The sequence below is a fragment of the Carex rostrata genome, chromosome 12, assembly GCF_964058835.1.
Source record: "Carex rostrata chromosome 12, lpCarRost1.2, whole genome shotgun sequence".
Classification (NCBI taxonomy): Eukaryota; Viridiplantae; Streptophyta; class Magnoliopsida; order Poales; family Cyperaceae; genus Carex; species Carex rostrata.
In genome coordinates, this window is record NC_135929.1 from 13,198,504 (window position 1) to 13,270,592 (window position 72,089).

Here is a 72,089-nt window from a genome sequence, read left to right on the forward strand (position 1 = left end):
TCGCATGGAACAAGTTTAAAAAGTCAACAAATGTCATTTCTTTTGCATGGGCCGTCTCTATCATGCAAAAAATTGGTGCTGGGCATGCAAAAAATTGGTGCTGGGCATGCAAAAAACAATTATTCTAGTAGTGAAATTTCAACCACATAATTAAAAGTGAAGGTCGGTAGATCAAAAGTGGTAGACAGGTGTCACTATGAGAATTTGATACAAAATGATGTTAATTTATATATTGACTAGTGGCATGCAACAATAAAAATAAACACAAAAATATATTTGTTTAATGAATATAACTTTGACTTATAAATTACAAAGTTTCCAATAAATTATTGTTATATAAATTTTAAGACATTTCTAGACTAAAACGAAACCTATCTATTTACTTGTAACCGTACAATTAAATAACTCTAAAATAATTGTTCATATAAATTAATGAAAATTTAAAATAAATCTCAATATAAAAATATTATAGCTACGTTGCAAATATTTCTTCAATTATGAGTTTTACTTCAAGTGAAATAAAATTTTAAAGTATTAAAACACTAGGATGATACAATTTCTTGACATGGAAATCAAAATTGCTATTTAAAAAAATAAAATAAATAATACTTCCTTTCAAACTAAATAATTCTCCAAGTATTACAAAACTAGGGTGTTAAGGAGATAGAGAGAGACGCTAGGTGAAATGAGTAACATGCAGGTATACGGTAATTTATAGAGAATTGTATTAATTAATGCATTTAGCTGTATTAGTGACCAAGTTCAATTGAAGCTTTTACGGAAGTAAATTGAAATCATGGAGAGATTTATGGTATGTATTTATATATTCTGCAAATGAAAATTGAGGAAGTTTGGAAAGCGCCTTCCATATATTAGTATATATGGAATGAATGATCATCATAATGAAATAATATTTCTTTATATATTAATTTATATATTAGCTACGTTCAAATTTTAATCACTCAAATATATATAAGTTGCATATAAATTGCATAGGTTTCATAATTAGTTTTCTGTGAAATTTTTAACATAGAAATAGTGCGTTAGAAACGTTAATACACGGATCATGATATTATCTTTTAATAACTTATTTCGTTGAACACATTTCTTTTTAGAAGATATGTTGTATGAATCAAATATTTAAATAAGACTAGCGTTGCGCATACCATTTTTGAAAACAAGTGACCGAGTTATTATTTATTTATTACGTTCCATATTAATGGTATTTTATGATTTATTTATATAAAAAGTATGAATATTATTCATTCTTATGTTAATCAGAAAAAAAATCAACATGACAGAAAGTTACAAAGTCTTTAATTCTAACAATCACACAAGTTTTTCACCTAAAAATATAATTTTAAAAAATAAACATGACCTAAATACATATACAATTTTCTTCTATTCCACCCCTCAAGCTTGAATGAAACATTGATCTCAATACTTGAATTCATACAAGAAAAAGTAAATAAAAAAAAACACGGAAACTTAGAAGACATGGAGTGGAGGGTGGTCGGCGAGGGCATGTGCCTCATTTTCGCCGATGTATGTCATGTGGTAAAATTGCGTGAGCCCTTGGAACAACAGATGTAGAGGCGTGGAGATGTCTGCTGAGAAATTGCCAATCAGAAAAGAAGAAAGGCTGAGCAATTATGGTGAGGAGAGGAGAGGGCAGAGTGACATAGTGGTGTGGCGCTTGAATACAAAGCTGCCAAGACGGAGCAAAAGTGCAGAAATTCGAGAGCGCATGGCATTGCTTCCCTTGCTTGAAATTGAGAGGTGGAGATGGTGTCCTGACAGAAATGGTGAATAGAGATAATGTGGGGGCACGGTACTAATGTGCGACCACAAGTGCAAGAAAAGAACTTAAAAAACAATGTTAAAATGTAATTTCAGGTGCAACAGGGGGCTGGTGCGGCCAGATGTGCAGGCAGGGGGAGTAAAAAAAAAAAAGCAAAATCTTTAATTTTTTTTTAAGAAGGCAAAAATTTTGTGCGACCAAGGGTGGTAATAATCTCTAAGAGCATCTACATCCCTGAAACTCTTGGAGTTTCTAAATAACTGTTAACTAATTTTTAGTAACTTTATCTCTGAAAGTTTATAAACCCTTACATCCCTGAAACTCAAAATTAGAGTTTCTTAATTGCCACATCAGCAAATAAATTACAAGAGAAAAGAATTTCAGCGAATTATTTGGCCACGTTAGAGTTTATAAACGGTTTCTTATTAAGAAACTTTGGAGCAAAGTTGCTAAATAAGAAACTCATCTGCATCCCTGAAACTGGTTTAGAAACTGTCACATCAGATTAGAAACTCAAAGAGTTTCAGGAATGTAGATGCTCTTAGGTGAATTGTGTACAATAAAAAAGTTTTATCTAACGATCCATAGAGACAGGAGGTGCTGTTACTACCTCCGCAAGAGTAGGTTATCAAAAACACAATAATGCATGACTCACAAATATAAAATAAAATCAAATATTAAACCAAAACAATCATAATAAAGAGAACATCCAAGTAAATAAACTTAACACAAGTTTATGATATAACCTAATCTCTTAGAGATGAAATTAGTCTCTTATGAGTGCAATAATAATAACATCAATGATAGAAAATAAGAAGTCCATACAAGTAAAATTAAGAAAATAACAAGAGAAATAGAGTATATCAATTTTCAAGTTACGTCTCAGTTCTTTCTTGCAAGCTGAATTTTAAAGAAAGAGTCTTATGAATCATGTTTCAAAATAAAATTTAATACTTCATTTGATCGGATTCGGATTCGGCCGGAGGTTTAACTGTTCAAAATTTAATACTTCATTAGTTTTTTATCTTAATAATTTTTCATAAAATTCGTATTTTTGATCAGATTCGGCCCATTTTCTCGATTTTTATTCATTGTCATTTAATAATATTTTAATAAACAATTTAATGATTAAAAAAACTTTTAACTATGCTCCTGAATACGACACGTTCATGGGTCCCTCTTTCCTTAATTAATTCATTCTGTGTCATCTGATTTTCACTCTGGGCCACCTGTTATGGGCTTATGGCAAGTCCATATATGAAATTCAAACTACTGGATAACATACAATACAGAGAAAAATCAGAAAATCACATGCATGTGTAGGTATAGGTACTGACAAGCATCTTATCAAATCTGACATTGTCGGTCGACTGGGCCATTTTTTTGCAGCATATTCATTACTGTTAAATATTAATTAATGCCTTTTTTCTTTCAGCAGAAGCGTAGCTGTTTTAAACAAAAAGCAGTGCACAACTGCACATAGCTAGTTGTCTCGAAAACAATGGAACTCACACTTAGTTTCTTGCTCATCGCACTAACCATTTTCCTTCTCTCCACCCTCTCTAAGCTATTTTCATCATCACACAATTGCAATGCTCTCCTGCCACCAGGCCCCACCCCATTACCAATAATCGGAAACCTATTAGCTTTGGATGACCAACCACACCGTAAATTTGCTCATTTTGCAAAGGTCTATGGCCCTATCTTCTCTCTCAAACTTGGTCTTACCACCACCATTGTTGTCTCCTCACCTAAGGTTGCACGTGAGGTCCTACAAACTAAGGATGAATTTTTCTCTGCCCGATCAGTACCCGACTTAATGCGCGCTTGCAACCAACATAATGAAGTGATGACTTTTCTTCCAAGCACGTCTCCTCAATGGAAACGTGACCGTGCCATTTGCGCCACCAATCTCTTTTCGGTACGTAGCCTTGAAAGAACTAGAGAGATTAGGGCACAAAAGGCACGTGATATTACAAACATTTTTTGTAAAAAAGCAGGCTATCCTTTATGTATTGGTGATTTACTTTTTTCCGGAATGCTTAATATGGTCTCGAATGTACTATTCTCACAAGATGTGATTGATATCAACTGTGACTCAGGCCAAGAGTTCACTGAGTTGATAAAGGAAACCATCAACGAAGTCGGGAAACCAAATGTCTCTGATTTCTTTCCTTTTCTAAGGTTTCTTGATCTTCAACGTATACGGCACAATGGTGCTGGCCACTATAGACGATATTGTAAGTTTTTTGATGTTATTATAGAGGCCCGCTTACAGTACAGAACCAGCAATGGAAAAAACTATGGTGATTTATTAGACTCCTTGCTCGATATGGTTGCGGAATCAAATATAACTCGGAGAGAAATTCCAATACTTCTTATGGTAATTTATCTCATTCTTTCAACACGGTCGACATTAATTTATTTTATAGATAAATAGCAAAAACTTCCATACAATGCATTCATAAAATGTTCATAAATATTTTCATTGTCAGGAACTTATTGGTGCTGGAAGTGATAACATCTCAATTACAGTTGAATGGGTAATGGCCGAGCTTCTCCATGACCCTGTTGCCATGGCAAGAGCTCAAGCTGAAGTGCGGCAGGTTTTTTCATCACAAACATTGGAAGAACAAGATATAGTCAATCTTCCATACCTCCAAGCAGTGATTAAGGAGGCAATGAGATTACATCCGGCAGTGCCAATACTCCCTCACAAGGCCATGAAAGATGGAGTGGATCTCGGTGGGTACATAGTGCCAAAAGGAGCAACAGTGTTTGTAAACACATGGGCTATCGGGCATAACTCGCAAGTTTGGAATGAACCAGATGTGTTTAGGCCAGAGAGATTTTTGGAGAAACAATCTGGCTTTCATGGGAAAGAATGTGATTTCCTCCCGTTCGGCTCCGGGAGGAAAAGTTGTCCTGGGTTGCCATTTGTTGTAAAGGTAATACCTTATTTGCTGGCTTTGATGCTTGCGGAGTTTGATTGGAGGCTTCCAGATGGGATGGAACACAAAGATGTGGATTTGACAGAGAAGTTTACGGTTGGGCTTAAGATGGCGGTTCCCCTTTCTGTAGTGCCCGTTCCAGTAAACATTTGAAGTATCTTTGCATGTTTACTATGTTGCAATTTATGTTCCCAATGCTATATGTAATATGCTATCTAAGGAGGTGCTATGACATGATGAGTAGTTGAATGAAATGTATTTCTTCTAAAATTTCTCTTCTTTTCTACTTTGCTAGTTAGTACGATCGATACATTGTTTCTAATTGTTGAAAATAAAGCTTGAACTCAGAGATAATCTCATCATTGATCAACGGCTCAGATCGAATCAAGTATGACACTAGATTTAGAATTATATCCAACGTCATCGTGATATATTCTTTTGTATTAAACATACCAAAGATGAAAATATAGACAACGGTAAAATTAACGGCTATATTAGCCTCTGTAATATAAATAGCGATACACACTGTACAGAAAGATTAGATTAATGAAATTCAATTAGATTCATCATTCTTCCGCATACTATTCCTCAAAAACTAACATGGTATCAGAGCTGGTACCGATTCTGTACCAGTAAACAAACCACAAAGAGGGAGAAGAACTAAGAGCCAAGTGATCATCACCTCTTTGCACAAACCAGAATAGCTAGTTACAAAATCCCCAAAGCATATACGAACCAGCAAGGGGCAAAAATACAAGAAAATCCCTTCCAATAAGCAGTACCAGAAAATACTGTCACAAAACCGAAATTACCTTGCAATCATGACATACCAACCTGAAATTCTTCAACAGACAAGAAAGTTGATCGATTTTATAAGAAGAAATCAAAACCTTCAAAAGCCTAAAGAGAGAGGCGGAGAAGAAGAGAGATGTGGTAATTGCAAGAAAATCGGACACAGGAAGGAGAGTTGTTGGTTTCTAAACCCCCATCTGCGACCAGCCCGGAGAGGCGATCGAGCAGACAGAGAAGGGGAGAAGAACGGTGGCATCTCAAGCGGTGGAGACAGGATAAAATTTTCTTCGCTGGGAGAAACAAGAAAACCCTCAGGGGGAGTAAATGGTGCCTCAGAGGGAGAAAATGAGAAACGTGAGGCGGGTCATGCCAACCCGCTGAAGAAGGAGCAGGATCTGATGCAATTGTTAATTCAATGTCTTTCCATGCTGCTCACCAAACTAAACAATCAAATAAGGACATGTGGTATTGCTTTGAACTCTACTAAATTTATTTCATCTGACAAATTAATCGTTGATACAGGAGCAACTGACCACATGATTTGTAATAAAAATATTTTTAACACACTAGATTTATCTCAAAATAATCAACATATTTTAGTTGCAAATGGAACAAAAGTATCTATTAATGGGGTTGGAACTATTAATTTATTCTCTAAACAAATTTCAAATGTTTTATATTTAGAAACATTTACAGCAAATTTAATTTCGGTAAGTAAAATTACTCAAGAATTAGATTGTGATGTTATCTTTACAAAAACTAATGTAAAATTTCAAGATAGGAAAAATGGAAAAATAATCGGTGGAGGAGTTTGTGAAAATGGACTTTATATTTTGAATTATTCAAAAATTAATTTGTGTGCTACAAAAGAAATTAATGAAAGTAAATTATGGCATAAAAGACTTTGGCATCCCTCTGATAAAGTCTTAAAGTCGTTACTAAATTTTTCTAATATAAATTGTGATAGTTGTGATATATGTAAATATGCAAAGCAAACTAGACTTCCATTTAAATTATCTAATAGTAAAAGTCAAAAGCCCTTTGAATTAATTCATTCTGATGTGTGGGGTCCAGCTCCTATCATATCATATAATGGATATAGATATTTTGTTCTATTTATAGATGATTTCTCTCGTATCACTAGGTTATATTTACTTAAATCAAAAAATGAAGTTTTTTCATGTTTTCAAGAATATGTTAATTTTGTAGAAAATCAATTTAATGCAAAAATTAAAATTTTTAGATCTGACAATGGCACAGAATTTGTAAACAATAATTTTTCACATTATTTAAAACATAAAGGCATTTTACATCAAACAACTTGTGTAAATACTCCCGAGCAAAATGGAATTTCGGAAAGAAAAAATAGACATCTTTTAGAGAAAACAAAATCACTTTTGTTTCAAAATAATGTTCCAAAGGAATATTGGTCGGATGCAGTACTTACTGCCGTATATTTAATTAATAGACTTCCTAGTGTTATATTAGAAAATAAAAGTCCAAGAGAAATTCTTTTTCAAAGAAAAATTAATATTGATCATTTAAGGGTTTTCGGGTGTGTTGTCTTTGTTCATAAAAAAAGAAACGATAAACTTGATTCCAATTCCATTAAAACTATTTTCTTAGGATATTATTCTCAAAAAAAGGGATATAAATGCTATGATCCTATTAATAAAAAAATGTTCATTTCAAGAGATGTTATTTTCAATGAAAATGAACCATATTTTAAAGAAAAAGAAGAAATGTCAAATTCATTTACCATTGATCAAACCAGTATAGTTCTACCCCAGATACCTACAACAATTTCCTATAACAATGACCAAAACATTATGGTTTTACCTCAAACATCTACATTGGAAAATGACAACCTGGAAACCGAACAACATGAGGTAAATGACCAAACAAGAGAATTAGATAATAATTATATTGAGAATGAAGAGGTGACGGTAAGGAGATCACCAAGAATAACTCAACCGTCTACGAGACTTAAGGACTACATAACATATAAGGTACAATATCCAATACAAAATTTTATTTCTTATGACAATATTTCATCTAATTACAATGCCTTTCTAACTTCCATTGAGAAGGAAGAAGAACCGCATAATTACCATGAGGCCAAACAAAATTCAATTTGGTGCAAAGCCATGAAAGAAGAATTAATAGCTCTTGAAAAAAATAATACTTGGAAAATTGTACAATTGCCAAAAAATAAAAAACCTGTTGGTTGCAAATGGGTTTACAAAACCAAATACAATTGTGATGGAACCGTAGAACGGTACAAAGCAAGGTTAGTTGCCAAAGGATATACCCAAACATATGGTATAGACTACCATGAAACTTTTGCACCGGTAGCAAAAATGAACACCATTAGAATTTTATTTTCAATTGTGGTAAACAATGGTTGGAACCTTTACCAAATGGACGTTAAAAATGCATTCCTTCAAGGAACACTTGAAGAGGAGGTGTATATGACATTACCCCCCGGTCATGAAAAAGAAAATATTTCTAACTTGGTATGTAGATTAAACAAGTCAATCTACGGATTAAAGCAATCTCCACGAGCATGGTATGGAAAACTAAGCTCCTATCTATTATCTTGTAATTTTTTAATTAGTAGTGCTGACCACCCATTATTCACAAAAAAAAGTAAAGACTCCATCACTATAGTTTTAGTGTATGTAGATGATATAATAATCACCGGTAACAATTTAGAAGAAATTAAAAGTGTTAAAACCAAATTAAAAAATAAATTTGAAATCAAAGATCTTGGACACCTAAAATATTTTTTGGGAATAGAGGTAGCATACTCAAAAAAGGGACTTTTTATTTCCCAAAGAAAATATATTTTGGATCTTTTGAAAGAAACTGGTAAATTAGGTTGCAAACCAGCCTCCACTCCAATAGATAACAAATGTAAATTAAATAGTGAAGAAGGTGAGCCTTTAGAAAATATAAACCAATTTCAAAGACTTGTAGGAAAATTAATTTATCTCACAGTGACCCGTTCAGATATTTCTTTTTCCGTAAGCCAAATTAGTAAATTTATGCACTCACCTAGAACACCACACATGGAGGCCGTAAATAGAATTTTGAGATACTTAAAGAAAACCCCCGGTAAGGGAATTTGGATGAAAAACAATGATTCTAATGCTATATGTGGCTATTCCGATGCAGATTGGGCCGGAAGTTTCGATAGAAAATCGACAACCGGTTTTTGCACATTTGTAGGCGGAAATCTAGTCACATGGAAAAGCAAGAAGCAAAATGTTGTGGCTCGATCTAGCGCGGAAGCGGAGTACCGAGCCATGGCATCAACAACAAGCGAATTGATTTGGATAAAACAATTGTTGGCGGACATGCATATCATAAACCATGAACCGATGAAGATGTTTTGTGATAATCAAGCTGCTCGACATATTGCATCCAATCCGGTATTTCATGAACGAACAAAGCATATAGAGGTGGATTGCCACTTCATTAGAGAAAAGATTCAAGCCAATGAAATAGAAACACCATTCGTAAAAAGTGAAGAACAATTAGCGGATGTCTTCACCAAAGGATTGGACCCGAGACCATTCGAAGACATTACTAGCAAGCTAGGATTGATCGACATCTACAATCCTAGCTTGAGGGGGAGTGTTGAAAATAAAGCTTGAACTCAGAGATAATCTCATCATTGATCAACGGCTCAGATCGAATCAAGTATGACACTAGATTTAGAATTATATCCAACGTCATCGTGATATATTCTTTTGTATTAAACATACCAAAGATGAAAATATAGACAACGGTAAAATTAACGGCTATATTAGCCTCTGTAATATAAATAGCGATACACACTGTACAGAAAGACACTAGTGGAAAATAAGCAATCAGGATCGGTTATATAAGTCTATTAGTATCGGAATATAACCGATCTTGATGAAGGCGATACTGATACTATCAGGATCGGTTTCATATTTTATAACCAACCGATCTTAATAAGTATTATCTAGATCGGTTATATCTCAGAACCGATCCAGATAATTTACTATCAAGATCAGTTATACATAAAAACCGATCTTGATAGTTTAGTATCTGGATCGGTTTTCCCTATAACACCGATCTTGATATAATTTTTCAAATTTATATATTCCTATATTTTGACATATCAAGATCGGCTGAACATAAAAAAACCGATCCAGATACTTAACTATCAGGATCGGTTTTTAGATATAACTGATCTTCATAGTAAATTATCTGGATCGGTTTTGTGTTTTTATTTAAAACCGATCCAGATACTTAACTATCAAGATCAGTTTTTATGTAAAACCGATCCTGATAGTTTAGTATCTGGATCGGTTTTAATTTTTTATTTCAAACCGATCTTGATAGTTCAAAATAAAATAATAAAAAAATTTCCAAAATTATATCAAGATCGGTTTCATATATAAAACCGATCCAAATACTACTATCTAGATCGGTTTTGTATATAAAACCGATCCAGATCTATCAAGATCGGTTTTGTAAATAAAACCGATCCAGATAGTTGTATCTGGATCGGTTTTATTTACAAAACCGATCTTGATAGTAGTATTTGGATCGGTTTTATATATAAAACCGATCTTGATATGTTGAAATTTAATTTTTTATTTTTAATTAGTTTTCTAGATTGGTTTCGTAAACAGAACCGATCCTGATGTTTTGTTGAATCTAAAAAATAAAATTTAATTTAATAGGCCAGATTCCATATATATATACTGGCCTAATATGCAAAAGATACAAATCACATAAAAATACTGAAATAAATATGCATACAAACATAATCATCCAAAGTTAAACATCATACACATCCTAAGTTAAACATCATACACATCTTAAATTATTACAAACAATTCATGTTCATGCAAATTAAATTTACACAACACATCCTAAATTATTGTTGTACTTCTTGTCGACTTGACCTCATTTAGAAAATATTGAACCCACATTTTTCGTAAGTTGCTCAAGCGTTGCACAGTATGTTTAGCGGGAATGTTCTGCATTTTTTAAAAGATGAAAGAGCATGCACAATTATATTTGAAGCAACAATGTTTAATTACTTTTTGAAAGTATATAAACGCATACCTTTAAGTTTGGAAAAGAATCCATGTGTTCGTTTATTATGTCTTCCACGAGCAACATGACATAATATCCACATTCCCAGCTGGCAGGTTGTTGTGGGCACTATATAACAAGTTTGAAAATATTGAAATGTATGGTAATGAGCATTCAACTGGCTTTTATGTCTAGATGTTAATTTTTTTTTGCATCTAGGTCCCTATAATCATATATCTCAATAGGAACTATTACCTTGCAGTCGTTATGAATCTTTAAAGAAGTCTCCATTACCCTGACAAAGACACTGTTGAAATATGAACACATTGAACAATCAGTACTTACGAGAGATATTAAAAATGATAAAAAAATCTAATGCATTCTAGACAAGCGTAAAATTTCAGAAGGCACTTACTCCTCGACCGCAGCAGTGATCATTATCATTTTTTTACTCTTCTTGTCGGAATCGTACACGTATAATGCACTTTCTCTTGGCATAAGCACAGCCAGTACCCAATGATTTCTGCATGTTAGGTTTGTAGCATGTCATATTCTATAATTTATATGAATAGAAAGAAATATAATGAAATTAGAATATATATATAACACTAACATCTGATGATAAGGTATAAAAATCAATCTCTTGTCCCGATTTGCTTTGAGTACTTCCCCTATGTATCGAAGAACACCTCCTCGGTCATCATTCAGCATATTGGCATTCGTTCTCTCGGGGTCCATGAAACCAACATGCTCATCGGGAAACTCCTCCTTGATGAATTTGTGCCAATACCTAAAATAGAAAAAAGGGATACAGGTGTTCTCAATTTTGTGAAATTAGAATTAAAAGTACTAAATTATGTAATTATTACGAATATTAACTCACAGCATCCAGATCTGAATTACTGGTACAGTGAGCCACTCCGACGATGCGAGCAAAGCCGCATAATCATCTGGATAAACGGATATGGGGTCTGGTGAACAGAAAAGATCAAGTGGCGGATCAACTGTGAATGGACTGCCATCTAGCTCCGAAAACAGATCACGCAGATGCTTGAATGTTCGTCCCAGCTTGTCAAAGTTGATACCATCAAACGCCTTGCAGTGACTCGTTGCGTTCCGACCTCCTGGAACCTGTACCTCTTTGCGTGGTTCCTTCAAAGTTTAGTAATAAATTGAAATAAAATCCATAATCAATTATAACTATGTCATATATATAGATACAAATTAAGAAGTATAAGAACTTAATAATATACCTCATCTGAACCGACCACTATCATGGACATCGGCCATGCAGTGAAACTGCCGAGGACCGATGCAAGGGTTAACTGCTCACCATTCGGTACAGGTAAGGGAATCTCTAGGAAGTTCGCATCCTGAATAGCATCCATTGTTACTCTTGCATGGTCGGGCGGCATCGGCCTGTTGTGAATTGTTCCACCGGGTACTACTGGAGCATGAATTGTCCCCTTGGCCACTATACGAGTATTCCCATTTACATTCGCTAGAAGTTTGCAGCTAAGTTCTGCCTCCTGTACAAATATATGATTTTACTCGAATAAAATCTGAATATATATGAAACTAAAGCATATAGACCAACTAATTTAAATCTGAAGTTGCATTACCTCAGTGAACTCGGAGAGATTTGCATAATGTTTGACTGACTGGGAGCTGCTCTGAATGACTGTTGGAGTACACGTCTTTTTTGGTTCGCCCATCGCCTCCCGAAGCATAATTGCAAATTCAGCTTTAATTTCTTGCCTCATTTCTTGCCGTAATATGTCCTTCATTCCTCTGACCCTCTCCTCCACTCTTTGATCCACTCTCGCATTAATATCTTCTTCGGTCGTCTTAGTGCGTGTCCTCCTTATGGAGCCCTTCCCGAATGTTTTTGTTATTGGAATCAGACCTCCCACTCCTCTCACCCTCCCAGGATGTTCCTGATTTGGCATAGATTTTCCTAAAACATCATCGTATCGTTCCACGGCCAACTGGCCTTGTTTGAAAGCTGCTTCTTGTTCTTCCTGAAATGACGACATCCAAGTTATAACATTATAATTTAAAGCTGAATTTCAATGAACAATAATATCTAAATACTCACAATTCTGTTGATGATCGGTAAGTATGTTTCTGGATAAAAGCGTTCGTTGGTCTCGTCTGAGAGCTTCTGCCTTGCTAATTTCCATGTGACGTGCCTATGCTCAATCGATAAATCAACCAACTCGTCCGGTGTCAATACAGTACTAGTTGACCCTTGAGAAGACGGGTCACTAGATGCTTTCTCGTCTACAATCGCCTGCATAGCAATTTTAAGTCTATTCTGAAAATCCTCACCATTGTAACCTCTAGATCCCAAGAAATGTGGATACTTGTTCTGTGTCTGATTCTCCGTCCCAATCTGGCTAGCAACCTTCAATTTGAACAAATAAACAATTTGCCTTAATTATAAAAAAAAAATGAATTCTATATTAGAGATAAGGTAGGTGGTACATAGAAATAAACATACATCAAAATCCAGCGTCATTCGATACTCGACAAATTCTTCCCAGTCTTGTTCTTCAATCTGAAGCTTATCAAAATCGGGCGTCTCACCCTCGCGCCACAATTTAGTCAAATCGGTTCTAAACTTCCGGTGACAAGTAGCCATTCTTTGATAATAATATCTCCTCACATTTTCGTCTTCGGCTATGCCCCAGTTCACCTTAGTTACACATATAAATCAAAATTTAGAGCTAAACTAATCAAATATTTTTTAATGAAATTAGTACCATGTTATTTACCTTAAGTATTTCCCAGATTTTTTGCTTGTACTCATCCGGAACATCTTTCCATCGATGGAACCTTATAGGAATATTCCTTCTTACCAGTATTCCAAATTCCGTTGGAAAACTCGTTGTATCTCGAGTAACCACCGGCCTATAAAATTTGTCAAGTTCCAGCGTTTTGCCTTTCTCGTTAAACTTCTCCTTAATTTTGTTAGGCCCTCTTCCTCGTTTCTTATCCGCGGATGGCTCACCGTCACCTCCCATATCTGTTCTTTTTCAAAAAAAGTAATAAGTATTACAAATTGTAACGCTTGTTAGGTCTCTTTGATATGATATTCATCACCATAAATCCAACCCCACATAAAAATCTGACCTAAGTGAAATCAGCATAAAAGTTAAAGCATATTTTTACCATGATCTTAATAGTTAACAATTAAGTGTGACAATATTTTCACCAACTTAAACCATATTTTCACCAACTTAGAGAGACAAATTATTAAGCCAAATTGGAGCTTCACAAACCTCAGACCCATCTTTTAAAAAAAAAAAACAGTTCATCATTAAAAAAAAATTAAAAGAAAGAAACAATTTGAACAAACATTAAACCTATATACCTAAACCAGATTACCTAAAAATTAAAAGAAAGAAACAATTTGAACAAACATTAAACCTATATACCTAAACCAGATTACCTATATATGCATTAAACCAACCAAAACAAATTAAAAGATGAAATTATTATACTAACACAACCAAAATAGTTTATTTGTTTTATTCCAATAAACAAACCGAATATGAAATTATTATACTAACACAATTAGTGAGTTTAGGCAATTTCTATTTGAAGTAATCAACTACAAAAGTATATATACATCATATTCCAATTTCTATTATGATTGCAATTGAATAAATACAAAAAAAGAGAATAATTATGGATTTTATTATCTTTAGAGAAATAAATTTTCAGATTTTAATTAAGTAATACTTATTCATAAATTTATAGAATTTATAACGAAATTGATTCTACCAACAAGATCAAACTTATCATCTCCTAATCTATTTAATTTATAGGAAATTGCTCCTATTGAAAGGAATAATATAAATTTGCAAATTTCATTTTCTTAATGCTTTGAATTAATTAGAGGCTTCTCATTTGAACCGTCCGATGATTTTTTTTGTAACATACAATTTTAGAATTGATTGAAACATCTTAAAAAAATGGCTATCATTAGAAGCAATATAAAGGGAATAAAATCAATTTGAATTCATAGTATCACTAGAAACCGAATTGAAAACCCAACAATTTAGTAATTCACTTGAGTCGGGAAAATCAACAACCCGAGCTCAAGAAATCGAATACTACAATAAACACAATCAAGCACAAATCGATCAAGATGAGTAAGAGAGTTACCCGATAAAAGAGAGATGGTCCGAATAGAGAGAAGAGGGCCCCACGGCGGCTAGGGTTAAGAGGCGACGGAGGGGCAGGAGGGGCAGCGGAGGGGAAGGGAACGGAGGGGCAGCGGCTCGGCCCACGACCTCAATGGCGACGGCAGCGGCTGGGTTCGGCGGCGGCGGCTGGGTTCGGCGCAACGGCCAGGGTTCGGCGGCAAGGAGGAAGGAGAGAAAGAGAGAAAGAGAGAAAGAGAGAGAGTAAGAGAGAAAGAGTTATGTTTTTGAAAACTCAAAAATTTGGCTAAGTAATCAGAAGCGCGAAACTCAAATTAATATATCAAGATCGGTTTCCTTGTCAGAACCGATCCAGATAAGCATCTGGATCGGTTTTCATGTTCAAAACTGATCCAGATAGGTATCTGGATCGGTTTTCACAAGAAAACCGATCCTGATTGGTTATTTTTTTTTTTTATAAATTTTGTAAATGACATTTGTTATGAAAGAATTTATTTTTATTTATGAAATAACATTTCTTATAAATTTTGTAAAGGTAAATTACATAAGAATGATTAAAATGTTAAGGTTGTCAACTACATTTATAAATAAAGTTGAAATAAATTCAAAGATTATATAATTTGACAAAAATTTTCTCACATGTAACCTAGTTGAAGGGTTTTAATTGGAATAGCAGATTAAAATAATATACAACAAAAACAAAACAGAGTTATTTTAATTTTAGACAATACATATTTAAATTTTTTTTAAAAACACACATCAGGATCGGTTTCCTTGTCAGAACCGATCCAGATTCTTATCTGGATCGGTTTTCATGTTCAAAACCGATCCAGATAGGTATCTGGGTCGGTTTTCACAAGAAAACCGATCCTGATTGGTTATTTTTTTTTTTTTATAAATTTTGTAAATGACATTTCTTATGAAAGAATTTATTTTTATTTATGAAATAACATGTCTTATAAATTTTGTAAAGGTAAATTACATAAGAATGATTAAAATGTTAAGGTTATCAATTACATTTATAAATAAAGTTGAAATAAATTCAAAGATTATATAATTTGACAAAAAATTTCTCACATGTAACCTAGTTGAAGGGTTTTAATTGGAATAGCAGATTAAAATAATATACAACAAAAACAAAACAGAGTTATTTTAATTTTAGACAATACATATTTAAATTTTTTTTAAAAACACACATCAGGATCGGTTTCCTTGTCAGAACCGATCCAGATTCTTATCTGGATCGGTTTTCATGTTCAAAACCGATCCAGATAGGTATCTGGATCGGTTTTCACAAGAAAACCGATCCTGATTGGTTATTTTTTTTTTTTTTATAAATTTTGTAAATGACATTTCTTATGAAAGAATTTATTTTTATTTATGAAATAACATGTCTTATAAATTTTGTAAAGGTAAATTACATAAGAATGATTAAAATGTTAAGATTTTTCAAGCAATTTCTTATATATTTTTTTAATAATTTTTTTGGAAATATGTATGTGTATGATATTTGATAAATTATTTTAGTAAATTATATTAGTATATAATCTTACAAGTTGTTTTAGAAAATAACTAATTCTTTTATATAATAACTTAAAAATTAATTATAAATGAAATAAAAGAAAAATTAATTACAAATTTAATTACAAATTACAAATTTACATATAACATGAAAAGAAATAAGTTACATAAATTGAAAATTAACTTATATGCTTCTCATTGTCTACTGTTTCAATGCATCCTGAAAAAAAAGAAGAATTCCTTAAGTCAGCAATATTAAAAATATTAACACGTAAAGCTTTTTATATTTTTATATTTGGACATACCAATAAGCTTCTAGGGATTGTTGCCAGTGGGAACTTCTTCAATCCATTCTCCTTCATTATGATCGTTGCGCGTGTGACTTGTTTCGTTCTCCTCACCGGTTGGTAAAGATGTCATGCCAGTGGAAAACGGTGGTATCTCATCAAAATGATCGTACGCTTCTTCGTCTTCCACATTATCAATCCCGACGATACGTCTTTTACCAGAGAGGACAACATGTCTTGAACGATCGGCCGGATCAGTTACGTAAAACACTTGCGTGGCTTGTCTTGCAAGTATAAATGGATCATTCTTGTATCCAGCCTTACTGAAATCCACCAAAATGAAACCATCTTCGTCGACTTTAACCCCCCTACGGTTATCGACCCATTTACACAAAAATAACGGGATGTTAAATTTTCTGTAATCTAGCTCCCAAATTTCTTCAACAAACCCGTAATATGACATTGATGCATGCGATGGTCCGACACCTTTAGGATCTGACAAATCACTTGAAACGGCTACTAACGTCACTCCACTGTTTTGCACGGTACTCTTTGAATCTTGATTTCTTGTGTAAAATGTGTACCCGTTGATATCATATCCTTGGAAGGTCCTAACGACATGGACTGGACCAAGCGCCAACAATTTGACAGTTTCTTTAATGTTTTCTCCCTCTGGAGATTGCATGACTCTACGTGTAAACCATCCTTCAAACTTTTTGTTGTGTTCGCCGATTAACCACTTGTCGGATTTCTTGGGATTCTGTTGCCGCAAGAGAGTCACATGCTCGTCCCAAAAAGGATGAACGTCAGTGAGGTGTTGCAAGACATGGAAATGTGCTAGTGACATCGTTGTCCTATCGGGCTCGAATAATTTTGCACCGATTGTGCCTACCCCGTGAAGTCTACCCTCGTGCCGAGATTTAGGGATGCCGATAGCTTTGACATCGGTCATATAATTCGTGCAAAACTCAATAACCTCTTCGGCAGCATAAGCTCTTACAATGCTGCCCTCAGGCCGATATCGATTCCTCACATAAGACTTTAACAAGCCCATGTATCTCTCGAACGGATACATGTACCGCAAGAAGACAGGTCCACACATCTTAATTTCTCTAATTAGGTGAACAATTAAATGAACCATGATATCAAAAAAGGACGGCGGAAAATACATTTCAAGATGACAAAGAGTGACAACAACCTCCTTGTGCAGAGCATCTAGAGTATCAAGATCATTTACTTTGCAACATATGGCGTTAAAGAAAAAGCAAAGTTTCGTGATGGTCTGCCTAACACACTTTGGCAATATGCCCCGAATTGCAACAGGAAGAAGCTGTGTCATTAAAACATGACAGTCGTGAGACTTCATTCCTGTCAATTTTAAATCTTCCAGTGAAACTAGGTTTTTAAAATTCGAAGAATATCCAGATGGAACTTTGACACTATGAAGGCATTCCAATAAGCTTTTTTTCTCTGCTTTCGACAGCGTATGCATTGCGGGTTTTAAATATGTACAGGTTTTTCCATTGTCTCTTTCTTTCTCTATTGGTTGTAGATCCGACCGTATGTTCAAGAATTGCATGTCTTTCCGAGCATTGATACCGTCCTTAGTCTTACCCGGAATATTCAATAATGTTCCAACCAGGCTATCACACACATTTTTAACTACATGCATGATATCGATACAGTGTCGAACATCTAAGTGCTGCCAGTATGGTAAATCCCAGAATATGGACCTCTTCTTCCAACTAATTTTCGGAGCCCCTTTCTTTCTCACCACCTTCTTTTTAAATTTACCCAATTGAACTTTTAAATCTTTCACTCGCGAATAAACTTGCTTACCGGTCAACGGATAATTTGCTCTGGTATTCTCCGTCTTTCCGTTGAATTCTTTCTTTCTCTTTCGGTGTGCGTGATTGGCAGGAAGAAATCTACGATGACCCATGTACACGTTCTTAGAGGAGTTAGGTAGCCACACATCGACTGTATCGTCCAGGCAAACAGGGCACGCTTTCTCTCCTTTGACACTGTAACCCGACAAATTTCCATAAGCCGGAAAATCATTAATGGTGCAGAAAAGCATGGCCCGTAAAGTGAATTTCTCCTTGCTGTATGCATCAAATATTTGCACTCCGGGTTGCCATAATTCTTTTAAATCCTCAATCAATGGCGCTAGATACACATCTATGTCGTTCCCGGGCTGTTTGGGTCCTGATATGAGCAAGGTCAACATGATGTATTTGCGCTTCATACATAACCAAGGCGGAAGATTATAAATGCACAATAGAACCGGCCAACTGCTATGCTTGCTACTCATGCTACTATGCGGATTTATTCCATCTGCACTCAGCCCAAGCCTTAGATTTCTAGAGTAACGTCCGAATTCGAGAAACTCTCTGTCAATATTTCTCCACTGAGGAGAATCAGCGGGGTGTCGTAATTTCCCATCTTTCTTCCGGTTTTCGGCATACCAACGCACTAATTTCGCATCTTTAGCATTTGGGAACAAACGTTTGAATCTCGGTTTTACGGGGAGGTACCACAATGCTTTTGCAGGAGGTCCATTATTCGGTTTACAGTCATCACTTTTATCACTGGCAATCTGCTTTGGTTTGTAACGTGATGCACCACATTTTGGACACTCGTGAAGGTCTTCATACTCATTTCGATATAATATACAATCATTTGGACAAGCGTGTATTCTTTGAACTTTCAAATCCACTGGGCACAATATTTTCTTCGCTTCATAAATATTAGGTGGTATCTCGTTTCCATCCGGAAGCATTTCTTTCAAAATTTGTAATAACTCAGTAAAACTTCTATCACTCCAACCGTTAGATGCTTTAAGGTTATATAATTTTAATACACCTTTCAATTTTGAAAATTTCGAACAACCAGGATACAATTCCTTATTAGAATCTTCGTACAAATTCTCAAATAAACAATACTGCTTATCATTATCAAAATCCTCTTCTAAATCACGTAACATTTGATCAAAATTATCACATCTATCTACCACCATATCATCATTTTCTTCGGTATGGTATTCCTGATGCTGGGTACGAGTGCCTATGTCGGTTTCCAATCCACGGAGATTATTCCCGTCGTTATCACCGGTATGGTATTCCTGATGCTCAGTACCAGTACCTATGTCGGTTGACAAACTCTCACCGTGACATAACCAACACTTATATCCTTGCTTGAATCCACGACGGATTAAATGGTTCCTCACTTGGTTCGGGTTGGAAAATTTTTGACCATTGTTACAATCCCGACAAGGACACGACATCAGTTTACTCCCCTTGCTCGCCATATCTTCCATAGCAACTTTGATAAATTCCTCGACACCTGTATTATATTCATCAGATAGACGTGATGCTTCGTACATCCAACTGCGGTCCATCTGCAATTATAATAAAATCCAATTAATTAAGAAAAAGGTTGGGGTACTCAATTCTGTTCACAATATGGCTTACATGGGGCCGGGTTACCATCCTATCCCACTCTGTGAATACTTTGTCTCAGTAGTGACCACATGTTAGTCGTGTTTTGGCATTTAAGAAAATTTCGGCAGCATTTCCCCTTAGTTCCCCGAATACTCGGGGAACTAAGGGGAAATGCTGCCGAAATTTTCTTAAATGCCAAAACACGACTAACATGTGACCACATCCTAAAGGAGACAAAGTATTCACAGAGCAGTCCCAAAATGGGGACTATTCAAAATTAATCCCTAATGGATTAATTTTGAACGGGTATCATGACCTAAAGGCATTAATCATGCAGTTGTGGCTCGTAAGACAATACTCTAGCTACATACCTAAGCTAATATAAATACATCGATCTATGTACGTACTCTAGTTGTACACTCTTACCAAAAAAACACATTAATGCACAAAACTAATTAAACATGAGTTCTAGGTTAAGTTGTAGTACTTACAACTTTTTTTGGGATGCCGGATCGAGTGAGATTAAGATCGCTGCACCAAATCTCTCAATAATACCCAATCTACATAATTAAACCGGAAAATCAGAACCTAATTAAGAGATGCACATATATAACATATATGCTATATATCATGCATATATACAAGTTGAAATAAAAAAAATGCTCAAATAGCATATATATATAGCAAACTCAAAAGCGTGTGCATGCAAATCTTGAAATAAGAAAAGGTACGTATTCAAACTTATAAAGAAAATCTCCACATATAAATAATATGTAGGTCATATATACAATATATTTGCTCATAAATTACACATTTAGCATGAGTAAGGCTTGGGTGCTATGGATAGCATAGAGGGCCACCGTGCTACGGCTCACTATTCGAGTTTTTAAAATCCAAACGGTCGATCCGAACCGTTCATCTTGTTCTTCATATTAATATGTGTTTGGAGACCAAATTTTACATTTTTTTAAATTTTTTTACTATTTTTTTAGATAGGTAGAAAATCAAATATCTTAATGGTGCAGAATTTTTTAGATCAAGTGATTTTCTACCTAGCTAATAAAATAGTAAAAAATTTCCAAAAAATGTAAAATTTGGTCTCCAAACACATATTAATATGGAGAACAAGATGAACGGTTCGGATTGACCGTTTGAATTTTGAAAACTCAAATATTGAGCCGTAGCACGGTGGCCCTCTATGCTATCCATAGCACCCAAGCCTTACTCCATATAGCATATATAGCATATATATGCATGTGCATCGAAATCTCCAAATTTAAAGAAAAACTTGAAATGAGAAGAGGTATTCAAACTTAAAAGCTTGTGGAACGAATAAAAGAGCTAGATCAACACTTATAAGGTATAGATTTTGAACGGCCGGGGATCATAACTCACTTGTATAGGATTTAGGGTTTAGGGTATGAAAACCGAATCATATATAGCCAATAAATGGTGCTCCATTAATATCAAATTAGAGAAGAGAGATGATCAAATCTACCTAAGAAAAGAGAGCTGAGATAGCTGAATTAATGCAGGGCGAAATAGCTGTTGCGCTCTTTAAGAGGGGCGAGACCTAGGAAGAGAGACGACTATCTGACAAAAATTAGTCTGAATTCAGTATTATATGCACTATTAGGATCGGTTGTTAGTAATAAAACCGATCCGGATACTATCAGGATCAGTTATTCTAAACATAAAACCGATCCTGATACTATCTGGATCGGTTTTCATAAAAACTGATCTTGATAGTGTATGAATAGTTTGAAAAATATGTAACTTAAAAATATGGATCGGTTTTATTGATAAAAACCGATCCAGATACTATCTGGATCGGTTTTGTTTGAGAATAACCGATCCTGATAGTATCAGGATCGGTTTTCGTAAAAACTGATCCTGATAGTATCAGGATCGGTTCTAATAAAAAACTGATCTTGATAGTATCAGGATCAGTTTTGAATGACAACCGATCCAAATGATTGAACTATTAGGATCGGTTTTTTATTAGAACCGATCCTGATACTATCAGGATCAGTTTTTACGAAAACCGATCCTAATAGTTCATAAATTAAGATCGGTTATAACAAAAAACCGATCTGAATAGGTTTTTAGGATCGGTTGTTTTGTGATAACTGATCCAGATACTTATTAGGATCGGTTTTCTTATCTAACCGATCCAGATAGGCCGATCCTGATTCCTGTTTTTCCACTAGTGAGATTAGATTAATGAAATTCAATTAGATTCATCATTCTTCCGCATACTATTCCTCAAAAACTAACACTAATTCAACTAACTCATTTCAAAATCCGTCAACTAACTCATTTCAGAATAGGACCCAATATCCTACATCTTGTTTACCAATTTGAGTTGTTTCGAAATATATATTTATTTATGGAGGAAAATTGCCGAGTTTGAATTGGTGTAACGACTCGTATTTAATATACAATATTTTTTATAAACACATATAATATATTATAAGAATTTTTACTAAATTAATATTATATGCTATTAAAATTTAGAGAAAATATCTAGTTTGCACTAGTGGAGAAACACTAATCTGGATCGGCTCATCTGGATCGGGCTTCTTAAAAAACCGATACTGATACCTATTTGGATCGGGCTTCATAAAAAACCAATCCTAATAGACACTATTAGGATCGGTTAACAATAAAAAAATCGATACTAAAGAATCAGGATCGGTTATTTACAATAACCCGATCCTGATTGTTCGTTATTAGGATCGATTTTTTAGAATAGGGGATCTTGAATTTTTTTAGGATTAGTTATTTATATAACCGATCCTAATAATGTCCATTAGGATCGATTAAATAAACAACCGATCTTAATACTATTAGGACCGAGCTTCTAAAATAACCGATCCTGATTGTTTTTAGGATCGATTTTTTTTCTAATTAACCAATCCTAATGGTGCATATATTTTTTTTCATTTTGCGCCTCTGGTTACAAAATTTCAAATTAAGATCGGGTATCTAAAATAACCGATCTTGATACTATTAGGATCATTTTTTTCAAATTAACCGATCCTAATGGTGGATATATTTTTCTTTTTCATTTCGCTCTAGTTACAAAATTTTCAAATTAAGATCGGGTATCTAAAATAACCGATCCTGATACTAATAGGATCGGTTGTTTCAAATTAACCGATCCTAATGGTGCATATATATTTTTTTTCATTTCGCGCCTCTAGTTACAAAATTTCAAACATCCAACGCGAGTCACGTCAGCCTTTTCCGAAAGCATAACAGAATTAGAAATAGAGGCCAATTGAAGGAAGGTCAGCCAGAAAGGATATAACACGAGATTTCTTGCTACAGAGAAGGCATTCTGCATTTTCGGGATCTAAGGAGAGAATTCTAGGGTTTGGACTTGATGGCTAGCTTGGAGACAAAGTCGAGAAGCGAAAAATGCAAGTTTCTTCACGGATCTTCTTCGTTCTTCGGGTTTTATCATGATTTATTCTTTCCTTTTTTATTTGTTTGTTTTAGAACTATGTCTGAGTAGATCTCTTAGTTTCTAGGGTTGTGATGTAATCAAATGTTTTGTTTTGCATGTTAGTTATTAGATTTTTGTGTTGAAATTTGTGTTTGCTTGATTATGTTTGATTTTAATTGCTTAGATTAAATTGTTTGATTTTTATTGGCTTACCACTAGATGAATGATCACATCTAGAGTGCATTTCAACCCTTACTATCTCTCAATCAAACTAAGTACATGAGGTATGATTAGTGATCCGAAAGGTGAAACCAAGTAGTAGCCGAAAGGTGAACATTTCCTCATATTGACAGATACGAGGTTAATTTTAGTATACCAAACAAGCAACTAGGTAATTTAGACCACTATACGAGAGTTGAGGTCTAGAACCCAATGAGGGCATATATTGCAATTCCATACCAAATTAATGAACCAATAAACGACAGTTGAGGTTTAGGAACATTAGGTCTGATCAGTAGAACCCTACACAAAGAAACAATACAAAGAAACAGTAACTGCTGCATTCACTTGAGGGCCACGCGGACTGCGTACGATAGTATATGGCCTGCGTACACTAGATATGGCCTGCATGGGACACTATCGGACCAGGTTCCTTGAGGCAGAACTGAGATGAAGTCACAACCCTAGAAACGCCTTTTTATTATCGATTAAAACCAAATTGATTTACTTTCTTGCATTTAATTAATACTATTTGAATTGTTTAAGAAACTTAAATACCAAAACCAACCTTTTCCAAGTTCTAGTCTTTAATTAAATTAACTAGAGTCCAGTTTAGACTTGAACCGTCCTCAGGATTGATACCTGATTATACTACACGATAGAACTGTGCACTTGCAGTTTGAATCAGAAGTAAAGTCAAGGTTAAAAAGGTACAGTTTATTGTACTGAAACTTTGTACTATACTTCTTTGGTGCAACACCTGTCACAAATGTAACCCTAATTTGCTTGATGTTTACGCAATTAGGGTGACAATGATAGTGTTAGTGTCCTAGAGAAACAGTTTGACTCTATGAATTAGGTTTATATGATGGCTAAAATAATTCAGCTTGTTCCTAGAGTGTGACATCATTTAGTTCACCGGATGGACTAAAGTGCTATTGTTGTACCCTAAATTATTGCTAATTTAAATAAATGGGAAATTAGCAATGTTTAAAATACTTGGAAAATACCAAAATGCATGAAGGCTCTCCAAGATGAATTGATGATGGCATGTTAAAGTTCATGGTAATATTCTACATGTGAAACCATGAATTTTGATATATTATATACATTCTAACTCAAAATGGATGAAGAGTTATGAATTTTCAAAGAAATTGTTGACATTGCAGCCTCTGAATGGTGCCATGTATACTTGAGTACCCCTAGCTTTTATGCCTGCTACTCTGGGTACAAATTAGGTGTTACCAAATCTAATCCTATAGATGGGACCCATTAGTCAGCCTTTCATAATAAATTTCGCTGATAAGCTGAGATGGGTGAGCTTGGCACATGGATACTCAACCCCGTAGACCAAGATGTCAATGTAACGGTCTACAAGGGACCAAGTTTACCTAAACCTTGCATGGGATTCAAACTCAGTGCTATAGCGCAAATAATCCATTCATGATGCATAAAATCGGTGTACCCGACTATATTTACATGAACCAGGATGTTAATGACTCGGTTCATGACAAACCAGGATATCATAACTTTTTCGGCACACACCAGGATGTGAATAAGGGATATTAGCCATGTTGACATATGCGTATCAACCAACGTAAGTAGTGTACATAGAGAATATGTCTTTATGGCTCCTTTTTACAGAGAGCATTGAACACGAACTACTGATGCACATGCCCTAAGCAGATATACCATAGTCTTAGACATAAGACAATAACACCGTGAACCATCAATGACAAAACATGGAATCCATAGTGATGTTCACATGTAGTCAAATTCGATGACATATAAACACTTATATGCATCGATCTGTGACATTGGACCGGCCGGCAGCTAGTCCAAGTTGAACTGTGTTAGCTGGATCAAATCATTCAATCGTCATACTAGCCTCACATGCAATCAGTGTTCCTTGCTGATTACCTTGGTCAAGGATTCTTTAAAGTTCGTCACTTTTATTATTTGGTTGCTACACAATCTAAGCACTTAGATAAACCATAAGCAATGCGACTTTAGGCAACAAATTGACTATCGTCAATCAATCATATGAACAAGAAATACAAACAATGGTTTGTTCTAAGATACCTTACTCTATCAATCATAATGTCAAGAATACAATTAAGTTTTTTCATAAATTTTTGTTTCGTCTCTGGCATCTTCTTTTGAAACTCTAACACTTGAGATATGGAGAGAGAGAGAGAGAGAGAGAGAGAGAGATATGGAGTTGTTGATGGCGGTTTGGACTGGGCTCGTGTTTGTCATGGGCTCGGCAGAGGTTAAGGGAAAGAGAGCCGTTGATCTAAAAATGGGCACCATTAAGCACGAAAATGTCAAAGACAAGTACACTCAGTACTGGTCCTTCTTTCGCCGGCCCAAAGAGACTGCCGCAAACGCCTCCTCTGTTGAGAAGGTCCCTGCCTTCGTTGACACCTTCTACAACCTTGTCACTGACATCTACGAGTAGGGGTGGGGCCAATCCTTCCACTTCTCCCCATCCATCCCTGGCCATTCCCACCACGAGGAAACTCGCATCCATGAGACACTCGTATGAGACAGCCCGCCACCTGGCGAATGGTGGAGAAACTGGGATTTTCACGCCAATGCACATGATCCTTTGCCGTAAGCCTGTCACGGCCTCCGAAGGAGAGAATTAGTCAGATCCATTTCTTGTTCCTGGTTTAAGTTTTTAGTTTGAATAATTGGAAATGGAAGAAGACAGGCGGTGATGGGTGGCGATTAGATCTGTGATTAGTGCTGGTTTTGAATTAGAAGAGAAGTTGGCTTCAGAGTGAAGTTCCTTAATTTTTTCTTCTTCTTTTTTTACTTTACATGTTTGTTATTTGAATGTTTGTATTTTCTGACAATTGTACAATCAATTAAGAATGAATCTTGTTATAATGTTACTGAACCTACTCTTATAAGGCCACTGAACCTACCCAACCTGCTCATACATATTTATAATGAAGATTTTTTTCCTACATTTTTCAAAACCATCAAATATCAAACTGATAGTAAGTACCAAAATCCGGTATCAGTATTTTGAATACACTCCTACATCAGTTTCATAATAAAAAATCTCCAAGAACAAATTATCACCAAAGAGGCCTAGTGCTTACATGAATATAGCACAACAGAGAATATAGGTACAACATAGGTTTGCACCTGTACCACAAAGTTTTGCAATATGTATAAATTCAATACTATGAGCCTTATATATATATACTAGTATCGTGCCCATGCGTTGCAACGGGTACATATTATAAAGACATTTATTTGTCACGGAATATTATACAATTATTTTTATTAATAAAATTATTAAAAATTAAATTTTTATAAAACTTTATAAAAATTGTTAAAAAATTAATATGTTTTTAAAGTTTTTATGTTTCTTATGTAAGTTGTAATTTTTCATATATTATTTAAAAATAAATTGTATTAAAAAAATCTATATAGCTTCTCTATTTCAAATGACTCCTGAGTAGGTTTCGCCTTACAATCCAACCCGAAATTTTTATAAATACCCAATACAAAAATAAAATTATGGAATCTACCCACTGTTTGAATGAAATTCGAAAAATACCCAATCCGGTTATCCAATAACCAAATTTGTGACAAATTTCCGGTTAATGGATTTCCAGACTCAAAACAATATATCCGGTTAATGGTTAACCGGAAAGTTGTATTTTTGCTTTAAAGAACAACATATCCGGTTAATGGTTAACCAGAAAGTTGTATTTTTTTTTTTTAAAAAAACAACATATCCGTTGGAAATTTGTCCTTTTTTTATTTTTTTTAAACATAATTTTTTATTTTTTTATTTTTTCTATTGAAATATTAGAAATGTTGAATATATTTCTTTAAAGATAGATTGAATACAATATAATTTGATTTATTAGAAAGACTACAACAAATAACCCGGATCAATATTTTTCAGGCCGGATTTTTCGCGGATGTAAGAAAATTTAATATATTTCTTTATGTGATATTGGAAAAAAATAAAAATGCTTAAATTCTGAGTTATTGATCCCGGTTCAAAAGTCACTTCTATGTAATCTAGAAAATATTGTGATCTAAGCAAAGATGTAGTATTACAAGTCAATTCTAGTATTACAGGCTAGCCTAGCCATTTTCAAAACACAGCTAGCAAAGCAAAGATAAACATGCATGCGCTCATTCCATCATACCCATCTTTGAACCAACAATTAATATATATACATACACAAGTACTCCAACATATAATATATATCAATCCATGTCACAAGCAATATCTAAAAATAATTTACAAGAATTATTAAAGATACAGAAAACTAAATGTTCATTGTATCGTACCAAAAAACTAAAAGGAGTTTACAAAAATTATTAAACATACAACCAATAAATACAGCAATAGTTCATTGTACTAGAAAACTAAATGTTCTTACCACAATTATTAAAACCAACAGCAAACTAATTAAGTGTTTGAATACAAGAACCTGACAACAATAACTGTTTCAAACCACAGACAACAACTTGTCAAATCCTCCCACCGCCAAGTACCTGCACAACAATTAAAACTGATGATAATTCCAAGAAGAACTTACACCATTGGATACAGATGTCATGTAATTCGTGTTCTTTGTACGGCATTTTGGATAGACGACACTACATGAATAAATGAAAACATATGAATAACATGTATAATTAAGAACTTAATTCTGAAAGGATGATAGAAACAGGTGATTGACAAACCTTTGGAAAAGAATGTGCATAATTTCTAATGTGCGTCTCCATGTTCTTCATTGCATAATACCCGGACTCCCATAAATTGCTTTGTGTGGGGCTCTGATCAAATGTGTATTGTTTAAAACAAGATCTAATTAGTAGTGCAATTGCAACTTCAAATAAGTTGCAAGGAAATACTCGATTAAAATATTTCTTACCTGAAACATTCTGACCTCCAGTGCTCTTCTCCCCGGCATGTGCCGACCTTCCCGGGAGATGTATGACTTAAAAGCTCTATAATTATTAAATGTCAATATACGATACGTACCTACAAGTAGGCAATGGGAAGTACTTTGCATTTTAAATTATATGTATTTTGCTTACTGCTGTAACACAGGAACAATGTAAAACTCTTGGTCATTGTTATTTGGCATCGGGTCCAGCAAGTAGGCAGCATTTTGTCTTGGGATAATAGCAAGAAGCCTCCAACGTTCCCTACAATTTATGTAATAAAATAAGATTCTTATCCTGTTAAGAATAGACAATAAACATGAGTATAATTAGCAGCTTACCCATCTTTGTGGCACGGCAAGAATACAACATTCTTATCCTACAACTTTAGCAAGGAACCGGTCAAGTACGAAAGGGAATGTTCACCAGCATATTTAATAGCTTTGTCGCTAAGCTGACTGGGGTCCAAGAAACCAATAGTTTCATTATTTTGGGTATCATTAGGAATTAGTTTCGTGCAATACCTGAAAACAATCAGTGTCAGAATGAAATAAAGGAGTTGATTGTAAAAACCAATAGTAGATCTGTTTATAATAATAGAGACGTCAATGTCATTGAAAGTCATAAAATCACGGAGATCTTTAAAATCCACTGTTATCTAAAAGCTCTCATCCCGTAAAGCTCCCGACCCAATAGAGAGGCGGAAGGCTCTTCTTTCAAATGGTGGCATCGCAAGATATCTATCATGCAGCAGTTGGAATTCTAGGCCCAATTCGTCCAATGCCTCCTGATTTACAAGCGGGACCCGACCCCGTATTTCTTGTACAGGTACAGGCTGCCTCGGTAGCACCAATTCAGTAATACTTTTACTAGCAGTCTCATTAATCCCATCAGTAGGCCTCTGTCATGTATGATAGAATAGAGACAGAGAGAGATGAAATATAATGAATCAATTGTATTTCATCATTATTTAGTCTAAATCGATTACACTTGAGTTGTTTATATAGCCATCAACTTTACATCATAACAGCATATAAATAACTCTATGGTTACAGCTATAACTAACTACCCTAATAGCTATTGCTAATAGCCATATATGTCTTGTAACAGAAACAACTATAGACTAGTCTTGACAATGTAGATATGATTGTGTCGCTTTCGTGTACATCTAGCAATTATTTAAAAAAAACAAATTTATTCAATCAGGTGCCTTACCTTAGTACAGTTCGGGGAATCAGCTTCTTGGCTGGCATTTGGCTTTACTCTAGCCAATATCTAATCCCTTGTTCTTCTTGCATTCCTCCTAACAGGTCTTGAATGGATGCAAATCTTCAAAAAAATAAAATCTTTTCTTAAGTGGCAAATAATCTTGGACCGACATTGCTGAAATTACATTACAGATCAAAGAGTAAGGAACCTTCAAAACTACAAATTATTGTTTAAAGAAACTAAAGATCTAAAACTAAACCCTATAACCATATTATCCTAAAACCCCCCAAAACTAGAAAACTCTAGAAATTAAGATATAGACAGTGTCAGTTGTAGGAACCTTACGACAAAAAGCACTCGATCGGTGTTGTTGAGGTGGCGGGCAATGAGTACTATTGTCAAGACGGAGTAACGACGGAGAAAGCGAGCTACCTAGATACGACCAATAATAATTTAGAGAGTGCGCTAGAACACTTCTCTGTTGTTGGATATATATATTTTTGAAACCCGAGCTCCTTTTTTAACTGTAATGGCATCGGCTAGTAGTGATGGTCAACCATCGATGGTGGTATCCGGATAAATATGGTGGATAAATGTAAAAAGTATGCACGTATTATTTGTATTTATAAATATATATAGCAGTGTCAGATTCAACTCCTCTCCGATACCGGAGAGGATGGGCCTCATTTACGGTTTGAAATTAAATCTCATCGCTTTGGGATTCGGACTAGCAGTATGATTGGGCTTTGTGATTCGTGCCAAGTTAAAACGAACAGTCTAGATCCATTAATTGTAAAAGATTCCCTGTGCAATATTGAAGGGGATGTAAATTCGAGTTAATCCACATCAATTCAAGCAACATTTACTAATTAATTTATGTAACTGTGCAATTAATCCACATAAAAGTTAACGAGTTATGCATGTAATTAATATAGGTAAACAATATATGAGGAGGGATCCACTTACAATTAACATTTGTTGATGTTTGTTGATGCATGTTTCTTATAAATTGATTTTTCTTAGGCAATAGGTAAACAATTGTAAACAAATGTTAATCGTAAGTGGATCCCTCCTTATGTGAACATGTTTCGTTGTATTTCTTTTAATTGTACAATTAATTCACATAAAAGTTACCATGTGCATACATGCAACACAAATAAACATATCCATATATAGAATTAATCTCCTTATTTACAATTACAACACAACAATTACAACACATCATATATATATGCAACAATTTCTTTTGATTTGACTAATTAATTCACTATATTTTATTAGACACTAAATTTATAAGATCATTATCAATTATCTTGGTTAGGTTACAAAGAAATGGGTCAAACTAACTATCAACTAATAAAACGTGTTCTGAATAATAAATCGTGTATTTATCTCAAGTCTCGGTAGCGTCGCAATGGACATGTGATAATTAATTAATCCATATAAAAGTTACCATGTGCATGCAACATAACACACTCAAATAAACATTCATAAAATTCATCATAATATTTATAATTAATTACAACACAACAGTTACAACAGATCATATAATGCATTATAGATGAATACTTGCGCGTATCGGTTGTAAAATCTTTCAAATATTAGATGGTCCACAAATAGTCAGTGATCCCTCTAGGTAGTTGGTAGTTATTCAAGTAGTTAATGAGTGGGAAATAAATGGAGGATTGTTACGGGAGATAGCTAGGTGCTCCCTAAAATAAATCGATGTTTATTTAATAACATAATCAATATTGATTTAAATAGTACAACATTCATTAACAGCAAATTTAAATAATCAATATTTAACTTCCTCCTTTGTTCTGAGTCACGATTTCCCCAAATCATTTCTCCTATCGTTGCTAAAAAACCAAAATTGATGGGATTGAATACCGAAACAATGTAATTTTGCTTTCGAAAGAAGAGAACAGAGTAAAAATACGGTTAATTGTTTCAATTTAGCCTCAATTTTATCAATTTTCTGTATAAAGTATATATAGCTTAGGTTAACTCGGGAAAAATCGGATCGTCTCCGGTCGATTCCGGTCTAACTCGGCCGAGTCAACTCGGAATCGGCCGATTTTCCAAACCATGTTAAAGATCATAGCATATCAATTTGAACTTCCATAACAAAATATTAACGCAAACACAATAAAAATTCGGTATGGACTTAAAATATGGAAGATCTTTTTTTATGAAATTTTTACTTGTCAGAAAAAACTGCATAAACATTATAATATTTCAGCAGTCCATACCTTTGATGTAGATTATTACAACACAAGTAATAAATCCTAATTTACGCTCAATTCGGTTGCAAGTGTACAACCTTGTCGAGTAGTGCTTAGGGATCGTCTCCACAGGGACAAGTCGGAATATCTAAGTCTAACCTAACAATTTAATTTAGTAAAAGAAAGTAAAAGAAAGTAAAGAGGTTTTTGTTTGTTCAATTGGTTGGTTTGATTGCGATTTAGTTGAATTAAACTAAGTCTTTAAAGCAAAATTAGGTTTTTAACAAGTATGAGAAATTAGGGTTTCTTAAGGTTCCTATCCACTAGTGTTATGACTAATTGGTTTATTAAATTTGTTCTTTTAGTTATGAAGGCACAATTGGGTGTTGTAGGTACAAAGGGATATCTCTATATTAATACCATCTTTAAATTAGAATAAACGTCACCTCTCGGTACTTGGCTACCCTAATCTAAAGTCATTAAGTTTTTACTGTCCCAATAAATCTAGAAAACTATCTTTCACCTCTCGGTACTTGGCACAATTTTCTAAACTATTAGGTGAAGCCCGTATAAGACAAGCGTCACCTCTCGGTACTTAGCCTATCAAATACTCTATTCCTTATGGTCTAGACCTAATATTCAATTTCTCAATTGCAAATACCAAATCCTAGGGTTTCATGTGATTTCGATTAAGTCCTCACAATCAATTAAAATAAAGAATAGATCATAACAAAGAACAATAATATATAAAATAAAACCAACTAAATCATAACAAAAGTTTCAAGTACATCCCTAATCAACCCTAGAAAAGCCCTTAGCCAATCATGGCTAAGATACAAATCAAATCAAAAGAATAAAAGAGTTCCAAAGGAAAGAAAATAATAAAACCGATTGATCAATGATCTCTTCTTCCTTCTTCTCTCTTCTTGCTTTCCCTTTGCTTTTCCTTGTTTAATCCTAGAAATTCTCCTAAAAAACGTCCTCAATCTGTTCTACAGGTCCCTATTTATACCCAACTCAAAAACCTAGAAATAACCAACCAAAAATAGCAAATTCGGGCTCTGAACCGACCTAATTGCGGCCCGCAATACATTCATTGCGGGCCGCAGTGCATGGAGGAAGTTAACAGACTGCGCAGAAAAAAAATTGAAGAGTCATTGCGGGCCGCAATAAAAGTCCTTGCGGGCCGCAACAAAGGTCCTTGCGGGCCGCAACAAAGGTCCTTGCGGGCCGCAATAAAGGTCCTGCGGGCCGCAATAAAGGTCCTGCGGGCCGCAATGACTGTAGAAATGAAAGCTCTGACTTGTTTGGTTGCGGGCCGCAATAAAGGTGCAAAAATGCTCTGACTTGCTTGGGTTCTGGCTTCTTGGTTGCGGTCCGCAATGGGTCTCTTCCGGGCCGCAATGGCTGTGGCAGAAGCTCCATTCTTCGTGCTAACTCGTCCGTTTTGCTTCGTTAAGCTCCAAAAACTTGATTACCTGTAGAACAAACATAACTAGGGCAGTAACTTGAACTTTTGGACATTTCTAACCTAATTAAACCTAATCTAATCAAAACTTGGCTTAATTTACATAACAAACCCTAGGTTTCAATAGATACAATTTCAGCTTATCAAATTCCCCCAAGCTTGAACATTGCTTGCCCCAAGCAATATCTAAACTTGGACTATGATCTTGCCAAAATTTAAAAATCTCAACGTAAATTTTGTACAAATTTAAAGTGCAACCCTTGGCTAATCATGCTTCACCCCACAATTCAATTACTCTAACTTTTATTTTCCTAAAGGTTTAGAATTTGTAAACTTCGGATATCTAAATTTGTTACAAAAAATGCAGTCTTATTTGCGAAAATTCTTTTAAAAATCCCCCAAGCTTGAATCAAACTTAGGTTAGAAAGTCGCGAACTTCGTGTGTTGATATATGCCAAATTTTATTTTTCTTTTGTTGGTTTTATTTTATGACACTATAAATCTTTATCCTTAGAACAAAACCGGCTAGTTATAGGTAGCTAATCCATACCCAACCGTTTTAATTCAAAAGTGCATTCGCATGCTCTTGGTTCAACCCTTCCATGACACGAACTCACAGGGTTAGTGCAAACCCGGTCACTTTATCGGGCAAACTAGCGGAGCAAAGTGTCTATGACTCATTGCTATAAGTACGTCATGTCGCCGTAACATAAGCAAACAAAGTCTTTCTTTTCTAAAAATTTTCAACTTGACTATTTTTCAATATTTTTGCAAAAATATCATGAATACACACATCCTTAGGCATTAATTCATACCTATGGATATCCCGATCTTTCTAAATTAATTTTTTTTTTTTCACAAACAAGTTGCATTTTCAAAAAAATAAATTTAAATCCCTAAATTTCCAATTTCATAAACCTTTATTTCCACAAAGTTTTTCGCCAAATTATGTGGTTATTTCAAATTATTCCAAAGGTATTCCTAAAAACTCGTTAAAATTTCAAGGGTTTATTTTTGCAAATTTTTGACACACAAAAAAAAAATTAAACATGATTTTATACTTTATGCATTTTCAAACAATTAAGTCCAATTATGCAAGACTCTATTTTTCATAACCCCGTAAAACGTCTTGAAAAATTTGCAATTTCAAGCAATTAAGTTTAAAATAATAAATCCTATTCATGGTAAGTAAAAAAAAGGGTTATAAATCCTAAAAATTTTGAAAAACATGCATGCAAAGATACAATTTTTTCCCATCCCCCAAGCTTAAATTAAACATTGTCCCCAATGCGTAAAAATAAACAAAAGTAAATAGGGAGAAACATGGACTACTCTATTGGCGGAAGGTGGTGGTGGTGCGCGTAGCCTCAATGCTTGGGTGGAGGATCGGGAGGGCGGCCTCCCCATTGCTCCGTTTTGTGTCGATTTTCTCGAGATTTGTCGGTTTCAGATGTTTCAACCGACTCCTTTTGCATAAATTCTCTATTAACCTGTGAAATTTCTATCATGCAAACTGAATTTTTGTTAGGAGGTATCAATGGCTTATGAAAATAAAATGTTTCTTTCTTCTTCCCAACGGAGAAAGAAAGCTCCCCCTCTTTGACTTTGATGTTTGCACCTGCTGTTGCTAAGAAAGCTCGACCTAAGAGAACGGCCGAATGATCATCTGTTTCAATGACAACAAAATCGACAGGAATTTTAATCTTACCAATTTTGACAACCACATTTTTCAAGATACCAAGTAGAGATTGTGTCGTCCCGTCAGCAAGAGTTAGTGACATATTAGTTGGTTCTAAATTACCCGACTCAAGTTTGTCATAAACCGATTTAGGAATGAGACTGACACTTGCGATTAAATCACACATTGCATTTTCAATTCTAGTTGTGTCTATAGAGCACGGTATCGAGAAACTATCCGGATCTTTCATTTTAAGAGGTAAATCGGTAGAAAAGATTGCGCTACATTTTTCATCTAATATCACATGTTTATTTTCCTCTATTGTGCACTTTTTCTTATCTACGAATTCTATAAACTGTTGGTCAAGTTTATTATTCACTAACCTTTGAGGAAAGGGTACAAACCTGAGTGGAGGAATAATATACTTAGGAGTTTCAATAGATTTTACCTTGGCCGGGTTGGAGTTACCCGGTTCTTGAGATAGATCCGATGCCGGTGTGTTTGCATTGAGGCGGGCCGAAGGCGGTTGTGTCTCTAGCATCTTTCGTCCTTGATATTCTGTGCCGCTCCTCAGGGTTATTGCATTCGTGTACTCCCTAGGGTTGATGTCCGGCTTGCTCGGTAGTATGCCTTGTTGTCGGAAGGATGAAGATGCTTGTTGTGCAACTTGGTTTTCAAGCATTTTACTTTGGGTTGCCAACATATCTACCTTTTTGGTCAATTCATCAAACTTTTGGTTTTGACTTGTCATGAAAGCTTCCATCATCAATTCAAGATTGGATTTTGGTTGTGCATTAGAACCATACCCTTGGTTTTGTCTATTAAAGTTTGAATTACCTTGGGTCAGTTGGTCATTTTGTCTCCACGAAAAGTTTGGGTGATTTCTCCAACCAGGGTTGTAAGTGTTTGAGTACGGATTGTTATTTGGTTTGAAATTGCCTTGGTTAATTGCATTAACTTCCTCATAACTAACATCATTACTTACACCACAATTAATTGCTAGATGGTCGGTACCACCACAAATTGAACAAGAAAGAGGAGAAGAATTGTTTACCGAATTTACGCTCAGTTGATCAATTTTGCGATTCAAAGCGGCAATTTCTGCAGCCAAGGTTTGGTTCGAATTCACCTCCTTCATTCCCCGTTGCATGATGATCGGTGTCTCCCTAGGGTTGTGCCATTGGCTTTGGTTGAGAGCCATGTCATCCACCAACTTGTATCCGTCCACAGCCCCTTTATTCATGAGACTACCTCCAGCAGCTGCATCCAACATACCTTTGTCGTGTGGCATGAGGCTGTTGTAGAAGATTTGCAATAAATTCCACCCTTCGATACCATGATGGGGACAGCACCTCTGCAGTTCTTGAAATCTCTCCCACGCCTCGCTCATGGTTTCATCTCCTTTTTGTCGGAAGTTGTGGATTTGATGGCGCAAGGAGTTTGTTTTGGATGGTGGAAAGAACTTGTTGAGGAAAGCATTTGCCACCTTAGGCCAAGTATTCATGTTCTCGGGCCGTTGTCCCCTTATCCAACCTTTAGCCTTATCTGCAAGAGAAAAAGTGAAAGCCATAACCTTAATATCTTCAGGAGAAACAGTTTGTACCTTAATTGTAGTGCAGATTTCTTCAAAATTGGCTAAGTGTTGTGTTGCATCCTCGTGAGGCAGATCGTGGAACAAGTTACGCTGCACCATGCTAACCCATGCAGGCGGAATTTGGTATTCTTCAGCATTGATAGTAGGTGCCGTATAGCCAAGGTGGATTTTCTCAGCCCTAGGTGCTGTGAAGTCTCTCAAGGGCCGGTTGGCATCAGCGACTTCATTGTTTTGTCTATCAACGGCGGCTGCGCGTAAGAGTTGAAGTTCATGGGCCATCTGATCCCGTTCTCTTTGGAGGTTCTCCAAACGAGCATTTTCATTCCCGGTCGACATGTCTAATTGGCGTGGATTTAAGTGCAAGAAAGGTCCCCTTGGTGGGTGTTTGTTTCGTCTCTGGTAGAAGAGATGTGTTGATCCTCGCCTAGAAAACCACTCAACCAAATCTGTGACGTTCGGGGTTGAAGGTTCCTCTGCCAGATTTCAACCTAAAAAGATGAGAGAAAAAGAAAGCAAAAGGGAATTAAATGATTACTAACTAAATTACTTAGGTCTGAAATAATATTCATCGTTGTCCCCGGCAACGGCGCCAAAAACTTGATGTAGATTATTACAACACAAGTAATAAATCCTAATTTACGCTCAATTCGGTTGCAAGTGTACAACCTTGTCGAGTAGTGCTTAGGGATCGTCTCCACAGGGACAAGTCGGAATATCTAAGTCTAACCTAACAATTTAATTTAGTAAAAGAAAGTAAAAGAAAGTAAAGAGGTTTTTGTTTGTTCAATTGGTTGGTTTGTTTGCGATTTAGTTGAATTAAACTAAGTCTTTAAAGCAAAATTAGGTTTTTAACAAGTATGAGAAATTAGGGTTTCTTAGGGTTCCTATCCACTAGTGTTATGACTAATTGGTTTATTAAATTTGTTCTTTTAGTTATGAAGGCATAGTTGGGTGTTGTAGGTACAAAGGGATATCTCTATATTAATACCATCTTTAAATTAGAATAAACGTCACCTCTCGGTACTTGGCTACCCTAATCTAAAGTCATTAAGTTCTTACTGTCCCAATAAATCTAGAAAACTATCTTTCACCTCTCGGTACTTGGCACAATTTTCTAAACTATTAGGTGAAGCCCGTATAAGACAAGCGTCACCTCTCGGTACTTAGCCTATCAAATACTCTATTCCTTATGGTCTAGACCTAATATTCAATTTCTCAATTGCAAATACCAAATTCTAGGGTTTCATGTGATTTCGATTAAGTCCTCACAATCAATTAAAATAAAGAATAGATCATAACAAAGAACAATAATATATAAAATAAAACCAACTAAATCATAACAAAAGTTTCAAGTACAGCCCTAATCAACCCTAGAAAAGCCCTTAGCCAATCATGGCTAAGATACAAATCAAATCAAAAGAATAAAAGAGTTCCAAAGGAAAGAAAATAATAAAACCGATTGATCAATGATTTTTTCTTCCTTCTTCTCTCTTCTTGCTTTCCCTTTGCTTTTCCTTGTTTAATCCTAGAAATTCTCCTAAAAAACGTCATCAATCTGTTCTACAGGTCCCTATTTATACCCAACTCAAAAACCTACAAATAACCAACCAAAAATAGCAAATTCGAGCTCTGAACCGACCTAATTGCGGGCCGCAATACATTCATTGCGGGCCGCAGTGCATGGAGGAAGTTAACAGACTGCGCAGAAAAAAAACTGAAGAGTCATTGCGGGCCGCAATAAAGGTCCTGCGTGCCGCAATGACTGTAGAAATGAAAGCTCTGACTTGTTTGGTTGCGGGCCGCAATAAAGGTCCTTGCGGACAACAATAAAGGTGCAGAAATGCTCTGACTTGCTTGGGTTCTGGCTTCTTGGTTGCGGTCCGCAATGGGTCTCTTCCGGGCCGCAATGGCTATGGCAGAAGCTCCATTCTTCGTGCTAACTCGTCCGTTTTGCTTCGTTAAGCTCCAAAAACTTGATTACCTGTAGAACAAACATAACTAGGGCAGTAACTTGAACTTTTGGATATTTCTAACCTAATTAAACCTAATCTAATCAAAACTTGACTTAATTTACATAACAAACCCTAGGTTTCAATAGATACAATTTCAGCTTATCAACCTTCATTCAAAATCACCAACACACTTAGACCCGAATAATTATGTACTTACAGGTACTTTATCCCTTGAAGCTAACAACAATTGGTACGTACATGCCATTCCGTTTGTAAGTTGTAACATCACAAAATGCAAAAAAGAATTAAGCAAGCATAACACAAGATATATAGACAAATATGTTTAGAATGATTTCATATAATTAAGAAACAAAGAGATTAACACACATATATATATACTCTATATATAATAGCTGTTTCACTTGCATCTGACGCATCATTGACCCTAAAGTTTCATAGTTGTATTTAGTGAAATTATTTCAAATAATACCATGTAAATTGTTGTTACGAATTAAAAACAAGTCAACAGCTAGCCAGTAGCCAGCATCAGGGCTTCTAAATCAGGAAAATACCAACCAATAGTTTCAATCCATAGAAAACACCAAAGCTTGCACTAGAGAGTACAGAGTACTGATAACCTTCAAAAAAAAAAAAGTACAGAGTACTGACACCACAGACAAATCATAAAAAATAAAAATAACATATCCCAGATACATACTATGGTTCCCCAAGAACTAAACATCTAGAATAATTAAATTAAAACATGAACTCAACTAACAACACAAAATTCTGAGCAACACTGCTTAGTGAGCCCAACTTAATCACTTAAAAATGAAGTCTGAAACACTAAACTTTCTCAGCATAAGCTGACTCAGCTATGGCCGCCTCAGCCTCAGCAACCTCCTTGTCAGTCTTGCGCCCCTTCTTCGACTTGTAGTACACGCTCATGAATGTACCAATAGCACCATACTTCTTGCGGCAGTACTCGTAGTGCTCGGCATCAAACATGCGCCAGAAATCCTTCTCACTCAGCTCGGATACAGAATACTGAGGCTGGAAGCAGTGGTTTTCGATCATCCACCGCTCAAGGTTGCGTGCAGCCTCTGAGCCATTGAACTCCTCGCCACGTAGCACAGGGCCCGGTGCATAGTAGACGCCAAGATCAGTGTACATCTGCGCATATGGGGTGTCGCCTTGGCGGTGGTATTGCTCGAACCCGGCTTCTGGGTAGATCATAGTCTTGATTGGAGTCTTGTAGAGACGGTGCGGGCAGAGCCAGAGTGGGTAGATCTGTTATAATAAAATGGTATTAATTATTAGAGAAAACTTCCTAGAGAGAGAGAGAGCGAGAGAGAGAGTACCTCCATCTCCTTGTGGATAAACTCCATGGCCTCACCAACCTTGTAGAGGGGCATGAGGATGTCCTGGATGACATGCCTGTCATGGTAGTAGTTCCTGATGGATTCACCTTGGGTGGCCTTCATGAGGGACACTTTCGGTGGCATCATCCAGCCCAGCGTCCACCTGAACCACCACTGGTCGCCGAACGGCAGGATTAGCTTTCCTTCCCAGTACAGGCTCCGTGTGTGCCTGTGGTAGTAACCCCTGGTCGGTATGTACTCCACAAATTCACCTGATATAGGTTTAGGAATTAGGATATATTTTTTGATCTGAATCTGATTAATTATTAAATATGGCAAGAGAACTTCATAACCATCAGGTCAGTAAGCAATGCATTACCTTTCTTTAGAGCAGACTGAGCATGCTGGTAGAACCAAGGCTTGAACCACAACCCGTAATTGTTGATCTTATTCCCCTTCTTCTTTGCCTCCTCCTTAGAAGCATAGACACCGGTCATCATAACACCTTCAGTCGGGCTATAGACCATGCCCTCAACAAAATCAGGGATCTTTGACGGATCACCATCTCTAGGCGCAAATGAGTCGGCATAAGCCTGGCCCAGCTCTTTCAAGTTTCCCCTACACGGTTTGTATGTCAACTTCATGTACTCCTTGATTTTGATCAACTTAATCTCGGCCGCAACAAGGAAACCCAATGTTCCTTGAGACCATGGGATGGCATAAAAGAGGTCAGAGTACTGGTTATCCTTTGTAGCTCTGACAAGCCGGCCATCAGCCAAGACGACCTCCATGGCAACAACTGTGTCAGCGAAGAGCCCGTACAAGTGCGAACTGCCTTCAATCCCATAACCATTAATCAACCCACCAACAGTCAGATCATCAAGCTCAGAAACAACTGCCAAGGATAGGTTCACGGGACAGGTGTAGCGGGTAATCTGACCCATGTTGACCAACGGCTCAACCCTGGCAATCATTCTCTCTTTGTCAACCTCAAGAATGTTCCGGAAGGCAGAAAGGTCGACCTCATAGTGGCGGGCCCGTTTGTAGTCAACATTCCTCATGCCAACGGAAAACCAAGGCTTGCGAGCAGTGCAAACGAGGCCATCCTTCTTGGGATCACGATCTTTGAGGCGCTTGACAACCTTCTTGACATTTTCATCATGCTCCTTTTGGCGGCGCTTGGCAGACTTCATGGCCGACCACGTGTCGCCTAGGAAGAGCTTCAAGTACAAGAGGGAGGAGATAGGAAGCACCACGAAAACAATAATGATCCATCGGAATTGGACCAGGTAGTCAACCCACACCTTCTTCCTCTTTGGACGTAGAGGGGTCTGGAGTTCCGACATGGTTGCAATTTAATGCCAACTACAATGACAATAATTAAATTGGTATCAGAATAAGGAAGCACTTTTTACTAATTAGTCACAAAATTTAAAGGAATTCATCAACAAATCTACCAAAATATATATTCATTCTTATCAGTAATTAAAGACATGCAAATTTAAAATCAATCACAAATTAATCCACCATTTAATTAACATAGTGAACCATAAAACTCACCATATTAAAGACAGAAAGCATCTAAGAATTCTTCAGAAACAGTAAGCTTTGGAATCAACCCCCCATAAAAAATAATTTTTATATAAAGTAACCACACAATATTAAGCTCTAATAAATGCACAATTTGGGCCGTCATTTAATTAATTATCTAATAAAACTATAGTAAATGACATTTGTAAAAGCTCCTCAAAGGTTCGATCATCAAATCTTTAAATAAATCAGATATAGTAATACATGCATTAACAAAAAGGCTCTAAATCTAATATCATCTTATGAGATATTAACTAAAGACGTCTAAAAGGAGAATCAGTTTTTGGTCTAGTGACAAAGGCACTACTCTTTGTATGGGAAGTCACCAGTTCAAACCCGTATAAATGAATGAATCTCTTGTAGATATTAAATAGTTGGTTAGCTTGTGACCTCCAACCTTAACTAAAAATAATAATAATAATAATAAAGCCCAAAAAAGTGCTATTATTATTGTATCTTTATTTGAAGTAAGCAAACTAGTTGAATTTCTAAAAGTCATGTATGTATACAGTATTCAAACTAGAAATTAATGAATTTTCATAAATAATTTTTAAAAAAAACAGCATTTTCACCCTGTCAAGCATCTTTCGGACACATGCAATTATGGATTTGAATCTTAAAAAAATAAAAAAACATGCAAGGCCTAATACACTTCGAACAATGCAAACTGAAAAAGATACAGACTTACCTCGACGTCAAAGAACCAGGCCTCTCAAATCAAACCTGAGAAAAATATATATATAAATTTCAGCTAAAAGCTGATCGCTTATATACAAATTTAAAAAGATCAAGAGAGCTGAGGGAAGAGAAACAGGAGATAGAAATGTCACCTTCTCTCCAAGAGGAGCTTCAGAGAGGACCCAGATAGTTCGTGCTCAAGTGAATCGTACACTGACACTGAGGATTTTAAATAAATTGAGATATTGATATATATATATATATATATATATAGGAATATGCTAGCATGCTACGCGTAGCATAGAGGGCTTCCGTGCAACGGCTCAATATTTGACTTTTCAAAATTCTAACGGTCGATCCGAACCGTTCATCTTGTTCAAAAAAATTATGTTATTCATCATTATAATTATAATTAGATAAGTATTATAAATTTTGTATATTTTTTTTAAAATTTTTAATAAACATTTGATTTGTATTCATATTCGTTTTAATCTGATCTGTTTTCACCCCTGCGCCTACTCTATGTTTCTCTTAACGTTATATATATAGGAATATGCTAGCATGCTACGCTTAGCATAGAGGGCCTCCGTGCAACGACTCAATATTCGACTTTTCAAAATCGTAATAATCGATCCGAACCGTTTATCTTGTTCTCAATATTAATGTGTATGGAGACCAAATTTTACATTTTTTGGAATTTTTTTATTATTTTTTTAGATTTATTGAAAATCGCTATTTTTTTATGATTCAGATTTGCTAAAAATAGCGATTTTCAATAAATCTAAAAAATAGTAAAAAAATTTCAAAAATGTAAAATTTGGTCTCCATACACATATTAATATTGAGAACAAGATGAACGGTTCGGATCGACCATTACGATTTTGAAAAATCGAATATTGAATCGTTGCACGGAGACCCTCTATGCTAAGTGTAGCATGCTAGCATATTCCTATATATATAACGTTAAGAGAAACATAGAGTAGGCGCAGGGTGAAAACGGATCGGATTAAAACGGATATGAATACAAATCAGATGTTTATTAAAAATATAAAAAAATATACAAAATTTATAATATTTATCTAATTATAATTATAATAATGAATAACATAATTTTTTTCATAATAAATAAGGAGGAATTCAATTACAATATTTTATGGTGACTATATGATATATATATCAACTATCTGGATACGAATAATTAAAACATTAAACTACATCCGTAGTTATATCCGCATGGATATTATGATATCAAATATTCGTATATAATTTTTCGAATATGATTTGGATTTTGTCCTCTTTTTCATTCCTAAGTAGGCACCAAATGTTTATTCTCCTATAACTACCGTGACAACCGCACATTGCCCCCAGGGAGCACCCACATAGTTTCAGGGGAACAGCCACCCCTCATGGGATTTAGTTTTATTGGTGATTTATCAGTTCTGATCGACTTTATCCTTTTTTGAAATTTTTTTGCCCCCTCTCTAAATATTTGATTTGTAATTTGAGTTAAATTTAGGATTAAAAACAAAGTATTTTTTTTAAATTAGAATTGGTAATTAAAATTATAAATTAAAGCATCACAAATTACAAGCCAGAAAATTAGAAAGTATAAGTCAAAATATTATTTTTTTTATATTCAATTAATTAATGAGTTTAAATTTAATAACTATTTAAATTTGATTCGATATTCGAAAATTCTGAATCCACAATTGTCATTGCCACAAATCCACACCTATCATAATTCATAAAATCAAAGGTAACTCAAATTTTGAGTTTAGATCAACACCGTTCAATCTAATTTGACATGAAGATAAAGGGTCCGTACATTTTATTTCGGATCAGATTGATCGGATTCTCATCTGGCCTCGGAACTCAAAATTCGAGGTGCCGATCGACTGTCATGCTGCTGTGGGACATGGACATCATGGTGGTCTGGTATTAATCCAGTCGCACGTTGCAGATCGTCAAATCTGACCGTTTATTAATGGTCACGTCGTGTCGTTTGTGCTGTTTATGCTGTTACAGATCTGTCAGAAAAGTAACGTGATATTGTCAGAAAAGTATCTTTCGGAATAGTGTTAAAAATTTTATGCATTATATCTGCAGTATAGTGTTAAAATTTCTTCGGTTAAAAGTTAAAACGAAACACGGATCCGACAGATCAATCTACACGTGTTCCACGTGTATCAAATCTCTGTCCATCTGTAGGCAGGATTTCCTGCCATCCCTTGAAAACAAATCAATCTACACGTGTTCCACGAGTTTTGAACTCTCAATAAAAAAATTTCACAATAAATAATTCCTAATCCTTCGTTAATATATATTTAGAGCGGCCATTTTTATTAATATAATAATATTCTAAAAAAATAACTTAATTTTAAAAATAACTCTGCATTAGATTTTTTTTTTTTTTAAAATGATTCAACCGCCAGGCTCACCGGGCGGCCCAAAAATACCAACAGACCGCCCCCCTCACGGGCGGGTCACAGCACTAGCGGACCGCCCTTGGGACAGGCAGTCCTCTTTTTTTTTTTAGAGATCTTAGTATTTTAATTTAAATAATTTTGTAAAAAAAAAAGTTTTCATGTTTAGAATGTATGCAAAAAAATAAGACATTTGATATATTTACAAGTGAGATGTCGTAACTTTTTATAACTTCGATTTTTTTTTGTCAGTTGGATATCACAAGTCTAAATATAACACTAATTAAGGACTTGGCCTTTATTCAAAAATAGTGTTACGTTACGAAATTTTTATAATTAATTTCAAATGAATTAAAAACAATAATTGAAAATCGTGCTAACAAAATATGAGTTTAAAACCTTAATTAAGGTTCATCTAAATAAGTAAGTTAAGTGTGAATCGAAACCGCGTTGAAATTTCGAGATTTTAAAACTTTATAGGCTGAGTGCGGATGGGTTGACACGCACTGCGGGTGGGTGCACCCGCACTCATGCAATTCTGTGTTGGTCTGAGATTTCCTAAGTGCTGAGTGCGGATGGGTTGACCCGCACTGCGGGTGGGTGCATCCGCACTCATGAATTTCTGTGTTAACCTGAACTTTTCTGAAATTCTTCTAAGTCCTCAGTGCGGATGGATTGACCCGCACTGCGGGTGGAATGCATCCGCATTAGGCTCGGACTTTTCCTGAAATTCTGTTCAAAATTTACCAAGTTCCGACTGTGGGTGAAGTGACCCGCACTGCGGATGATTTCTGTGTTAAAGTTCATTTTCTGAAAACCGACTAAGTGCCGAGTGCGGGTGAAGCCACCCGCACTGCGGATGGGTGCGTCCGCACTCAGAGTGATTTAACCCTAAAACTCAAATCCGATTTCTCTCTCTCTCCCACATCATTTCTTTCCCCATTTTTAAGTGAATTTCACCCAAGAGAGAGAAAAGGAGCGAGAGAGTTTTCCGTTCCTCTCAGACCCCCGATTGTTGCGAGAAATCGAAACTGGAACCGAGTAAGTGCCCGTGAATCTCTCCCAACTCCCTGATTTGGTATTCTTTTCTCTCCTTTTCTCTTTCTAAATCTCGAATTTTCTCGATTTCTCAGATTCTCATTTTAAACTCGAGATTTGTGTTCGAATTGCTCGAGGATTAGTTCCTCTACACTCCTTGCTTGTTTATTTGTCAATCTTTTTCCCGATTTCTTCCGATTTGTTGATTTTGGATTTCTAGGGTTTCGTGCCAAAATTGAAACTGGGCATAATCGTGAATTGATTTGCTTAACCCAACCAATTAGACTTGTAATCGGTAGGGTTGCCTCCTGATCTTGAATTTCTAGAACATTTAACGACTGATTTCAGATTTGACCAAATTAGGGTTTAACCAAACGGTAAATCGAACTGTTGCGAGAACCAAAATAGAGAACTGGTACCTAAATTGTTACCAAATGGAGAGTTTGTATGGTCCAGAGGACCTATATGAGATTAGGTGCAGTTTTAGAGGATTTTGGTAAGAAATAATGAACCGAACGAATTGATACCAAAAACATAGGAATTGATTAAAGAAGGTATAAGCCCTAGAAGGAACTCGAGTAAACCTCTCGATCGTGAACCAATGTTAAACCTAGCATACGTGTAATATAGGTGTAGGCTCGGTCGAGCAAGACGTTGCGAGGCAATACGAGAGGTCTGATCCTTAATTAAGCGGTACGCTCGTCGTATTCAGGTACGGGATTCTTGGACTTGTTTGATACTTTATTTTCAGGAATTAAACTGTTTATTCGTTTGTCATGTTGAATATCATTGATTGCATCATTGAATTGTGTAAAGCATTTGCATAGCTCAATCAAATTAAACTCGAATTGATGTGACTTCAGTGATTTGCATGCTGGTATGGTTGTAGGTTGTGTCGATCTATTATGATCTGATTTGATTGAAAGTCACCACGATTTGATATGTATGTGAATGGATTTACGAAGTTAAGCACTTGGATCCAATGAATTTGCAAAGTCGGGCTGTATGCTGGCTTTGATTCCCAGGATCCTAATGGCCTTAGGTGAACGGCCCCCAATGTTTCCCAGTACCGGTTGGGACGAGGGAGGGTGATTATGTTATGATGTGTGAATTGGAATCGTGGGTGACTAGTGTGTAACGTCTGTGGCTCGGTGGCATTCTCCTACGTGTTAATGCATTTGGACGGTCAATTGACTATTACGAACATTGGAATGATTCCAAAGAGGATTTTCTTTATATGATTTGAACCAGACCTTAATAAACGGTTAAGCCAAGCGATTACAGATGGGTGTCAGATAAAGGGTCCAGCTCGGTTGGCCATCTGTAGGTGTCAGTAACCCTACAGATGTGGGTTTGATAAAGGGTCCAGCTCGAAAGAACATCTGTAATTGCTACAAGCCCTAATGAATTGAGTTAAGCCAAAATATCTGTTGTGTTTGAAATTCATCTTGGAAATTCCGTTAACTGTGATTCATCTTATTAATTGTTGTCGAGCATATGCATTCCTTTTTATTATGAATATGAATTGATTTGAATTGCTATTGTTGTATGGTTTCATTTTTGAATATAGAGTTTGATTGCAAGTCCAATAATCTAAACTGTGGCAAATTTCGCACTGGGAATTTATTCTCACCCCCACCCTTTGGGTTACTTTACAGGTACTGGTGCGACTGATTCCGGAGAGGCACGAGAGTAGTAGGCCTTAGTAGCTTACCACTTGATAACCCTAGATATATTTTGTTATATGGATTTAGGGTAGGCCTCATGGTTGGTATCCGGATGTGATACTTTTGTTGTATTATTTACTGTCCAGACTGTGTACTCTGATTTTATATTAGAAACTTGTTTCTATTGCTTGTTGTTGTGTTCGAACTGTGTAATTGCCTTGTAAGCATACACGGCGTTGTATGCTTACGGCGGGGGACTGTTACAACCCGTGGCCGCGGGGTGTGACAGCTCTCTTCGGTGGTATCAGAGCTCAAGGTTTAAACCCTAACCAGACTGATAGGATACGTGAGTGGGGTACGTTATGCTTGGGGTCGTCACGGCTAACGACTTGTTCATTCGATGAAAGAAGTGCATGCAACTTAATGAATTAGTTTGTTTTTCTTAGCTAAGTTATGGAAGGACGCCGAGGTAGGGAACGACCGCGAATCAGGAATCGTGAGCCACTGAACGAACAAATCTCTCAAACGAGCGAGGCCGGATCTACAGGGCCTGAGGTCCAGCAAGTTGATCTTGGACCTAGAGGTGGGCAGGACCGGGATTGAGACCTAGATGATATGTTGATTGCGGCGTACGAGTGAGGCCGCCAGGCAGAGAGACGTGAGGTGGTACCGGAGGTCTATAGAGGTGCTCCTGAGGAGTTCAGAAGGCTGTATGACTCCTTCATGCGCCTTAATCCGCCTCGTTTTGACGGCACTGGTGAGTATGCCGCTGCTGAAGAATGGCACGCGAGTATGAATGCGAAGCTGGTTCTGTGTTGAGCGCCAGAACAAGACATGGTCGAGCTGGCAGAGTAGCAGTTGGAGAGTGGTGCAAGGTTTTGGTGGGATGGAGCCCGACGTAGTTATGTTGGGGAGGAAGTAAAGATTCTGTGGGAGTGGTTTGAGCAACAATTCACTCGACGGTTTCTGAGTAACATCCAGCGAGAGGCGCTGCGGAGGAAATTTCTGGAATTGAAGCAGGATGGGCGAGCGGTGACAGAGTATAACAATGAATTTCTCGCCCTATCCAGGTATGCGACTGATGTGCAGACTGACTTGGCAAGATACCATAGGCAGTACCTGGATGGACTTGATGGGGGGATCTCTATGATTGTGGATACCCCGATGGCTACTGAGCTGCAAGCCATGATGGATCATGCTGAGCAAGTAAAGTTGCACGGCAAGAGGAGGAGGTTGCAGATGACCGAGAGGAGTGTGAAACAGAGGGAGGATCAAAACCGACAGTTTAGGTCAAGGGGAGGACCGTCGACAGCTAGACCACCCCTGAGACAGTTTGTGGCACCTAGACCCCCTCCGAGGCAGATAGCAGCATCGGTACTCCGGCCGGGCTTTGTTTCAGTGTGGTGTCGTTCATGCAACCAGGCACACTCTAAGATAGATTGCAGACGCCGCAACCAAGCATGTTACACATGCGGCAGTATGGAGCATTGGGCCAGAGAGTGTCCGAATGCGGCACTCAGGTTTCCGAGGGACAGCGGTGGTAGAGGACCCGCGGGACGTGGACAGGGTAGACCACCATTCCGTGGTCGAGGTGCTCCTCAAACCAGTGGAGGCAGGATTGGAGGTCGAGTGGCTGCCCACACACTCGATATAGCAGAGGTTGCATATGACGTGACAAGGACTCTAGAGGAAGGTGAAGGCTCGAACCCACCCGACTCTCGAGCTGATGTGATGACAGGTATACTTCCTATCTCGGATCAGAGTGCATATTGTTTGATAGATACCGGGTGTAGTCATTCCATTGTATCGAAGGCTTGGGTAGAAAAGTATAAATTGCCAACCGAAACAAGTAACCAAGTCCTGAGTGTCCAAACCCCTTTCGGTTCGACTGACCGTAAAATAACCATATGCCGAAACCGAAAAGTCAGAGTTGACGGGAGGGATCTCAAAATCGATCTATTGGTTATGGAGATCTCTGGGTACGACGTGCTATTAGGGATGGATTGGTTAACAAGACATGCCGCGACAATCGACTGTCCGCACCGCAGGATTTGTTTTGTGACCGCAAAAGGTAGTATGTCGTGCATGCTGAACTGTAGGAAAGTTGGAGGGTTAATACCATGGATTTTGGCTGTGGAAGTTAGGCACCTGATCGATTCAGGGTGCAATGCGTATCTGGCGGTAGTAGTGTACACCACTACGGAAGTTAGAGAGATAAATACGATTCCGGTGGTGTCAGAATTCGTGGATGTGTTCCCAGAAGAGATAGTCGGACTACCACCCGAACGAGAAGTGGAATTTGGTATAGAGTTGATGCCGGGCACGACTCCAATTTCAAAGAGTCCGTATCGAATGTCTCCTGCGAAGTTGAAAGAACTCAAGGCACAATTAGAGGAGATGCTGGAAAGCGGGTTCATTAGGCCGAGCATCTCTCCATGGGGTGCTCCCATGTTATTTGTAAAGAAGAAAGATGGTACCCTACGATTGTGCATCGACTACCGTGAACTGAACAAGGTAACTGTGAAGAATAGATACCCATTACCCCGAATTGACGACTTGTTTGATCAGTTGCAAGGATCTTCGATTTATTCTAAGATAGACTTGAGGACGGGGTACCACCAGCTGAGGATACGCCCAAGTGATGTAGAGAAGACAGCCTTCCGTACACGCTACGGGCACTATGAGTATCGGGTTATGCCGTTTGGGCTAACGAACGCCCCAGCTGCATTTATGGACCTGATGCATCGCGTGTTTCATGATCTGCTGGACTCGACAGTGGTGGTGTTCATAGATGACATCCTGGTATATTCGAAATCACGAGAGGAGCATGAGGTACATCTGCGGATAGTGTTGCAGAGGTTGAGAGAGCATCAGTTGTTCGCGAAATTCTCGAAGTGTGAGTTCTGGCTCGAGAAAGTGGCATTTCTCGGTCATGTGATATCAGGAGAAGGGTTGGCAGTAGATTCAGAAAAGATTCGGGCGGTGACTGATTGGAAGAGACCAGAGACAGTTACGGAGATTCGCAGCTTTCTGGGGCTAGCAGGTTATTATAGAAGGTTCGTACTTGGATTCTCACAGTTAGCTGCTCCCCTTACGAAACTGTTGCATAAAGGTGTGAAGTTCGAGTGGGGTGCCACTCAAGATCAAAGCTTTGAGGAGTTGAAGAATCGGTTAGTATCTACACCAGTTCTTGCCATGCCTATTACTGACGAGGAGTATACGGTCTACACTGATGCATCCGGATCTGGTTTGGGATGTGTGTTGATGCAGAAGGACCATGTTATAGCGTATGCCTCTCGGCAGTTGCGATCGCACGAACAGAATTACCCGACCCATGATTTGGACCTGGCTGCAGTAATCTTCGCCTTAAAGATTTGGCGACATTACCTGTATGAAGTGAGGTGTCGTATCTTCACGGATCACCAAAGCTTGAAGTATATCTTCACTCAACGGGAGTTGAATTTGAGGCAGAGGAGATGGTTGGAGCTGATGAATGACTATGATCTGGATATTCAGTATCATGCAGGAAAGGCAAATGCAGTAGCTGATGCGTTGAGCAGGAAGAGTCAGATCAATCTGGCATCGATTATCACCAGCGAGACACATCTTCTCGAGGAAATGAGAAGAATGAATCTGCACGTAGGCGCATCCCGTGAGTTTGCATTGGAAACCTCATCTCGATTGATTGGAGATAGCAATAGCGCAGGTACATCTACAGTTGCCTCGATTATCTTGGCTGCGGTCGAGGTTCGACTAGAGTTACACGAGCAGATTCGAGCAGCACAACAAGAGGACCCAAAGTGCCAGCATTTTCGACAACATTTCGAGTCAAATGAAGACTCGCCATTCCAACTCCACGAAGATGGTATTCTGCGGTTCCATGACCGCATATGCGTTCCGAATGACTCAGGTCTGAAGAATCTAATTCTGTCAGAAGTACATGACTCGGGGTATACCATTCACCCTGGTGAAGTCAAGATGTACCAAGATCTAAAGCAACACTTCTGGTGGCCAAAGATGACAAGAAATGTGCAAAATTATGTCGAGAAGTGTCAGATCTGTCAACAAGTCAAAGAAGACAGACGAAAGAGGGCGGGATTGCTAAGACCTCTAGAGATACCCACACGGAAATTCGAGTCGATCACTATGGATTTTGTGACTGGATTTCCGAGAACCGTCGGACGATACGATGCCATATGGGTGATAGTGGATAGGCTGACGAAGATTGCACACTTCATTCCACTTCGAATCGAGACATCCGAAAGAGAGTTGGCTGATCTGTTCTTGCAATACCAGTTTAAATACCACGGATGTTCGCGAAACATTGTCTCTGATCGAGACACTCGATTCACCTCTCACTTTTGGGAAAGCTTTCAAGAAGCCATGGGCACGAAATTGAGATTCAGTACAGCCCATCATCCGCAAACCGATGGTCAATCCGAGCGAACGATATAGACATTAGAAGATATGCTTCGATCCTGTGCTTTAAGTTTCCGAGAATCTTGGATCAATCATTTGTACTTGGTAGAGTTTGCGTACAACAATAGCTACCACTCGAGTATCGGAATGTCACCACAAGAAGCACTTACAGTACAGCAGTGTCGCACACCGCTGTGGTGGGGACCCGCAGGTACGTATTCACCTACCGGGCCTCAAATGTTAGAAGAGATTGCCGAAAAGACGAAAGTCGTTTTGAGTCGGCTTAAGTCGGCCCAAGAGGGACAAAAGAAATATGCAGATGTGCATCGAAGACCGTTGGAGTTTCAAGAAGGGGATCACGTGTGGCTTCGAGTTTCACTTGTCCGGGGTGTACATCGATTTGGCGTATCGGGCAAGTTGAGTCCTCGATATATTGGACCGTTTCAGATCATGCGGCGAATGGGACCAGTGGCATATGAGCTTGCATTGCCACCAGCATTGGACCGGGTTCATCCGGTGTTTCATGTGTCACAATTATGCCGGTACGTACGAGATCCATCTCATTGCATTGATCACTCCGACCTACATGTCCAAGATGACTTGTCCTATCAAGAAGAGCCAATGTAGATATTGGACCGAAAGGAACAACAACTTTGGAGCAAGATGATCAAATTTGTTCTGGTCAAATGGGGACACCATTCGACCAAAGAAGCGGCGTGGGAACATGAGGAAAGCATACGTGAGAAGTATCCGGAACTATTCAACGACTCAGGTACGCAATTTAGTTCAGAGGACTGAACTTTATTCTAAGGGGGGAGAAATGTTACGTTACAAAATTTTTATAATTAATTTCAAATGAATTAAAGGCAATAATTGAACATCGTGCTAACAAAATAGGAGTTTAAAACCTTAATTAAGGCTCATCTAAGTAAGTAAGTTAAGTGTGAATCGAAACCGCGTTGAAATTTCGAGATTTTGAAACTTTATAGGTTGAGTGCGGATGGGTTGACCTGCACTGCGGGTGGGTGCACCCGCACTCATGCAATTCTGTGTTGGTCTGAGATTTCCTAAGTGCTGAGTGCGGATGGGTTGACCAGCACTGCGGGTGGGTGCATTCGCACTCATGAATTTCTGTGTTGACCTGAACTTTTATGAAATTCTTCTAAGTCCTCTGTGCGGATGGATTGACCCGCACTGCGGGTAGAATGCATCCGCATTAGGCTCAGACTTTTCCTGAAATTCTGTCGAAAATTTACCAAGTTCCGACATGCGGTTGAAGGGACCCGCACTGCGGGTGAAGCCACCCGCACTGCGGATGATTTCTGTGTTAAAGTTCATTTTCTGAAAACTGACTAAGTGCCTAGTGCGGGTGAAGCCACCCGCACTGCGGATGGGTGCGTCCGCACTCAAAGTGATTTAACCCTAAAAGTCAAATCTGATTTCTCTCTCTCTCCCACTTCATTTCTTTCCCCATTTTTAAGTGATTTTCACCCGAGAGAGAGAAAAAGAGCGAGAGAGTTTCCCGTTACTCTCAGACCCCCGATTGTTGCGAGAAATCGAAACTGGAACCGAGTAAGCGCCCGTGAATCTCTCCCAACTCCCTGATTTGGTATTCTTTTCTCTCATTTTCTCTTTCTAAACCTCGAATTTTCTCGATTTCTCATATTCTCATTTTAAACTCGAGATTTGTGTTCGAATTGCTCGAGGATTAGTTCCTCTACACTCCTTACTTGTTTATTTGTCAATCTTTTTCCCGATTTCTTCCGATTTGTTGATTTTGGATTTCTAGGGTTTCGTGCCAAAATTGAAACTGGGCATAATCGTGAATTGATTTGCTTAACCCAACCAATTAGACTTGTAATCGGTAGGGTTGCCTCCTGATCTTGAATTTCTAGAACATTTAACGACTGATTTGAGATTTGACCAAATTAGGGTTTAACCAAACGGTAAATCGAACTGTTACGAGAACCAAAATAGAGAGCTGGTACCTAAATTGTTACCAAATGGAGAGTTTGTATGGTCCAGAGGACCTAGATGAGATTAGGTGTGGTTTTAGAGGATTTTGGTAAGAAATAATGAACCGAACGAATTGATACCAAAAAGATAGGAATTGATTAAAGAAGGTATAAGCCCTAGAAGGAACTCGAGTAAACCTCTCGATCGTGAACCAATGTTAAACCTAGCATACGTGTAATATAGGTGTAGGCTCGGTCGAGCAAGACGTTGCGAGGCAATACGAGACGTCTGATCCTTAATTAAGCGGTACGCTCGTCGTATTCAGGTACGGGATTCTTGGACTTGTTTGATACTTTATTTTCAGGAATTAAACTGTTTATTCGTTTGTCATGTTGAATATCATTGATTGCATCATTGAATTGTGTAAAGCATTTGCATAGCCCAATCAAATTAAACTCGAATTGATGTGACTTCAGTGATTTGCATGCTGGTATGGTTGTAGGTTGTGTCGATCTATTATGATCTAATTTGATTGAAAGTCACCACGATTTGATATGTATGTGAATGGATTTACGAAGTTAAGCACTTGGATCCAATGAATTTGCAAAGTCGGGCTGTATGCTGGCTTTGATTCCCAGGATCCTAATGGCCTTAGGTGAACGGCCCCCAATGTTTTCCAGTACCGGTTGGGACGAGGGAGGGTGATTATGTTATGATGTGTGAATTGGAATCGTGGGTGACTAGTGTGTAACGTCTGTGGCTCGGTGACATTCTCCTACGTGTTAATGCATTTGGACGGTCAATTGACTATTACGAACATTGGAATGATTCCAAAGAGGATTTTCTTTATATGATTTGAACCAGACCTTAATAAACGGTTAAGCCAAGCGATTACAGATGGGTGTCAGATAAAGGGTCCAGCTCGGTTGGCCATCTGTAGGTGTCAGTAACCCTACAGATGTGGGTTTGATAAAGGGTCCAGCTCGAAAGAACATCTGTAATTGCTACAAGCCATAATGAATTGAGTTAAGCCAAAATATCTGTTGTGTTTGAAATTCATCTTGGAAATTCCGTTAACTGTGATTCATCTTATTAATTGTTGTCGAGCATATGCATTCCTTTTTATTATGAATATGAATTGATTTGAATTGCTATTGTTGTATGGTTTCATTTTTGAATATAGAGTTTGATTGCAAGTCCAATAATCTAAACTGTGGCAAATTTCGCACTGGGAATTTATTCTCACCCCCACCCTTTGGGTTACTTTACAGGTACTGGTGCGACTGATTCCGGAGAGGCACGAGAGTAGTAGGCCTTAGTAGCTTACCACTTGATAACCCTAGATATATTTTGTTATATGGATTTAGGGTAGGCCTCATGGTTGGTATCCGGATGTGATATTTTTGTTGTATTATTTACTGTCCAGACTTTGTACAGTGATTTTATATTAGAAACTTGTTTCTATTGCTTGTTATTGTGTTTGAACTGTGTAATTGCCTTGTAAGCATACACGGCGTTGTTTGCTTACAGCGGGGGGCTGTTACGACCCGTGGTCGCGGGGGGTGTGTGTCTATGTGTGTGTGTGTGTGTGTGTGTGTGTGTCTGTGTGTGTGTCTGTGTGTCTGTTTGTCTGTGTGTGTGTGTGTCTGTGTGTGTGTGTGTGTGTGTGTGTGTGTGTGTGTGTATGTGTGTCTGTGTGTCTGTGTCTGTATGTGTGTCTGTATGTGTGTATGTGTGTCTGTATGTCTGTATGTATGTGTGTGTGTGTGTGTGTGTGTGTGTGTGTGTGTGTGTGCATGTTTGTGTGCATGTGTGTGTGTGTGTCTGTGTGTGTGTCTGTGTGTGTGTCTGTATGTATGTATATCTGTATGTATGTCTGTATGTGTCTGTGTGTCTGTATGTGTCTGTGTGTCTGTATGTGTCTGTGTGTGTGTCTGTGTGTGTGTCTGTGTGTGTGTCTGTATGTATGTATATCTGTATGTATGTCTGTATGTGTCTGTGTGTCTGTATGTGTCTGTGTGTGTGTCTGTGTGTGTGTCTGTGTGTGTCCGTGTGTATATGTGTGTCACACCCCGCGGCCACGGGATGCGATAGTCTCCTGCCGTAAGCATACAACGCCGTGTATGCTTACAAGGCTATTCAATTTATACTTAAGAATTCAAAACTAAATAATATAAACCAAGTTTATATATACACAAATCAGAGTACACAGTCTGGTTAGAATATAACACAACAAAAAGTATCTCATCCGGATACCAACCACGAGGCCTACCCTAAGACTATACAACAAAATGTACTAAGGTCATGAGATGGTAAGCTACTATGGCCTACTACTCGCGTGCCTCTCCAGAACCAGTCGCACCCGTACCTGTAAAAATAACCAGGAGGGTGGGGGTGAGAATAAATTCTCAGTGCAAATTTGCCACAGTTTGAATTATTGGACTTGCAATCAAACTCCATATTCAAAAATGAAACCCAAACAATAACAGTTCAAACAGATATATATAATCATAAATAACAGAATGCCAATGCTCAACAACAATTAATCAACCTGAAACACAGTTCACGGAATTTCCAAGATGAATTTCAAACATAACATATATTTGGCTTAACTTAATTCATTAGGGCTTGTAGCAACTACAGATGTTCTTTCAAGCTGGACCGTTATCAAACCCACATCTGTAGGGTTACAGGCGCCTACAGATGGCCAACCAAGCTGGTCCCTTTATCTGACACCCATCTGTAGCTGTTTGGCTTAACCATATCCTAAAATCTGGTTACAAGTCACCTATACAGGTCAACTTGACACAAATGCAAACACACGGAATCAAAGTCATCCATACCGCTCAACCTTGCAATTTCATTCAAATAGAATCACAAACAACTATCAGCCTTGCACAATTCATTAAACAGGTCAACGGATAGGTTACCGTCACCTTATCCAGCCACCTAAACAGGTCGGTCTGGCAAATTCATAACAAGTCAACACATAAATCAGCAGCGTCACCTTATCCAGCCACCTAAACAGGTCGGTCTGGCAAATTCGAACAAGTCAACGCATAAGTCAGCAGCGTCACCTTATCCAGCCACCTAAACAGGTCGCCCTGGCAAATTCATAAACACAGGTCAACGGATAGGTCACCGTTACCTTATCCAGCCACCTAAACAGGTCGGCATGGCAGATTCATTCACATCAAGAACAATTAATAGAACTAATCAAATAATAACCATATCAACATGCCAAATAATCTTAACCAAACAATTCAAATCATTCTCAGTTATGCAAGAATCAATCTACAGCATGAATTCCAAAATATGCAACAATTAATCATTCAACATGACAAACGAATAAACAGTGTAATTCCTGAAAATAAAGTATCAAACAAGTCCAAGAATCCCGCACCTGTTTAAGACGAGCGTACCGCTTAGTTATGGATCGGGCGTCTCGAATTGCCTTGCGATATCTTGCTCGACCGAGCCTACACCTATATTATACGTTTACTTGGTTTAATTCGGGTTCAGTGGTCTATACGTTTACTTAGGGTTTGTATAGTCCTAAATCAATTCTTTTCGGTTCCTTCTTTCTTATTAAAAATCTCATATAACGGTGCACAATTGCATCTAGGCCCTCTAGCCATATACCATTTCACTTTGGTAACAATCAATCACCGTTTCACTACTTTGGTTCTCGGATCAATTCAATTTACCGATTGGTTAAACCCTAATTTGGTCAAAACCTCAAATTAACCGTTAAACGTTCTAAAAATTCACGATCAGGAAGCAACCCTACCGATTACAAGTCTAATTGGTTGGGTTAAACAAATCAAATCACGATTATGCCAACTTTCAGTTTTGGCACGAAACCCTAGAAATCAGAATTCACAAATCGGAAGAAAATCGGGAAAAGATTGGCAAGTAAACAAGCAAGGAATGTAGAGGAACTAGTCCTCGAGCAATTCGAACACAAATCTCGAGTTTAAAACGAAAATCTGAGAAATCGAGAAAAATCAAGGTTTAGAAAGAGAAAAGGAGAGAAAAGAATACCGAATCAGGGAGTTGGGAGAGATTCACGGGCGCTTACTCGGTTCCAGTTTCGATTTCTCGTAACAATTAGGGGTTTGAGATAGACGGGAAACTCTCTCGCTCTTTTTCTTCTCTCTAGGCAAAATCTTACTCAAATATGTGAAATGAATGAAGTGGGAGAGAGAGAGAGCAAAGGAATTATGCAAATAAGCCCTCAGATTCATCCAGTGCGGATCACTCACCCGCACTAGACCTTAGTGCGGACGCACTCAGCAGTTTGTAGGTCCTTCCAGCACTTTTCAGTGCAAAAATCGGTGTCGGTGCGAGTCCTCCACCCGCAGTGCGGGTCACTTCACCCGCACTCAGCACTTAGCCAGTTTTCATAAATGAATTTTAACACAGAAATCACCCGCAGTGCGGGTGGCTTCACCCGCAGTCAGCACTTAGTCAGTTTTCAGAATGAATTTTAACACAGAAATCACCCGCAGTGCGGGTGGCTTCACCCGCAGTGCGGGTCACTTCACCCGCACTCAGAACTTAGTAGATTTTTGACAGAATTTCAGAAAAAGTCCGAGCGTAATGCGGACGCACTGACCCGCAGTGTGGGTGGCCTCACCCGCACTCAGTACTTAGCCAATTTCAGTTCAACACAGAAACTTCATGAGTGCGGCCGCACCCACCCGCAGTGCGGGTGGCCTCACCCGCACTCACAGAAATTTCAAAGGTAATTTAAGGAAAATAGAAGTCAGTGCGGGTCAGTCACCACCAGTGCGGACGCAGTGAGCCTGTAAAGTCTCAAATTCTCGAAATTTCAACGCGGTTTCGATTCACACTTAACTTACTTAATTAGAGGAACCTAAATTAAGGTTTTAACTTCCATTTTGTTAGCACAATTAACTTGATTCTTGCTTTTAATTCATTTGAATTTAATTGTAAAAATTTCGTAATGTAACAGTGTGTCTGTGTATGTATGTGTGTCTGTGTATGTATGTGTGTCTGTATGTATGTATATGTATGTGTGTCTGTATGTATGTATGTATGTATGTATGTATGTATGTATGTATGTATGTATGTATGTATGTATGTATGTATGTATGTATGTATGTATGTATTTCAAATGACCGATCCAAACCGTTCATCTTGTTCTCCATATTAATATGTGCTTGGAGACCAAATTTTACATTTTTCTGAATTTTGTTACTATTTATTAAGTATTTTACAAAATTGTTGATCCAACGGTGGCTTAACAAAACAGTAAAATCAGCAGCCACCGTTGGATCAACAATTTTATAAAATACTTAATAAATAGTAAACAAATTCAGAAAAATGTAAAATTTGGTCTCCAAGTACATATTAAATATGGAGAACAAGATGAACGGTTTGGATCGGTCATTTGGATTTTGAATTTTAGATTTATGGTCCAATGCACAAACCCCTCCATGCATTGCAATGCACCATAGCCCATCTCTATATGTATATATGTATACATTATACATATATTATAAAAACCGGAAAAAGAGAAGAAGATCAATAAGCTGTCAGAACTTGAAATTTTATGAATAAAGGCCAAGTCCATAATTAGTGTTATATTTAGACTTGTAATATCCAACTGACAAATAAAATCAAAGTTCACCAAAAAAAAAAATTAAAGTTATAAAGAGTTACGACATCACTTCATAAATATATCAAATGTTTTATTTTTTGGCATACACTATAAACAAGAAAATTTTTTCTTCACAAAATTATTTCAATTAAAATACTAAGATCTCTCAAAAAATAAATAAAGAGGACCGCCCGTCCCACGGGCGGTCCGCTAGTGCTATGACCCGCCCGTGAGTGGAGCGGTATGGTGGTATTTTTGGACCGCCCATGAGCCTGGCGGTTGGATCATTTTTAAAAAAAAATCCAATGCAAGATTATTTTTAAAATTAAGTTTTTTTTAGGGTATTAATAAAAATGGCCGGGAGATTAATAATGCGAATTAGTTCAAAAATTTTAGATATTGTGAGATTAACAATGTATTAGATATTGAACATCTCATCCCAAAAATTTTATTGTCCAAAGCTATGTCCAAAGCTGGAAAGCATTGTTCCCAAAAATTTATGTGGATCCCTCCTTATGTGAACATGTTTCGTTGATATTTTGTAGTGATTTGCCAATTATAATATTGGAGTTCACTAATTCAATACGAGGAGCTTGACAACACCAATCGAATTGTACATATAAGCAACATTCACTAATTTATCTAAATGTGCAATTAATCCGCATAAAAGTTATTGTCACACCCCGAGACAACCCGCCACGTATTTCTACGTAAGGCGTGTGCACATCACATACATTATCAATAAAAATATAAATAAAGCCACATTTTTTTTAATCAAATGAGTTTTACAAACGATATCATGGCAGACATGGCTAGTAACCCAAGCACTGCAATGCCCGCTCAATGTATCAATTATGGAATCATGAAAATAAAACTAAACAACACGTGGCAATCTATCAAAAATTTGTCTTCCCGTTTAGTCTCACTCTTGTCATTGCTCGAATCCTTCCTCTTCATTACCTGGAACCCACATAAAAGTGGAACGGGTGAGAGATCGAACCTTCTCTCAGTGCGGGATTTAGTTCCAGCCCAGAGCTTATAAAACCTTTACTTATATTCACAAATATGATACGAAATAAAATGCATATGTGTTTCCTAATGCAATGCATCTATTGCTATTACGTTTACTTTCATAATCTTTTCACTTTCCGCAATTAACCATTTACTTGCCAGACCAATGGGAAGTCCAACCAACATTGGAAAGGCCGCCAACCCGCTGGGAAGTCCAACCAACAGCGGGAGGTTGTCTCACTAACCGCGGAACTCCCGCCAGACGCTAGATCTTGACCCGTGACAGGACCGCTTTCGCCTACAGTCACGTTAACGAGGGGTCCAGTCGAACACTAGACCCAATGTATACATCCCAATATGCAAGCATATTGGCCCCTGTTCAATTACCATATTCGTTCTTTCTCAAAGACACATTTATTCAATCACACAGTTCATGTCATGCTCAATACATCCTATTCATGCAAGTCCATTGGTCAATAAATGAATCCTATCATTTCATGCAAATCATTTATGTCTACTCAAGTCATACGAATGGTTCGAAAACAACATGCATAAATCCAACTAATGCAATAATAATAAACAGTTGAATGACAATATGAAAGTAAAATAGTTTTATAAAGTCTAGGAAACCCGCACCTGTCACCGTAGGAGATTCCTAATCTACCTTCTTGTCTTTTAGTACTTTGGAACTCGAACCTAAGTCATGTAAATACTACTACTAATTAATATCATTTGATGACAGTACTTGTCCGTATTTTCTAAAATTCTTTAATACTATTTATAATTATAGTCACATATTATTAGATCTAACTTCTAAACTTTACCTAGTTTAATCCTTTGATATTATAGAACTATTAATTAAGTGTAGACAAATAATCCAATAAGAACCAGAAAACTTTAATTGAGGGAATATATAATAAATTTATTTCGAAACTTTGATCATCCAGCAAGAGGAAATTAATAACAATAATAATAGTAATTGTATCAATCTGATACTAATGAAAATAAATAAATAAATAAATAAACAAAATATCGGTCTTTGATCTATTAGAATTAAAATCAAGAAACATTAATTAAAGGAACGGAATCCGAAACTTTTGCAAGGCACAACAAGCATTTCTATAATAAAGAAAATATTTATATATATATATATATCTTTTATACCCATTATAATTTATGAAAATAATTCTTCTAGCCTATATTTGTTTCTCTGGCGAAACATGATACTAAGATTTAAAGATATGAAGATATGAACTTTGTCATGGTATTGTATAATAAGTATATAAAAACAAGTTAAGCATCTTATTAATAGAATTTTTATTGTTTACTAGTAAAACTTATTATTAATATAAATAAGACAATAAAATCTAATAGACATAACTTTAATTTCACATCTATTATTTAAAAGAACTATAAGGAAATGGAATATATATATGTCCAAACTCCATTTCATCAGAGAACACCATAAATTTACATTAAACAAAATAGCTTAAATAAATTAAGATTGAATATAAAATCTACGTTAGTACTAGATTTGAAAATAATAAAACAATAGAAGAATAGAACAGAAAAGAAAGAAAAGAATTAATTGTACACATATAAACTACAATTTATTCATGATTATCTAATTACTATTTATCTAAATCATTATTTTAGTGAGAATTAAATCAATATACTAAAACATTTAAATCTAATTAACTAGTGATCTTAGGTTACCTCGGGAGCTCAAAACACACAAGAAAGAAAGTCGCGGCTGCGGGTTGTGTCCGGAAGGTAGCACATGACGGTCGAAACACATAATTACATTGGTTGCCGGAGCTACTACCTTGGTTTTAGGGTGGCCGCCGCAATCTTTATATATATATTTAAATAGAGACAAAGGCGCTAGCTCAACTCGAAAGTCTGGATGTGGAGGATATCAAGAATGCATTGGTGCGATACGACTAGACAGAACTAATTTATCACACCACAGTACCAAAACCTTATAATGGGCAGCAGAGGCGCAGCCACATTCTTCATTTCCTTATTAGCTAAACTAATACAAGTAGTATATAGTATATTAACTCGATTGTAATTACGGCCCGATCTTTTGCATTTGTTTTTGCCGCATTCTTTATTTATAAGAAATTTTAATTGATGTATTTGGCTGTGTAATTGGTCTAAGTTCAATTCAAGAAATTATGGAAGTTGATAGAAATCAAGGAGTGATTTGTGTCATGACTTTATTCTCCATTAATAATGAAAATCTTAATATTTTGGAAAGATCCTTTGTATATCTGTACATATATCAAATGAGCATTATGTAGATGGAAATATTATCTTTGTATATTAATTGATAATGTTAATTTATAATACAAATAATATACGCCGATATATATACACATATATAAAAGAAAATTTATTATGCGACAACAATATATATTAGAAATTATGTCTATTGTATGGATCAACAATTCAATTACAACTAGCATTGCACATATAATTTCTGAAAATATGAAATCAAGTTATAATTTATTTATACGTTCAATATTATTAATTTGTATTTTATGATTATTTATATATAAAATGTTTATCGAAATAAAATCAATGTGACAGAATATTACAGTTATCGAGTTATGTATGAAGTGGAGAAACAACATATATATATATATAGAGAGAGAGGTTGGCTAAGATCAAAATGGTAGTTCCTGAGCTTTGGTGCTACCAATTCGTTTTTTAATTTTCAAAGTTCAAAATGTCGATCTGAACCATTCAAGTTGATCTCTATATTAAAATGTGCTTGGAGACCAAATTTTACATTTTTCTGAATTTTTTTACTATTTATTAACCCACTTTGAAAATCGCTGATCTAACGGTGGGTTAACAAAACAGTAAAATCAGAAGCCACCGTTGGATCAGCGATTTTCAAAATGGCTTAATAAATAGTAAAAAAATTCAGAAAAATATAAAATTTTATCTCCACGCACATTTTAATATAAAGATCAACTTGAACGGTTCGGATCGACGTTTTGAACTTTGAAAATTGAAAAATGAATTGGTAGCACCAAAGCTCATGAATCGGATCGACGTTTCGAACGGTTTGGATCGACGTTTCCAACCTCTCTCTCTCTGTCTCTACACACACACACACACACACACACGTATGAATCATAAATATTGTATGAAGATTATATATTATGTGAACATGTTTAGTTGAAATTCCGTAGTGATTTACCAATGCTATTAGAGTTTATCGTTTCAAATTCAATACGTGGAGCTTGAAAACACCGATCGAATTGTACATGCAAACAACATTCACTAATTTATCTAATTGTGTAATTAATCTACATAAAAGTTACCATGTGCATATATGCCACATAAACACTCAAATAAACATTCATATGCAGAATTCATCTCCTTATTTACAATTACAAAATAACAATTACAACACATCATATATATGCAATAATTTCTTTTGATTTGACTAATTAGTTCACTATGTTTTATTAGACACTAAATTTACAAGATAATTATCAATTATCTTGGTTAGGTTACAAAGAAATGGGTCAAAATAACTTTAAACTAATAAAACATGTTTTGAATAATAAATAATGTTTTCATCTCAAGTTTTCGGAAGTATCGTAATGGACATGTTACAATTAATTAATCCATTTAAAAGTTACCATTTGCATACAACATAAACACTCAAATAAACATCCATAAAATTCATCTCCTTATTTACAATTAATTACAACTCAATAATTACAACACATCATATACAAACTTAATATGTAGGATCGATTTAATATATATATATAATTACAACACATCACACACAGTAGTTGATTAATGGTAGGATCGATTTGATACAGAGCCAAACTTAATATATTTTTATCATTGGAAGATATAATACTATGGTAGAACAATGAAATGAGATGAGTGTCACAAGCTGTCCAAAATCCGTGCAAAACATGTTATTAAAATTAAATCGTGTTTTCAATCCAAGTTTTTCGCAGTGTAAAAATGGACACATAAAAGTGGATTTATGTTGTTGTTTGAACTCTTTTGCAAACCACCAATTAATTTGAAGGGAGTTTGTGTAAGAGATCAAACAATAATGCACTATCATGTGCCATTTGTATATTGCAAAAAACTTGGGTTCAAAACATGATTGAATTTTAAGAATATGTTTTGCATGAATTTTGGACAGCTACTGTGACATGTATCTCATTTAATTGTGCTGTCATAGTGTTCTATCTTCCAATGCAAAAATTATATTAAGTTTGGCTCTATATTAAATCGATCCTATCATTAATCAACTACTTGACATGAAGCAACAACACAATAATTAAAAAATATATCACAAACATCATTTTATGCATGGATTCATGTTGGCCGGACATACTTTGTGTCTTGATGTTTGTGATATGTTTTTTAATTATTGTGTTGTTGCTTCATGTCAAGTAGTTGATTAATGATAGGATCGATTTAGTACACTGTAGAAAACTCGGGATCAAAATGTGATTTAATTTTAAGAACATATTTTGCATAGATTTTAGACAGCTCATGACACCCATGTCATTTAACCAAATACTTTACATGAAGCAACAAAATAATAAAAAAATAGATCACAATTAGCATCAACACACAAATCACAAGTAATACTACTAGTTGTTTCTTGAGAATTGAAGATACTTCTGTCTCATTTCGGTATATTGCAACTTGTTTGTAAGGTTGCATATGATGATTTAAATTTACGTTACATAAATTGGAAGTGTTGTCGCACCAGCCCATCTATTGATTGCATCTTGAACATGTATAAAATTTCCTCTTCGGATTCTTTTTGGTCTTCGAAAACATTACAACAGTCGGCTTAAGACATCTATTGCAATTATAAGGTTTTGATAAGTAACGACTACTTTGGTTACTCATTTCGCTTATAGAAAAAAAAATAACATTAATTAACTAAACCCTAGTTTAAATTAGTTGTTCCCTAATTTAAGAAACCATTCAAAGTAACGATTAAAATAAACATAAAATAAAGGAGAGAAGAGTGATCTAGCATACAAATTAATGACTCCGGGAGAGAAAATACTAATCTTTGTTCGTCGATTTGAAATTAAAATTCGCAGCGAGCAATATAGCAAAATACTTAATTTGGGGATATACTGGAAGGCTCTGAAGAGATGAATTGATCGACCTAGATTTATTGGAATATATAAAATATAATAGCATCACCATCGGTTTAACATATTTAGCAAATAGTGTATACTAAACCCGGGGTTCTAATTATTTACAAAGCGTTGTCTCTGGGAATATGTCATCAATTCAATATGGTAACGCCAACGGATCATGTACATAACGGATGGTAAAACTAATGCCCTTAGTGCCATGGGCGTTTAGACAAACCGATGTTGAAGAGTCGCTCAATACTAACTGTTTGTTAAATTTAACCGATGGCAAAGGAGGGGGGTCTATCAACGCCATCAATTTTTTTTTCCAGAACAAACGGTAAAAACTTCAAAGTAATTATAACACATCCACTCGTGACGTACACCATCTGTGCGGAAGCACATTTGATAATAAAGGGATGATGGCAAAAATGTTTTTTGTAATAGTGTTTATCATCAACACCGATAGCAAAATAGAATTTTCTCTATTATCGATTGCAGAATATAATTTCCTCTATCGATATAATTTCTCACTTCTGTAGTAGTGCTAGGTACGTAACATACACTAAAGTTAAAAAAAAAAAAAAAAAAAAAAAAAAAGGAAAGAAATCACATGTAATTGACAAACGAATTACATTATATGTGATTTACTTTAGAACAGGACAATTCAGGCCAATAATTATTATATCAGCAGATAAGTAGTCAGTGCAACAAACAAAAATAAAAGAAACAATTTTGTAAACAAAAATATCGCTTTGCATCTTGTGTCTACATGGGTGAAAATTTATATGCAGGAAAAAATATTGTTTACCAATGTGATGCGCACTTAACGGTTGATATTAACCATTCAACATGATACCCTATGAAATATAATTTTAAATTAATTTTGCAATTTTTAGAAAAAAAAATACTATAATTTTAGATAGGATGAAAATCACTTCATCTATAGATTCTATATCATTTCAAAAGTAGTGATTTTTCATCTCTCTAAAAAAAGGTTGTCAATTTTTTTTTTAAATGTAGAAGTTAGTTTGCAAAACATATTTTTGCATAGAGATCTTGTTTAACTGTAACTCAACTTCTTTTAAAAAATATAGAAAAGTCAAAATTTTCAAGGTAGCATTTCCCACGGCAACATAACAAAACCAAATTCATCTCTGCAGCATGACCGACCCCACAAGCCCATAATTCACTGATCGAGTAGTAAATGTATATCTGACAACTTGGTCACGTGACAAAAAAATCCCACGGCAGCAGGACATAATGGCAGATCATCTTAGATCTCGTGACAGAACCAAATTAATCATCTTTGCGTGAGACCCGCATGACCGACCCCATAAGCCCATAATACACGTCTCATCGAGTAGTAAATGTATATCTGACTTCTCCTATAAAAAATGTATATCTGACAACTTACACTAGTACAGAAAATGCAACCCTGGACAAAATGGGTATGAATATATTGGTATGTTGTATACGGTTTTCGAGCCGTGTCTATATAGTACTAACATACATGATTAATAGAAATGAATCATGTCAGATCTCTAAAAGAAATGCATTAAAATGGTGATTTCTATACAATCCAAGTAACTGTGTATATGATGACTCTAAATGCGTACTACTAACTTTTAGTATATATAAATGAGGAGGGTTCAAATACTCCATTTTTTGTGCCTCCATCATGCCTCCATTTTTAAAAGCTTAAATAACTCAAAGTTTAAAACTTAAAGGCCAAAATAAAACCGTTAGATGTGATATATTTATAATTTTCTCTCTATGCTCATAAATAATTATCACATTTTGATTTCATTTTTATATAAATTAATAAGTTGAAAAATCAACGTCTAAAAATTATCCACATTAGTATACATTTTTACAAGCTCAAGATAACAACCAAAATAAAGTTGAAAATGCCATAATTTTTTACACGTGCATAGATAAAAATGGAGTTATTAAAATTTTGAGTTATTAAAAGGCACAAAAAATGGAGGCATTTGAACCCTCCTCTATATAAATATATACTTACTTACACTAATTCTACTCTGTCGGATTACAAGTGCATAATCCTACCATGTATTAGTGTCGGGTGTTGATCCACATGGATAGATCTTCAGTTATTTAACAACAATAGCACTAGTCTAGGTTCTCCGAATTTGTTTGGTAGCATGTATACTTATAAAATAAAATAATAATAAAGGTACAGGGTGATTTTATAGTTTTATCTGGCAAAGTGTAGGTGGAGATGCTAATTGCTGTAAGCCAAGTCTAGGGGCCTCTAGGGTTTTAGATGAAATCCTTCTAATTATCTCAATACATATTTATAGCACTCATGTCTATCCGCATACAGTCTTCTGTCACTGCCGCATATGAACTCATATACGGTACTATTACACTAGTGGAAAATATAGAATCAGGATCGGTTATATACGCATATTAGTATCAGAATATAACCGATCCTGATGAAGGCGATACTGATACTATCAGGATCGATTTTTTATTTTTTAACCAACTGATCTTAATAAGCACTTATCTGGATCGGTTATATCTAAGAACAGATCCTAATAGTTTTTCCCCCGTTTTTTAATACCCATTAAAAAAAACAATTAGTATCGTTTTTAATTAAATCCGATCCAGATTCTACTTTATTAGTATCGGTTTTAATTAAAAAACAAAATTCGATCCAGATGTTACACTATCAAGATCGGTTATACATAACAACCGATCCAGATAGTAACTATTAGGATCGGTTGTTTAATATAACCGATCCTAATTAAAAAAAAAACTTTTAGGATCGGTTATTAAAAAATAACTGAACCTAAATTTTTTTTTTAGAATTAGGATCGGTTATTTTAAACAACCGATCCTAATAGTAATAATCTAGATCGGTTGTTTAAAATAACCGATCCTGATGTTTAATTGAAGCTAAAAAAATATTTTTATTTATTTGACCAGCTTCCATATATATTTTGCTAGCCAGCATCCTAAATTTTTTTTTTTGCACAGTAAGAAGCAATAATCAAATATGATATACACATCCTAAATTAAATATCATACACATCTTAAATTATTACAAAAAATTCATGTTCAGGCAATGTTTACCTAAACTAAAGCTTTAGATAAATATAAATAAATTTTGGCACCAAAAACACAAATATCAAATAAATTTCAGAACCTGTCCTTGCCGAAAATAAGCCTTAGCATGACCCTCCCTCTCACGAATTGCAAAATAGTATCTAATAGAGCACCATTGAAATCCCCTAACTTCAATTTGCAAGCCTGAAAAAATACCAACAAGGTAACGTTCAAAATAAAATTCGCAAATGGAAGACAAAATTAACATCAAACCTCTTAAATCACATGCAAATCTACTTTGTTAATAAACCTAAAATTAATAGTAAAGCTTACTAAGTGGAGAGGGTGAGGCGAGAGGGAGAGCGGCTTTGAGAGGGAGAGACGGAGATAAAGAGAGAGAAGCACGGAGGAGAGGGAGAGACGGAGATAGAGAAAGAGAGAGACACGGAGGAGAGGGAGAGAGAGAGAGAGGGATGAGTTGAGACTCAAATAGACTCAAATATTTTGGATCAGTACAGAGGCGCTAAACAAAAATAAACCCTAGCGCTACATAAGCATTAGGATCGGTTCTATCTAAAAACTGATCCTGATAGTATCAGGATCGGTTCTCTCTAAACAACCGATCCTAATTCTCAAAAAAAAAAAACTTTTAGGATCGGTTATTTATTAATAATCGATCCTAAAAGTTTTTTTTTTTTTTATAATTAGGATCCGAAAAAAAAAGTAGTCACTGACAGTGAGATCATTAGAGGACTAATTACTCTTAAGCAACAAGAATAGGCGGTTTACATTTAGAGGCCTAATTTTATATGTTAAACTGACATGATTATAATCCGCATTTGATAAAATAATTAAGGCTTGAATTCCTTATTCTATTTGGACCTACCGACCACTGATCAGCTTTAACTTCTCTCGAAGTGAAAGTGAACCCAATAATTAAAACCGTCTACTCATCCTTATTTTTTTCACGTTACAAATTATATTTTCTATTTCACATGCATGTTGTGTTTGTAGTGATAATCTAAGTGTCTTAATTTTTTCCACAGGTTTATATTTGTATTAACATGATTAATTATAATAATAATAAATGACGAGGGATACAATTGCACCATTTTATGGTAACACACCTTATTGATATAAACAAGGAGAATTTTTACCAAGAAAGAAAATTTTTACAAAATAAATGGATATAAACAAGAATATGGATATAAACAAGAAAGAAAATAAATTTTTACAAGAAAGAATATGGATATAAACAAGAAAATTTTTACAAAATAAATTTTTACCAAAAAAGAAAATGGATATAAACAAGGAGAATTTTTTTATTCATAGAAATTAATAAAATAAAATATACGGAAATAGAAGAATATTTGATGGATATTAATTTACAATCTGAGATTAATCATCGTCATAGATTAAGGGCTAGAATTAAAAAAGAAGAAGAAGAGAATATGTCCTTGTATGTATTTCAGAAACAAACCAACGTTACAATAACGGCTCCTTGAGCCTTAATTAGTTTGTATAAATATACAGAATAAATTTAGAAAATAACATTCAATAAAATTCATTTTCCTCAGAATTATATTTGTTAATTTCTCAACACGTAACAGAATTGGCAGACATGTAATTAAGTGCGACTAGTATCAACCAATTAACAGTCGTCAACAATTAATAACTGTTGACATTAATAGCAACACTGACATGTATCTGTGTATGATTGGCCATAGTAACCACTATAATAACTACCATGACATGCAACAATTCTAAATAAATCAATGTTACATTTTGCTCTCTGTTTTTATATGTAATTTACTTTTATAACATGAAAAGAAAATTTGAAAAATAACATCTGGATCGGTTCTTTATATAATAACCGATCCAGATAACTATCTGAATCGGTTTTTAATAGAGAACCGATCCAGATAGTTATCTGGATCGGTTGTTTAGACAAAACCGATCCAGATACTTTTAAAAAATAAATTATAAGTTAATTTAGATAATATCATTTGGATCGGTTCTTTATATAATAACCGATCCAGATAACTATCTGGATCGGTTTTTAACAGAGAACCGATCCAGATAGTTATCTGGATCGGTTGTTTAGACAGAACCGATCCAGATACTTGAAAAAAATAAATTCTTCTAATTAATTTTATTATTTATGTATTGGATTAAAAATATAAAAAATAAATAAATATCTGACTTTTTATATACTTATTTGATGTTACAAATTTTTGTAACTTATATTTAATAAGATAATTTATTAAAAAAATAACCCATCTTTTAGGAACAATTTGTAAGATACAATAACTTATAAGTTAATTTCTAATATAATATATTACCTTCTTTATGTTCTAATTTATAAGATAAATTTTATGAAATAATTTATTAGATAATTATAAGGTTATTTATTAAAATAATTTATGACTTGCTTAAGAAATATTAATACTTTAGGAACCAATATTATGACATGTTTTAGAAATATTAAAATTTTGGTACATGTAACATGAAAAAAAAAAAGATACTATATTACATATAAGATACTAAATTACATGAAAAAATTAAGTTACAAGAAAACCTACTAACATGAATTACATATTAGGATCAGTTGTTTATAAAAACCGATCCTGATACGATCAGGATTGGTTATTTATAAACAACCGATCCTGATACTATCATGATCGGTTATTTATAAACAACCGATGCTAATAGTTCAACTATTAGGATCAGTTTTTTCTAAGAACTGATCCTGATAGTATCAGGATCAGTTTTTATAAACAACGGATCCTAATAGTTCAGTTGTTTAGAACAACTGATCCTGATAGTATGAGGATCGAATTTTATAAAAAAATGATCCTGATAGTTCTCAAATTAGGATCGGTTGACTAAAAAACCGATCTGATTAGTTTTTAGGATTAGAAAACCGATCCAGATAGGTATTAGTATCGGTTGTTTCATATAGCCGATCCAGATAGGCCGATCCTGATTCATGTTTTTCCACTAGTGTTACTACCGTATACATTATAGACCAGCTCGCAGATAGAGCCACATACCAGTACTATTATTCTCTACGGATGCCAGGGTTCGGTTCTATGCGTATTTGAAAGGTTCTCCGACTCTAAGGTCAGCTTGTGGGGGAAAATTCAGATTATCACAGGATGTAATATAATTAAATCACTTACACTAACCTATTTAATCACATTCTCTTATTACTTGCTAAGTAATAACCCTAAATCACTCACACTAACTGATGTTGAAGAGTCGCTCAATACTAACTGTTCGTGAAATTTCACCGATAGCAAAGGAGAGGTCTATCAACACCATCGG

General features: G+C 36.0%; 3 protein-coding genes and 1 long non-coding RNA gene across 4 annotated transcripts; 1 reads left to right on the top strand and 3 right to left on the bottom strand.

The window, feature by feature from the left end:
- Positions 1-3,249: 3,249 nt before the first annotated feature.
- On the top strand, positions 3,250-4,905 carry LOC144563295 (cytochrome P450 76M5-like). The gene is made up of 2 exons (XM_078312748.1): positions 3,250-4,184; positions 4,297-4,905. Exons 1-2 carry the CDS (start codon positions 3,303-3,305, stop codon positions 4,903-4,905), a joined length of 1,491 nt encoding a protein of 496 aa, XP_078168874.1. The 5' UTR covers positions 3,250-3,302.
- Positions 4,906-28,477: 23,572 nt separating this feature from the next.
- LOC144562750 (uncharacterized) lies at positions 28,478-28,810 on the bottom strand. Its single transcript, XR_013514198.1, has 3 exons — positions 28,799-28,810; positions 28,633-28,708; positions 28,478-28,532 (listed from the first exon to the last, which is right to left on the bottom strand). It is a non-coding gene; the product is annotated as an uncharacterized LOC144562750 (long non-coding RNA).
- Positions 28,811-34,914: 6,104 nt separating this feature from the next.
- Positions 34,915-37,155, bottom strand: LOC144563653 (uncharacterized). The gene is made up of 2 exons (XM_078313132.1): positions 36,063-37,155; positions 34,915-35,891 (listed from the first exon to the last, which is right to left on the bottom strand). Exons 1-2 carry the CDS (start codon positions 37,153-37,155, stop codon positions 34,915-34,917), a joined length of 2,070 nt encoding a protein of 689 aa, XP_078169258.1.
- Positions 37,156-39,506: 2,351 nt separating this feature from the next.
- Positions 39,507-41,497, bottom strand: LOC144562586 (delta(24)-sterol reductase-like). Its single transcript, XM_078311777.1, has 3 exons — positions 40,512-41,497; positions 40,133-40,404; positions 39,507-40,061 (listed from the first exon to the last, which is right to left on the bottom strand). Exons 1-3 carry the CDS (start codon positions 41,476-41,478, stop codon positions 39,618-39,620), a joined length of 1,683 nt encoding a protein of 560 aa, XP_078167903.1. The 5' UTR covers positions 41,479-41,497; the 3' UTR covers positions 39,507-39,617.
- Between the last annotated feature and the right edge of the window lie 30,592 nt (positions 41,498-72,089).

Bases quoted from the DNA above. Each gene is read 5' to 3' on its own strand.
- LOC144563295 (XM_078312748.1), top strand. From the start codon at position 3,303: ATGGAACTCACACTTAGTTTCTTGCTCATCGCACTAACCATTTTCCTT. The intron at 4,185-4,296 runs GTAATTTATCTC...TTTCATTGTCAG, and splicing joins AAATTCCAATACTTCTTATG to GAACTTATTGGTGCTGGAAG.
- LOC144563653 (XM_078313132.1), bottom strand. From the start codon at position 37,155: ATGTCGACCGGGAATGAAAATGCTCGTTTGGAGAACCTCCAAAGAGAA. The intron at 35,892-36,062 runs GTAATTCAAACT...TTGAAAACCAAG, and splicing joins AAATGACCAACTGACCCAAG to TTGCACAACAAGCATCTTCA.
- LOC144562586 (XM_078311777.1), bottom strand. From the start codon at position 41,478: ATGTCGGAACTCCAGACCCCTCTACGTCCAAAGAGGAAGAAGGTGTGG. The intron at 40,405-40,511 runs GTAATGCATTGC...AACCTATATCAG, and splicing joins TCAGTCTGCTCTAAAGAAAG to GTGAATTTGTGGAGTACATA. The intron at 40,062-40,132 runs GTACTCTCTCTC...TTATTATAACAG, and splicing joins TTATCCACAAGGAGATGGAG to ATCTACCCACTCTGGCTCTG.